Below are 72,089 nucleotides of genomic sequence, written 5' to 3' on the forward strand. Positions count from 1 at the left end.
TGAGAATCAGATGTTTGTTAATTTAGTGTGAAGTGTAGATGGTAAAGTGATTATTACTAAGTAGTGATATAATTGTTTACTTAAGGTGAAAGGTCACACCTCAGTTTGTAATTTTACCAGGAATAGAACTGTCAAGAAAAAGCTATTTTTCTTATGAAGGACAAAAGACAGATAGTAGTATAAATCATTGCATAATGTAAATTCTGAACTGATATTCCAAATTATATTATTTGGATCTTCTGAATTCACCAAACAACTGATAATGTTTGAAAAATCGAAATACAATATAAATGGATTGGTAATTAAATCTAAGCAACATCTCCCAACGTCTTTTGCAAACCTTAAAGTCCTTATTTCCAGTTCATATGGTACAGTCTGCAGTTAGTTCAATGATAATTTTCTTATTGTTTTCCTGTGAGGTCAAATTGCATGGGATACAAATGATGTAGGGGTTGTGTTTTCTTGCTGTAATTTGGTTTATTACTTTATTCTTGGAATGGAAATTGGATATAGGAGGCTCTTACCTGAAGGTTTTCTAGGGCAGGCAAAATTTATGGTAGTGTTACCTTTGTAGTGGCTGTTCTGTAATTTTTGAAAACAGGGAACATCTGGAAGAAATGTGAGTCCTTGGGGGACTTCACTGTCAACTGCAGTGCCCTGAACACAGCAAATGGATGGATATGTGTGCCCTGTGATCTGAGTGATTATTAAGATGTAGGTTTATTTCTAAAATGTAATGGATGGAACTTGTTCTATTAGGGGCTATTGTTGCTCTTCTATAATGCCTATTAGATGGATGGCAGTTGATCAAGACTCCTGATACCTCAGTTACTTTTGGAGGAAGAAAAAAAGAAAATTACTAACCATCAGATCTGAGTAGTTTAATAACCGAAAGAAGAAAATAGCACCCCAAGGGTCAAGAAAAAAAGTGTGTTTGCTCTATCCATTCTCTAGTCAACAATAAGTAGATATTTTATTATACATTTGGCAAAAAAAAAAAAAAACCAAGACTATTACTGATCAGATTCTGGGGATAATAAACATCTTATTCATCCTAACTGGCTAACATAATATCCTGTTACCCATACTGAAGTTATTAAGATAAGAAAATACTTAATTTTCCTCCAACAAACCCAGGCCCCAATAACTGCTCTTTCTTCTTAACTTCTGTAATATCTACTATACTGCAAGAGTCGTTTGGCATATATACAGGACACCATCTGTGTGTGTGTGTGTGTGTAAGTGTGTGTGTATATATATATACACACACATATATACACAGTCATATATATACAGTCATATATATATATATATATACACACACACATATATATGTATATATATGGTCCTCTCACCTGTTAAAAGATAGCACAAGACACCTATGTAAACCTACTACTTTTGAAGTTTCCAAAAATGAAGATACAGAACAAGTCTTCCCTACTCTTGGAATCCTGAGAACCTCAAGGGGAATTTCTTGTGTCCTCTGCCCAACCCCAACCCCATTGGGAGGCTAAAAGCCATGCACATGACTATGTCTAATTCTACTCTTCCTCTTCAAATGCTCCTTTCCGGTACCAGTTCAAAGAGTCTTTTACCTAGTCTGGAAACAGGATAAGAAACTTGCTCAGTCTGCTGGCATTTTCTTCTCAAATCATCTGTCTTACTCTTTGAAGCTAGAAGTTGCAAATTTGGCATGTGGGGTTTGCAACACAAAAGCAACAGGTGTCCAAGGTATAACTGCCAAATGGGCAGTTAACTCACTTGGGTTACTAAACTCGGAGGATGAAAAGAGCCCATTAATTAAACTTCACATTTCATCACACAACAGATATTTGTGTATTCACTGTCAACTGCAGTGCCCTGAACACAGTGAATGTCCAAGAAAAGTCTGTGATTCATGATTAATGGAAATATTTTAGGCATATTTTATATTAAACTTGATAATGGAGTGTTGTGATTATCAATCTTTCCCACTAAAATACTGCTACCTGCAGAGGGGCATGAATGGTTTTCACAGCAAGGGAAACAGTCCTTTAAAGCCTTCTGTTTTATTTTTTAAATATCTACTTTGACCTTTGTGATAACCAGAAGTATGAGTGGCCCACAGTAGCTTTTCTATCAACTATTCTAGCAGAGATTTGACTATATTTCCAAATTGAACCTCCATGTATCTAACTCTACACGCAAAAGCAAACAGCCCTCCTAGGGTCTGAAAGGGGAATTCTGTCCCTCTATTAGCACCAAATCAAGACAAGCAATCTCTTGGTACCTTTGGTATACCAATTTCCAATTCTCTAACCCCACCCTCATCACTATCCCCAACAATCTAACAAAAACATTGAACCACATGTATAATCGTTCAGTTCTTCATACATGGGCAGAAAAAAAATTCACCAGCCCCAGAAATATACAAATCAACTTTTCCTTCACAAATATAAAAAATGAATGAAAACAACAGTGCCTTTATAGCTATCCAATAAAATATCTATCAAAGACAAATCTATTTTTATAAAACCTGGGTCAATGTTCTAAACTGAAATACAGCTCACCAATATAAAAATTCCTTTCTGCATCCATAGAAACAGACATTCAGTACTCATCTAAGGCCAACAGATAACATATGGTAAATGCATGAGAGAAACCACTAATTTCTTGCCAGCCACCTGGTAGACCCTCATAAATACTTTTTTGTTGTTGTTAAAAGATTGTTTTATTCTGAGGTAATCTCCATAGAGTGATATATGCCACAGAGGGCAATTTTTTAAATGTTAAATTAAAGAAGACTCACGAATCAGGAAATTTTGGTACTCTATATAGAGAAAAGTATGTATATACACAAGTTTGTGTAGAGATAACTTTTTAAGATTACAGACCCTTTGCTGTTATTTACATACATTATTTGATTTAACCATAGGCAACATGGGCTGAGGCTCAGAACTTAGCATGAAGCACCCACAGGGATTATGCTTCATCATCTAGGTGATTGCTGTGTTCTTGCAGAACCCCTCCTATGGGCTATAGCTATGTAGAGTGAACAAAATTAAATGTATATCAATCTTTGTTATTTTTGCTTTTAATTAGCTCCAAAAATATGCACAGTGTTTTAAGGATTTTTATAGGTAAAACACCACCAATTTTCTCACTAAATGACTCAGAATGAGAACTTCTACAAATACCATACCTTCATTTTCTAGATAAAAAACTTTGACATATCATTACTGCTTTTTAGATGTACGAAGATGTTATTATATTTAATAAAATACACTTTCACTATAAAGCTTTACTACACTCATAACAGTTGTTTTCCACAATAAATTTTCTTAGATACTAAAAGTAAAACTAGTATTGTGTATATGTGTGAAAGGAGGTCAGGGGATCGGGGCTGGGGTGATGGCATGACATTTTGTCAGTTAACAATGGTCCTCATACTCAAAGAGATTTCAAATCATTGCTGTGTGATTCATGGACACTCAGCATTTTTGGTGGCACATCTTCTATAGTATACAATAACATCAGATATAATATCAGCAATCTGCATCATGAGTAACAACTAGTGCACGAATAAGACAGCCAGCAGAATATGAAAAGGATTCAACCTGAGCAAATAACAAAATAAACATTTACACTTAAACAATGCTTACTTCTCTTTTTAAGCATTACATGAATTGTAAGACACTGAAATAGACTAGTGAAGGAAACTCTGACACAATCTCTTCCACTGGAGATTTAATAAGAGATTTAATAAGAGAACAAATGAGAGGCTAGGTTGGGTGGGGCGCTGGGCAGTCATGCCTGGTGAATTTGAATGTGTTAGATGGTATTTTAAGGTTGCTTACAGCTGACGGTTAATAAAAAATACAAGCCAATCATTCCTTATTCTTAATGGACTATTGGTTTCATATTAACTTTACTAAATTGTGAATTTCAAGTAAAGATTTTAATGAGAAATCTTTGATTTCTGAAAAAATGATGTGCTGTGTTCACTCAAGTACTTCCAAAGTGGAGAAAATATTGGCACAGAAATATAAGGGCTTCTTTCCACTGGATATGCGAAGCAAGAAGAGCCATCAAAGACCTTCTGAAGATAAGATTCAATTTCTGTGGAGTAAAATTTATTTCACTAACACAATAGCTGCACAGGGAAGAGTCTTTAGTAGTTAAAAATCAATAACAAAACAAAACAAAATAGATTCTTCTTTTTCATACCACATGTATAAAGGTCTACAAATGCTGAGGCTTGGAGAAGGTACTAGAATTAGAAAATTCGCCAGCTTTTCCTGTTCGATTCTGTGTATTTCACTTGATCAATCCCTTCTTGTTTACAAAGCCCCTCAACAAGAGCCCATTCTGTAATAGACACTATAGTTAATGTTACCCTCTACATTTTCACTATCTCTTATCCTCTTTATGGTGAGGCATGAGTCCAGCCCTCCTTGGTTAAAGACAGAAGCCATGTTAAAAAAGAGATCAGTACCCACTGGTCAACTTTCTCTCCTAACACAACTAGGTACAATCTTTTTCTATAAACTGGGCAGGAATAACACATGGCTGTAATCAAAAGACGTACATGGAACTCTTAAAAGACTTAAATGGACTTTTTTTTTTTTTTTTTTTTGGAGATGGAGTCTCACTCTGTTGCTCAGGCTGGAGTGCAGCGGTGTGATACCTCAGCTCACTGCAACCTCCACCTCCTGAATTCAAGCAATTCTCCTGCCTCAGCTTCCCAAGTAGCTGGGATTACAGGTGCATGCCACCATGCCCAGCTAATTTTTGTATTTTTAGTAGAGACGGGTTTCACCATGTTTGCCAGGCTGGTCTTGAAGTCCTGACCTCAGGTGATCCACCCGCCTCGGCCTCCCAAGGTGCTGGGATTACAGGCATGAACCACCGTGCCCGGCCCCTTAAATGGACTTTAAATGTGAAACACAGATCATTATGTTTCTCTAGCAGTGTCTAGAGAAGAGGTTACTCAAACTAGCCAGACAGTTGACATCTTCGTCAGTGCAAAATCGAAGTAATGGTTAACAACACTCTACAGCTGTTCCTAGGTATCTGTCGGGGTTGGCTGCAGGACTCCCTGCAGATATCAAAATCTGCAAATGCTCAAGTCCCTTACACAAAATGGCACAGTATTTGCATATAACCTGTGCACATCCTCCTGTGTACTTTAAATCATTTCTAGACTACTTATAACACCTAACACAATGTAAATGCTATGTAAATGTTGTTATGCTGTATTGGTTTTTAAAACTTGTATTATTTGTATTGTTGTATTGTTATTTTTATTGTTTTGAAAAAATATTTTCTATCCATGACTGGTTGAATCAATGGATGCTGTACTGAATAGCTGTGCTACTTTCAAAGCCAATGCATTTAAGCATTACTCAGAACTGCTTTTACAGGAAAGGTGGCTTGTTCAAACTTCTGCTGGCCATATTACACTGGCTTAAACAGCATTTTCAGGCACAGTTCATGACTATGATCAGTTTTAAGGACACAAAATATAAAATGCATAGCCAAATAATGAGAATGAGAAAATGAGACTATGAGAAAAAATTAAGTACACAATCAGCAATCTTCCCTTAGTTTTCCTTATCTTTACATGAAGGTCAAGGAAACATTAGTTTTTGGATCTCTTTGCCATGTATTTTTTTTGTAGGAAAGACTCTGTCATCTATAATCCCTGCTATCATTATTCTGATTTCATCACTTAGAGGGGCATATTGAATGAGTGACTGTTCATCCATCTGCTTGAACTGAATCCAAGCCCTGTCCTACATACACTTGGAAGCTTTTTGAATGATACCCACCATGTATTACTATATGTTCTTAGTGCAAAGCCAGTCATTATCAAAGTAACCCTTGCACAATACTGCCTCTTTCCCACATTTTCCATCTAATACACGTTTTAACAGGACAGGGTTCACATCTTGAGAGAACAGGAATAATCCCTCTTTTCAACTATCCAGTTTTCTTCTTAAGTAAAACAGGGAAAAACTCACGGATGAGTTGCCTCTCTAACTCTCATTTTTACATTTCTCTGATGTGAAGTTGATATTTAATATCTCATACACCTGGGAAGTAAACATTGTTTGCCATTGAACTAAAGAGTGTTCCATGATTTTGTTATGCCTATGACAAGGCTCTGATACTAAAGCTAATGCACATTAAGCAATGGTTTAACTTTCTGGTTACTTGCATCATAACCCAGGTTTATTATTTTTGGCCCTAGTTAAAAAGAAGGGGGAAAAATCCTTAGAACACATAATCTGGGAAGTTTCATGTCATTTGAAGACTGGAGGCCAGGATACAAGAGTGATTTGATTGTGAAAAATAAAGTTTAAACAAATGAATTCATCCACATGTGACCAAAAAAAAAGCACAAGGGAAATGCAGAGTACCCATGCACCTTTTATGAACTGCCCATGCCTGTGAGGGTGAGCAGGAGCGAGAAGGAGCGGTAGAAATACTAAAAGTATGTGTTCCTACTAATGTAAATAGTGTTTATGACCCTATTCATAATCCTTTAAAGATAGTTGTTAGCACTAGGCACCAAGTCAGGTTCTAGCCAGGGCCTGGCAGTAGAATAACTCTAACAGTTAATAAAATACATAGTGAGAACAGGATGTGAATTTATGCCTCCTGAGAATTACTGTATTCACAAATGACCATTTCAGCACAGCCGTTTTTGGCCACCTCTTGGGAAAGAAAGCACTTTGAGACTAGTTGGAAACAGGAAGAAGGGCAATATGCCACCTTCCAGGTAACTGGCAAACTGTCTCGGGAAAGCAGAAAAACTTTGAAAAAACAGATTTCCTAGGGCCAGAAGGTAATGTGAAAATGGAAGGCAAAAAAGAAGAGGAAAAAAAAAGACCAACTGGGAGTTTTAGGTTGTAACATAAAGTGTATAAACTAAGCAGACCCAAAAGAACAATATGGATGAGAAAATCTTATTCATGAATGAGCAAAATCATAAACTCTTTCCTGTATCATTTAAAGGCCCTGGAGGTGAAAGAAAGGGAAGAACCATGAGTCTTTACATTTCCTTGCAGTGTATATACTTCTGGGTGGATTCTTTCAGGTATAATCCCTAAGAACTCATACAGTCCAGAGCTGTTTAGTAAAAAGGTAAAAACAGCAAATGTTTCTGATAAAAATTAAGGCTACAAAAAAACAGAACTGCTCCTGCCCTCTATCTTGGAAGGTAAAATGCAGATCTCCTGACAAACATCTCCTAACTCCCAAAGTGATCTATTGCCCAATCAACTGATAAGCACAGATTGAATGCCAGCTGGAACTCAACGTTATTCTGGGCACCCTGATAACTAGAGAAGCAATTACATGCAGTCTATGTGGTCTCTGTCCTCAGAGTTTACAATAGATGGAGACACACAACTACTGCACACAAAATAATTTGGTAGCAAAGCAAGGAAGTGAATAATTAAGTCCCAAAATAAGCAGTGCAGAATAAGGACTGAAATTTCAGAGGAAGTTGATTAAGGCCTGGGACCAGGGAAAATAGGTGGAACTTATTAAACATTTATTAGATGTCAGGCCCTATTGTAGGCACATTTGTATTAATTCCCTTAATCATCACACCACCACCATAGGGATACAGTTGTTCCTATTCTGCATTTGAGGAAACTGAGACACACAGAGGTTAAGGACTGAACTACAGTATCACTCTTATAAGTCATAAGTCAGTCTGTTTTGGAGTCTATTCTGTTCTATTGGTGCACTTGTCAATGCTTGCACCAGTATCACACTGTCACAGTTATTATGACAGTGTTCGAGTTTATATACCTAAAAATCATCAAAGCTGGGCTTCAAAAAAAGTCTAGCTCTAGAACTTCCTCTCTGAACCACTTTTTTATCTGAAATGTGAGGAAAGGGAGAATCTGAAAAGGTAAAGGAACAAAGAGAAGGTCCATGAGCAGAGCATATTTCTCCCAAAGAAATTTAAGATGAATCGGGTCTACCTCCTTTCACTTCTAAAGCCATCAGATAACTTTTGACCAATTTCTTCCTACTCTGGCCCCACCAACAATAAAATATTATCTGACAACTTTACCACTAATCTTAGTTTTCAGATTTTTTTTTAAATTGCCAGTAAGCACAAAAGTAGGTGAACAAAAAGAAAAAACTCCCTCCTGTATCTTCTTTCCTTTCTTTTTACTTAGGTCCTAAGGGAAAAACCAAGACATTCTAAGGTCCCTCTGGGTTTATAAAAGGAAGACATCCACTTAAAAAAGTCCTTAAGGTTTTCAAACAGGACTGAGCTTTTGGGATTGAGGTGTGATTGTTGGACAGGGCAGGAATGTGGCTGACAGCCCTAGGACTGGTGGGGTATGTTTGGGGCTTCTCACTTTGCCCTTTGCGGTCACAATCCCTGTTGCTGGCAACAGGTCAGCAGAAGAGTAAAGACATCAGTAGATGAAGGAAGATCCTGGGAGGCAGATTAGAATGAGAAAGAAAAAAGGGAAAAAAGAAGAAAGCTCCATGCCCTTCCCTCTTGCAACCATCCCATCCTCACATTTCCAATTGTAACCTAGACTGCAATTGCCATGAACAAAAGAACAAATATCTAAATAGGGAAGGAAGAGCCTAGCAAGCAGCATGTTCACTACAATGGCAGTAAAGAGATGGAGAAGAAGACAAAAGATGCCCGTAGGGAGATGATGGACAGGACAAAGCCACAAAGGATAATATATACTTAACAACAATTACAAATATGCAGAAGTTAAGTGCTACAAAAGGCAGACTAAAAGGATATCACATCCGAAGAGACAGAGTTAGTAGAGTTACCTGAAAATAAATATATGTTAAGTTCTTCAAAATAACAAATAAAATGGTAGGGTTAAACGTGGTGGATTGAACATTTGATTCTAGATTTCCTCCATCTCTAAAAAAAAAAACCCTGTAAAAACAGTAAAATTATTTAATTTTCAAAAACTCATAAACCCACAAGGATCAAAAAACAAGAGAAAAGATAACAAATGATCCACACCAAAATTTTTGGAAGCTGGAAAGTAAATAAAGAGTAGAAACTGAAACATCCTTTAAGACAGAAAGCTAACTACCTACAAGTGGCAGGCTGGAGGTGGAGGGGCAGTTGTAACAAAGAAGCAGATTCACAGTGGGAAACACCAGAAAGAATAGGAAACTGGAGGCACCAAGTGGCTTCGAATATGGTAAGGGACTGGAAAAGGACCCATAGAAAGAGCACTTCCTCTCCTACCAGGCAAAGCCAGGAGACTGTCTCTCCCCAACCCCAGCAGAAGACTGGACATATTGATTTTTATGAAGATACTGAAACTAAAGTTCTATGGACTCAGAAACATCAGGCACAGTTGAAGGCAGCAATACTATACTAAAAACAGCAGATTAAGTAAAAGTCTCCCGTGCCAGGGCTTTTGCTCATAATGCTAAAACTGAGTTATATCTCTGGGGCAGGAGAGTAACAGATTTTTCTTTGGGGCAATATACTACTGCAAGAGAAAGGTCCTACTAAGGTACTGTTAATACTAACAGTCAAAGAAAAAGTACTTAAAAAAATGGGATTAAGTTCAAGCAATCTACCTGATTAATTCCCCCTGGACCTTCTTATAGTGAAAAAGCACTGAGCTATAAATTAGGAATCTCAGACTAAAATCTCACTCTTATGAGCAAGTCCCTGTTAATCCTCTGGAGCTTTAGTTTTCTCACCTGTAAAGTGCAGATAAGAATATACCTCCTATGTCACAGGCTTACAAGGATCAGATCCTCACTCACAATGCCATAGACACTGGGTTAGCTGCTATGCACAATCTCCTTGGAATTTCATAACAACTTTATGAGATAGTACTGTTAGCAGTCCTGTTTTATAAATGAAGAACTAGAGGCCTAATGCCTTCCCAACAACTTTTATATGAAAGCTACTAATATTAATTTACCTGAATCTCTCTCTCTAGTAACTCATTCCTGCTTATGAGAATCCCTATACATAGCGAGCAATTCAAATATTTTAAATTTTCCCCCATTATAAAAATTAGGGTAATCCAGTTATGAATACTAGCCCAGTAATCTAAAGTTTGTTAAGAAAAGTTAAGATTTGCCTACAGAAATCCATCTGCAAAAAACCATGAATTCATCCTTTAAAAAACTCGAAAAAATGCCCCCATCATCACTTTAACACCAATTAGTCAAGGGAGTGCTGCTGAATGTGTGAGTTAGTGGGGAGGCCATGAGCAATAAAAAGCAGAAAAACTTTGAAAAAACAGTCCCCTTTGGGGACTGTTCTAAAGAAAAAACCATGAACATTTATGGGAACGTTTTGCTTAGTTTGGTAATAAATGTCTGTAACACTGAAGTGTTTGCCAGCATAACTCTCCTCATAGAATGGCTGCGTGAACAGTTTTTTTTAAATTTTTATTTGTTTATTTTTATTGCTTTGTATTATTATACTTTAAGTGCTGGGATACATGTGCAGAACGTGCAGGTTTGTTACACAGGTATACGTGTGCCATGGTGGTTTGCTGCACCCATCAACCCATCATCTACATTAGGTATTTCTCCTAATGCTATCCCTCCCCTCACCCCCCAGCCCCTGACAGGCCCCAGTGTGCATTGTTCCTCTCCCTGTGTCCATGTGTTCTCATTGTTCAGCTCCCACTTATGAGTGAGAACATTTGGTGTTTGGTTTTCTGTTCCTGTATTAGTTTGCTGAGAATGATGGTTTCCAGCTTCATCCATGTCCCTGCAAAGGACATGAACTCATCCTTTTTTATGCCTGCATAGTATTCCATAGTGTGTATGTGCCACATTTTCTTTATCCAGTCTATCATTGATGGGCATTTGGGTTGGTTCCAAGTCTTTGCTATTGTGATTAGTGCTGCAATAGACATACATGTGCGTCTGTCTTTTTAGTAGAATGATTTATAATCCTTTGGGTATATACCCAGCAATGGGATTGCTGGGTCAAATGGTATTTCTGGTTCTAGCTCCTTGAGGAATTGCCAAGCTGTCTTCCACAATGTTTGAACTAACCCGTCAAAAAAATAAATGAATCCAGGAACTAGTTTTTTTAAAGATTAACAATATAGATAGACCGCTAGCCAGACTAACAAAGAAAAAAAGAGAGAAGAATCAAATAGACACAATAAAAAATGATAAAGAGGATATTACCACTGATCCCACAGAAATACAAACTACCATTAGAGAATACTATAAACACTTCTATGCAAATAAACTAGGAAATCTAGAACAAATGGATAAATTCCTGGACACATACACACTCCCAAGACTAAACCAGGAAGAAGTTGAATCCCTGAATAGACCAATAACAAGTTCTGAAATTGAGGCAGTAATTAATAGCCTACCAACCAAAAAAAGCCCAGGACCAGATGGATTCGCAGCCTAATTCTACCAGAGTTACAAAAAGGGGCTGGTACCATTCCTTATAAAAGTATTCCATACAATAGAAAAAAGAGGGACCCCTCCCTAACTCATTTTATGAGGCCGGTGTCATCCTGATACCAAAACCTAGCAGAGACACAACAAAAAAAGAAAATTTCAGGCCAATATCCCTGATGAACACGATGCAAAAATCCTCAATAAAATACTGGCAAACCGAATCCAGCAGCACATCAAAAAGCTTATCCACCACGATCAAGTCGGCTTCATCCCTGGGATGCAAGGCTGGTTCAACATACACAAATCAATAAACATAATCCATCACATGAACAGAACAGTGAGAAAAACTACGTGATTATCTCAATAGATGCAGAAAAGGCCTTCGATAGAATTAAACACCTCTTCATGCTAAAAACTGTCAATAAACTAGGTATTAATGGAACATATCTCAAAATAATAAGAGCTATTTATGACAAACCCACAGCCAATATCATACTGAATGGGCAAAATCTAGAAGCATTCCCTTTGAAAACCAGCACAAGACAAGGATGCCATCTCTCACCACTCCTATTCAACATAGTATTGGAAGTTCTGGCCCGGGCAATCAGGCAAGAGAAAGAAATAAAGGTATTCAAATAGGAAGAGAGGAAGTCAAATTGTTTCTGTTTGCAGATGACATGATTGTATATTTAGAAAACCCCATCATCCCAGCCCAAAATCTCCTTAAGCTGATAAGAAACTTCAGCAAAGTCTCAGGATATAAAATCAATGTGCAAAAATCACAAGCATTCCCATACACCAATAATAAACAAACAGAGAGCCAAATCATGAGTGAACTCCCATTCACAATTGCTACAAAGAGAGCAAAATACCTAGGAATCCAACTTACAAGGGATGCAAAGGACCTCTTTAAGGAGAACTACAAACCACTGCTCAAGGAAATAAAAGAGGACACAAACAAATGGAAAAACATTCCATGCTCATAGATAGGAAGAATCAATATCGTGAAAATGGACATACTGCCCAAAGTAATTTATAGGTTTAATCCTATCCCCATCAAGCTACCATTGACTTTCTTCACAGAATTAGAACAGTTTTTAAACTAACTTACAAACTGGCACTAGGGAAAAGCTATAACTGTGAATTGAATGCTCAATAATATGCTTCCAGGCAAAGGGCTACATGACTAGTTCCAGATTTTAGTGCTATGATTCATAAATTCCAAATGCCTCATGCTTCTCCATATCACAACATAGTTAGGTTTCACTGGTGCCTATGGAGAGGTAGAGAATTAATTCCTTACAAACCTTAGGAATAAAGCCAACAGGTTGGACACTCAACAAGAAATGAAGACAAGTTGGCATCGGAGCAGAACAGGTGAGAAAGAGCTAGATGCAATCATCCTATCCACAGGCAAAAATGTCCTTTTTAGTGATTTTTCCCTAAAGTATTGCAAAACAGGTCCTACATACAATGTGATTATTCACATTCTCATCTAATATGAGATTTTAAAAGTCTGCTGCTTCCAACAGATTTTGAGATACCAATTATTTTTGTCAACTCCAAGGAAAAAAATGAGGCAAAAAAAATAAAAAATGTCAATGCTTGCAAATGTTATTGTTTCTAAAGCTTATTTTCCCTAGAAGACATTTAGATGAGATTTCTTTGAATTTTCTCTGGTTTAATGGAAAGGTCAAGTTAATGATACTATCTAAGTCTCACACTCTAGATAATTGTCAAAGAAAAACTAAAAAGCCTTTGACTGTGAGGAAAAACTTAAGGAAGATCATATACACATGAGTTGGCCTATAGCCCCAAAATCTAAAGTGTGCATGGAGCCAGAGAAGACTGGTTCAAAGACAAGTGAGGCAGTTGAATGCTGTAGTACGATGTGTTTTACTATTTAAATAATCAGTGACTGCAGCTGCAGAGGTTATTGAAAAACCCTGACTCTAGAGCATTTGAGTGTAAAGAAAGTAAATGAATACAAGAGTCATTAAAATTCATGATATTCTTGACTTAACCCTGAAACCTAAGTAACTCAAGGACAATAGTGAAAAGAAGCTGGGACTAAGATCTAAAAGCCTTTACTAAGCACCGTGTTAGCTTTAGCAAAACAAAGGCCAAGGAAAGGATTAATAACAGTGGTAGCCTCATGTTCTGGGTGCCTACTCTGTGCCAAGCACCATAAAAGCTCTTTATGTGCCTTAGCTCATTTGATTAACCCTCTCAGCAGTACTAGTAGTAGTGGTAGTAATAGTAGTGTAGTACTAGCAGTAGTTAGGCTCAGAGATTAAGTAACTTCACTGCCAGGGTGAGAAAGCTTGCAAGGGATGAGCTAGCATATGAACACAAGTCAGTCTGACTCCAACATATGTGATTCAATAATTCCTAAAAGAGAGTTTCAAAATTTCATTATTTTATTTATCAAAAAGTTTTAAAGACCTTTGACAGTTTCAAAAATCCCAAATAAGATTAAAACAGCCTCCTAATTGCACAAAACAAAAATGTAGCTAACTAAATAAGAATAAAAGTCTATCAGAGACAACAATGGAATCACATCGTGTAACAAAGCTTGTTCAATTAGAACCTCTCACAGAGACAGACCTTTCACCCTTTAGTCCATGCTACTGTTGGACAGTTCTAATTACTACTAAGTTCTCTATACTGAGTTGAAGTCCTCCTTCCTTTAACTTCCACGCATGGGTCCCCTCCTACCATCTGTATACATAGGTATAGAGTGAATTTCCATCTCCATATACTAGAGGCAGCCAAGATATCACATCTCTATCTTTTTTTTTTTTTGAAATGGAGTCTTGTCCTGTCGCCCAGCTGGAGTGTAGTGGCGCAATCTCGGCTCACTGCAACTTCCGCCTCCCGAGCTCAAGTGATTCTCCTGCCTTAGCCTCTTGAGTAGCTGGGTTATAAGCATGTACCACCACACCTGGCTAATTTTTGTAGCTTTAGTAGAGACGGGGTTTCACCATGTTGGTCAGGCTGGTCTCAGACTCCTGACCTCGTGATCCACCTGCCTTGGCCTCCCAAAGTGCTGGGATTACAGGCATGAGCCACTGTGCCCAGTCTATCCTCTCTTAAGTAAAATAGCTGTTTCTTCAACCATTTCTCACATTAGAGTTTCCTGACTCTTCGACCTCCTGTTTATTTGCATCTAGACTCATTTTTACCTTATGAATCTCTCTCTTCACATATAATATCTAATCTGAGTAGATCCTTCTAGAATCTAGATCCTTCTAGAATCTAGAATGTTAGGGAGTATAGCGGAACTGTTAGAGACCATTATCTCGTTTGCTTTGGATGTTATAATTGTAACCTGAAATCAATTAACTTCCTTTTTTGTCATCATATAACACTGTTGACCTACTCATATTGAGCCCTCAGTCTTTTTTGTACATGTGCTCATCCCAGGCATGTGAATTAGAAGTCTCAAATGTAAGATTTTGTATTTACCTCAGTGGAGTTTTATGTTATGAAACTTGAATAAATCGTAAACTGTCAAGATTGACTTGTCCAGTGGCTCCTAAGGAAAGAGTGAGTGAAGTAACTGTGAAGGAGCCCACTCTCGTCACGGACCTCTGGGATCTTAACAGCAGGAGCTCCCATGACCCCATTCCCATTCACAATAACCACAAGTAGAATAAAATAACTAGGAAAACAGCTAACCAGGGAAGTGAAAGATCTTTATAATGAGAATTACAAAACACTGCTGAAAGAAATGAGATGACACAAACAAATGGAAAAACATTCCATGCTCAGGGATAGGAAGAATCAATATTGTTAAAATGGCCGTACTGCCCAAAACAGTTTGCAGGTTCAATGTTATTCCTACAAACTTATCCAACATCATTTTTGAAAGAATTACAAAAAACTATGCTAAAATTCATGGAATCAAAAAAAAGAGCCTGAATAGCAAAAGTATCCTAAGTAAAAAGAACAAAGCCAAAAGCATCACACTGCCCAACTATAAAGCTATAGTAACCAAAAAAGCACAGTACTGGTACAAAAACAGATATATACAGCAATGGAACAGGATCAAGAACCCAGAAATAAACCTACACACCTGCAACCATCTGGTCTTCAACAAAGTTGACCTAACAAGCAACGGGGAAAGTACTCTCTGTTCAATAAATGGTGCTGGGATAACTAGCTAGCCATATGAGGAAGATTGAAACTGGACCCCTTACTTTCACAATATATGAAAATTAACTCAAAGTGGATTAAAGACTTACAGGTAAAACCTAAAATTGAAAACATACTAGAAGAAAACCTAGGAAATACTATTCTGGATATTAGCCTTGGCACAGAATTTCTGCCCCAAGAGCAATTGCAACAAAAATAAAAATTAACAAGCAGGACCTAATTAAACTAAAGAGTTTCTGCACAACAAAATAAACTATCAATGGAATGAAAAGACAGCCTACAGAATGGGAGAAAATATTTGCAAACTAAGCATCTGACAAAGGTCTAATACCCAGAATCTTTAAGAACTGACACATTTCAACAAGAATAAACAACTTCATTTAAAAATGGGCAAAGTACATGAACAGATACTTCTCAAAACGAGAAATGCACGTGGCCAACAAATATATGAAAAAATGCTTAACATCACTAATCATTAGAGAAATGCAAATTAAAACCTTAATAAGATACCATCTCACACCAGTCAGAATAGCTATTATTAAAAAGTCCAAAAAAAAAAAAAAAACAGTTGTTGGCAAGGTTATGGAGAAAAGGGAATGCTTACATACCGTTGGTGGAAATGTAAATTAGTTCAGTCATTGTGGAAAGCAGTTTGGATATTTCTCAAAGAACTTAAAATGGAATTACCATTCAACCCAGTAATCTCATTACTGAGTATATACTCAAAGGAAAATAAGTCATTCTACCAAAAAGACACACACACTCATATATGTTCATTGCAGTGCTATTCACAATAGCAAAGACATGAAATCCATTTAGATGCCCATCAATGGCAGACTGGATCATAAAAATATGGCATATATATACCATGGAATACTACCTAGCCATCAAACACAACAGCATCATGTCATTTGAGGCAACATGGATGCAGCTAGAGGCCATCATCCTAAGCGAATTAACACAGAAACAGAAATCCAAATGCCACATACTCTTACTTATAAGTGAGAGCTAAACAGTGAGTGCACATGGATATAAAGATGGGAACAACAGACACTGAAAAATACTGGGGGGGTGGTGGCGGAGGCGGGTAAGAGTTAAAAAACTATCCAATTCTATGCTCACTACCTGGGTGACAGAAGCATTCATACACCAAATCCCAGCAAAATGAAATTCACCCATGTGACAAACCTGCATGTGTACCCCCTGAACCTAAAACAAAAACTAAAATAAATTATAAAATATCACTGAGATAGGTTTTTATAATTTTTCTTCTTATTTATAATGATTTATTAAAGTGAAAATGTATTTAATAAAAACAAACATACATTAAAAATATAAAAAGATTGATTTGTGTTATTTTCTTTTTTATTTTATTTTATTTTTTTAAATTATACTTTAAGTTCTAGGGTACATGTGCACAACGTACAGGTTTGTTATATATGTATACATGTGCCATGCTGGTGTGCTGCACCCATTAACTCGTCATTTACATTAGATATTTCTCCTACTGTTATCCCTCCCCCTTCCCCCCATCCCACGACAGGTCCCAATGTGTGATGTTCCCCACCCTGTGTCCAAGTGTTCTCATTGTTCAATTCCCACCTATGATTGAGAATGTGCAGTGTCTGGTTTCCTGTCCTTGCAATAGTTTGCTCAGAATGATGCTTCCAGCTTCATCCATGTCCCTACAAAGGACATGAACTCATCCTTTTTATGGCTGCATAGTATTCCATGGTGTGTGTGTGCCACATTTTCTTAATCCAGTCTATCATTGATGGACATTTGGGTTGGTTCCAAGTCTTTGCTATTGTGAATAGTGCTGCAATAAACATACGTGTGCACATGTCTTTATAGTAGCATGATTTATAATTCTTTGGGAATATACCCAGTAATGGCATTGCTGGGTCAAATGGTATTTCTAGTTCTAGATCCTTGAGGAATCACCACACTGTCTTCCACAATGGTTGAAATAATTTACACTCCCACCAACAGTGTAAAAGCATTCCTATTTCTCCACATCCTCTCCAGCATCTGTCATTTCTTGACTTTTTAATGATCGCCATTCTAACTGGCATGAGATGGTATCTCATTGTGGTTTTGATTTGCATTTCTCTGATGACAGTGATGATGAGCATTTTTTCATGTGTCTGCTGGCTGCATGAATGTCTTCTTTTGAGAAGTGTCTGTTCATATTCTTTGCCCACTTTTTGATGGGGTGGGTTGTTTGTTTTCTTGTAAATTTGTTTAAGCTCTTTGCAGATTCTGGATATTAGTCCTTTGTCAGATGAGTAGATTGCAAAAATATTCTCCCATTCTGCAGGTTGCCTATTCACTCTGATGGTAGTTTCTTTTGCTGTGCAGAAGCTCTTTAGTTTAATTAGATCCCATTTGTGAATTTTGGCTTTTGCTGCCATTGCTTTTGGTGTTTTAGTCATGAAGTCCTTGCCCATGCCTACGTCCTGGATGGAATTGCCTAGGTTTTCTTCTAGGGTTTTTATGGTTTTAGGTCTAACATTTAAGTCTTTAACCCATCTTGAATTAATTTTTGTATAAGGTGTAAGGAAGAGATTCAGTTTTAGCTTTCTACATATGGCTAGCCAGTTTTCCCAGCGCTATTATATAGGGAATCCTTTCCCCATTTCTTGCTTTTGTCAGGTTTTTCAAAGATCAGATGGTTGTAGATGTGTGGTATTAATTCTGAGGGCTCTGTTCTGTTCCATTGGTTTATATCTCTGTTTTGGTTCTAGTACCATGCTGTTTTGGTTACTGTAGCCTTGTAATATAGTTTGAAGTCAGGTAGCATGATGCCTCCAGCTTTGTTCTTTTTGCTTAGGATTTTCTTGGCAATGCAGGCTCTTTTTTGGTTCCATATGTACTTTAAAGTAGTTTTTTCCAATTCTGTGAAGAAAGTCATTGGTAGCTTGATGGGGATGGCATTGAATCTATAAATTACCTTGGGCAGTATGGCCATTTTCACGATATTGATTCTTCCCTATCCATGAGCATGGAATGTTCTTCCATTTGTTTGTGTCTCTTTTATTTCATTGAGCAGTGGTTTGTAGCTCTCCTTGAAGAGGTCCTTCACATCCCTTGTAAGTTGGATTCCTAGGTATTTTATTCTTTTTAAAGCAATTGTGAATGGGAGTTCACTCATGATTTGGTTCTCTGTTTGTCTGTTATTGGTGTATAGGAATGCTTGTGATTTTTGCACATTGATTTTGTATCCTGAGACTTTGCTGAAGTTGCTTATCAGCTTAAGGAGACTGGGATGGGATGATGGGGTTTTCTAAATATACAATCATGTCATCTGCAAACAGGGACAATTTGATTTCCTCTTTTCCTAATTGAATACCCTTTATTTCTTTCTACTGCCTGATTGCCCTGGATAGAACTTCCAACCCTATGTTGAATAGAAGTGGTGAGAGATGGCATCCCTGTCTTGTGCCAGTTTTCAAAGGGAATGCTTCCAGTTTTTGCCCATTAAGTATGATATTGGCTGTGGGTTTGTCATAAATAGCTCTTATTATTTTGAGATACATCCCATCAATACCTAGTTTCTTGAGAGTTTTTAGCATGAAGGGCTGTTGAATTTTGTCCAAGGCCTTTTCTGCATCTATTGAGATAATCATGTGGTTTTTTTTTTTTTTTGGTTCTGTTTATATAATGGATTACATTTACTGATTTGCGTAGTGAACCAGCCTTGCACCCCAGGGATGAAGCCAACTTGATCGTGGTGGATAAGCTTTTTGATGTGCTGCTGGATTCGGTTTGCCAGTATTTTATTGAGGATTTTTGCATCAATGTTCATCAGGGATATTGGTCTAAAATTATGTTTTTTTGTCGTGTTTCTGCCAGGCTTTGGTATCAGGATGATGCTGGCCTCATAAAATGAGTTAGGGAGGATTCCTTCTTTTTCTATTGATTGGAATAGTTTCAGAAGGAATAGTACCAGCTCCTCTTTGCACCTCTGGTAGAATTCAGCTGTGAATCTGGTCCTGGACATTTTTGGTTGGTAGGCTATTAATTATTGCCTCAATTTCAGAGCCTGTTATTGGTCTATTCAGGGATCCATCTTCTTCCTGGTTTAGTCTTGGGAGGGTGTATGTGTCCAGGAATTTATCCATTTCTTCCAGATTTTCTATTTATTTGCGTAGAGTTGTTTATTGTATTCTCTGATGGTAGTTTGTATTTCTGTGAGATCAGTGGTGATATCCCCTTTACCGTTTTTATTGCACCTATTTGATTCTTCTCTCTTTTCTTCATTAGTCTTGCTAGCAGTCTATCAATTTCGTTCATCTTTTCAAAAAACCAGCTCCTGGATTCATTGATTTTTTGAAAGGTTTTTTGTGTCTCTATTTCCTTCAGTTCTGCTCTGATCTTAGTTATTTCTTGCCTTCTGCTAGGTTTTGAATGTGTTTGCTCTTGCTTCTCTAGTTCTTTTAATTGTGATGTTAGGGTGTCAATTTTAGATCTTTCCTGCTTTCTCTTGTGGGCATTTAGTGTTATAAATTTCCCTGCACACACTGCTTTAAATGTGTCCCAGAGATTCTGGTATGTTGTGTCTTTGTTTTCATTGGTTTCAAAGAACATCTTTATTTCTGCCTTCATTTTATTATGTACCCAGTAGTCATTCGGGAGCAGGTTGTTCAGTTTCCATGCAGTTGTGCAGTTTTGAGTGAGTTTCTTAACCCTGAGTTCTAATTTGATTGCACTGTGGTCTGAGAGAGAGTTTGTTATAGTTTCTGTTCTTTTACATTTGCTGAGGAGTGCTTTACTTTCAACTATGTGGTCAATTTTGGAATAAGTGCAATCTGGTGCTGAGAAGAATGTATCTTCTGTTGATTTGGGGTGGAGAGTTCTGTAGATGTCTATTAGCTCTGCTTGGTGCAGAGCTGAGTTCAAGTCCTGGGTATGCTTTTTAACTTTCTGTCTCGTTGATCTGTCTAATGTTGACAGTGGGGTGTTAAAGTCTCCCATTATTATTGTGTGGGAGTCTGAGTCTCTTTGTAGGTCTCTAAGGACTTGCTTTATGAATCTGGGTGCTCCTGTATTGGGTGCATATATATTTAGGATAGTTAGCTCTTCTTTTTGAATTGATCCCTTTACCATTATGTAATGGCCTTCTTTGTCTCTTTTGATCTTTGTTGGTTTAAAGTCTGTTTTATCAGAGACTAGGATTGCAACCTTTGCATTTTTTTTTCCATTTGCTTGGTAGATCTTCCTCCATCCCTTTATTTTGAGCCTATGTGTGTCTCTGCACGTGAGATTGGTCTCCTGAATACAGCACACTGATGGGTCTTGAATCTTTATCCAATTTGCCAGTCTGTGTCTTTTAATTGGAGCATTTAGCCCATTTACATTTAAAGTTAATATTGTTATGTGTGAATTTGATCTTGTCATTATGATGTTAGCTGGTTCCATTGCAATCAAGGAGCTGTGTTTCTTTGGAGGAGAAGAGACACTCTGATTTTTGGAATTTTCAGCTTTTCTGCTCTGGTTTCTCCCCATCTTTATGGTTTTATCTACCTTTGGTCTTTGATGATGGTGACCCAGAGATGGGGTTTTGGTGTCAATGTCCTTTATGTTTGTTAGTTTTCCTTCCAACAGTCAGGACCCTCAGCTGCAGGTCTGTTGGAGTTTGCTGGAGGTGCACTCCAGACCCTGTTTGCCTGGGTATCACCAGTGGAGGCTGCAGAACAGCAAATATTACAGAACAGCAAATGTTGCTGCCTGATCCTCTGGAAGCTTCATCTCAGAGGGGAACCTAGCTGTATGAAGTGTCAGTCAGCCCCTACTAGGAGGTGTCTCCCAGTTAGGCTACTTGGGGGTCAGGGACCCACTTGAGGAGGCAGTCTGTCCCTTCTCATACCTCAGACTCCATGCTGGGGAACCACTGCTCTCTTCAAAGCTGTCACACAGGGATATTTAAGTCTGCAGAAGTTTCTGCTGCCTTTTGTTCAGCTATGCCCTGCCCCCAGAGGTGGAGTCTACAGAGGCAGGCAGGCCTTCTTGAGCTGCGGTGGGCTACACCCAGTTTGAATTTGCTGGCCACTTTGTTTACCCACTCAAGCCTCAGCAATGGCAGACACCCCTCTCCTAGCCTTGCTGCCACCTTGTAGTTCGACCTTGTACTGCTGTGCTAGCAGTGAGCAAGGCTCCATGGGCATTGGACCCTCTGAGCCAGGCATGGGATATAATCTCCTGGTGTGCCGTTTGCTAAGACCATTGGAAAAGCACAGTATGAGGGTGGGCGTGTCCCGATTTTCCAGGTACTGTCTGTCATGGCTTTCCTTGGCTAGGAAAGGGAAATTCTAGACCCCTTGCACTTCCCAGGTGAGGTGATGCCCTGCCCTGCTTCGGATCACATTCCGTGGGCTGCATCCACTGTCCAACAAGCCCCAGTGAGATGAACCCTGTACCTCAGATGGAAATGCAGAAATCACCCGTCTTCTGCATTGCTCATGCTGGGAGCTGTAGACTGGAGCTCTTCCTATTCGGCCATCTTGGTACCTGCCCCCATGATTTGCGTTACATTCAAGTTAGGGACTGATGCAGATACAAGACCCTAGAGAGGCTTTTTTGTTTTGTTTTCCCTTCCACCACTTTGACTGGTAATGTTCCAGATGGTGGCTGCTTTGTCAACCTAGGTCTCAGAGTAGGGACAATAGTGTAGTGCAACAAAATCCTCTGCTGGGTACAGTGGACATGAGTGGTGAATACTCCTTTGTTGTTTCAAGCCATTCAGATTTTGGTATGGCTTGTTACTATAGCCTGACCTAGCCTAGTGAACAGAAGCACTTAAGTTTGTACATAGCTGCTGACTCACCTGGTACCAGATGCTAGTTTCAGCAGTTCATCCCTCTTATATAATTTGAAAGCTGAAAGACAGAGCTCCTCCCTCACTCAATATTCTTAAGAAATAATTCAGAACTGTTGCCATCGCCTTATCTGTGAAATTTGCCATTATTGCCACTATGCATACACACACACACACACCATTCTCAGGTTATTTTTTCCCTTCAAAAACAGAATTCTGCCTAGGGGGTGGTTTTAAAGTCCAAAGTTTCTTCACTCCTACTCTGGTACAGTAACTCCCAAGATAGATGCATGTAATTCTTGTCCAAAGGACTACATTACAGCATCATGCAGACATCCAGATACTCAGTTGAATCACATGTGTCATGTTCTTTTGTTCACAAAATGCCATCACCACACAAAAGAATACTGTGTTGTTTTCTCTGGTGGGTGGTTAGGGTGGGAATACATTATTGGAAAAGGCACGGAAATGTTCAAATAAAAATTACAGACGGAATTTCTGATATGTGGCAGAAGGAATTTGACCTTTAACCAAATGGCTAGGTCCAAGAAGATACTGGAATAGTAATTTAATTTTATAAACTCTATCAGGAACCACAAAACAAACTACTTCAGCTCATACCAATCAACTGTTTATTCAAGTAGTGATTGTAAGACACAGTATGTCACTTAATCGCCACTCACTCTTTTTTCATAATTTCATGTGTTTTCTCTCGTTTACCTAAGAAGGCTATAAATAACTAAAGGCAAAAATATCTTATATTTCAGTTAAACCAACTACATCTCCTGGCAACACTGAGACTACAGAGTGCTCAATCAATAATATCTTTTTAACACATTTTAATGATATTTTGACACCACCAATTAATTTAAAACATAATTTGCTAAAAATGTAACAAAACCTAAATTAAGGATAAAGTTTACATTTAGACAGCAAAAACGAATTTTAATAAGAAAGCCCTAAAGGTGATTTTATTGTTTTCTTTGTAATTTTTTCATAGTAGCTGTAAATATCCTTTCTTTGCATTTTTTATTAGCTATAATTCAGTTTAAAATCCCTTTATGAAGTCATCCATGATTGTCATATATTTAAATGCATGCTTATTTTTTCATTATTAGGAAAAATGAAAGTTGTGATATATTCAAAATGTTTACATATGTCCAGAGAATATTCAAGAATACATCCACTGAACCTTTCAATGTCATCAGAATTATAGTATGTGGCATCTCTTATGGGTATAATAGTAGAATGAATATAACAGAAATGTTATTTTCTCTTTGTAGGCCAAGTAACATCAGTGCTCCTATTTTCATTTTCTCAAATACCTAGCTGGAACTCATTTTAAGAAATGTCAAAATATAAAAGCCAAAACTTATAAAACAAGTAATTAAAAGGTTATAATTTACTTGGGGGAAAAAAAGAGTATTTCTTTGCATGGTGAGCCCCTCTAAAGAATTTTAAATAATTTGGTATATTAAAAATCAGATTACTAAAGTAACAGAGGAGTCACTATCTAGGAATCAAACTGGCTGTGTTCTTTCCTAGTTTACACCAATTATTATTATCATTATTATTATTGTTGCTGTTGTTGTTATTTATTTCTTTTTAAAAGAAAGGATCTCAGTCTGGTCAACATGGTGAAACCCTGTCTCTAATAAAAATAACAAAAATTAACTGGGCGTGGTGGCGGGTGCCTGTAATTCCAGCTACTTGGGACGCTGAGGCAGTAAAATTGCTTGAACCCAGGAGGTGGAGATTGCAGTGAGCTGAGATCATGCCATTGCACTCCAGCCTGGGCAATAAGAGCAAAACTCCGTCTCAAAAAAAATAAAAAAATGAAAATAAAAGAAAGGATCTCACCCCGACCCCCAGGCCAGGGTGCAGTGGCACAATCATGGCTCACTACAACCTTGACCTGCCAGGTTCAAGTGATCCTCCCACCTCAGCCTCCTGAGTAACTGGGACCACATGCGTGCACCACCACACCTGCCTAATTTTTTGAAAACATTTTTGTAGGGACAGGGTTTCCTTATGTTGCCCAGGGTAATCTCAAACTCCTGAGCTCAGGCAATCCTCTTGCCTCAGCTTCCCATAGTGCTAGGATTACAGGCATGAGCCATCATGCCCAGCCAAAACTGCCCTTTTAATCTCTGGTGATGGCTCTATCCACAAAATTAAAGATTTTTTTAATAATAATATAACAAATCTTAGACCTAGGATTGAACACCCTTTCTACTTTGAGTCCGAATAAAACATAATTTTCACAGCCACCAAGGCTAAACGTCTCTGTAAATCAGCCTTCTTCTTAACTTAGATCTATAGGCTCCTGTCTCTCTCAGGGTTTTGATCTCTGACTGTTTCAATGATTCCGTCTCCACTGATCTCATGTTCTCCCCTCCTTCCAACCCCAAGAGAGGTAAAATGCTTTCCTCATCCCCTCCGTTGTCCAGTCTCATGGGGAAGGCAAAGTCATCGGGGCTGAGAATAGCCAATGAATAGGTGAAAGGCAAAGACTGAGACCTGGAGAACATGAAAGCCTCACCAGACAGTATCAGTGATAACTGGTGGCATTGGGGAGAGGGAGTGCAGACATAAAAGGACTCTTCCTGCTGAGAAAAATACTTAATATTAGGTATTTAAAAGTAAGAACTGTCTCGCTATAATAAACGTCAGTTGGCCCCAACCTTACATTTTAGGAGTAAACTTCCCAAACTATTTTTATTTTAAAAAGACAAATGGAAATAAGCCTTGAAATAAAGATGCATAAGTTAACTAAAATATCAAATTTCTTTGCTTTATGCTGAACTGATGAGAAATCAGCATGTTAATTTTAGTTATCTCATGATTGAGAGTTATAGACATCTCATTTAATACATAAGAAGGTGACTTCTTTATGATAAATGCAGTCTGAACAGTTTTTCTGTCTAAATTTTGAGTTTTTAGAGAACTTTTAAAAAGTTAGGAAAGAGAAACTGTAATTAATTAAAAGAGATTTACAAGATATAGCAACCAAATAAAATGTGTAGGCTTTGTTTGAATCCAGATTCAAACAAACTGTTAAAAAATATTTTTGAGGGGCCAGGACCAGTGGCTCATGCCTGCAGTCCCAGCTGCTTGGGAGGCCAAGACAAGAGGATTGCTTGAGCCTAGAAGTTTGAGGTTACAGTGAGCTGTGATCATGCCACCACATTCCAGCCTGGGCAACAGAGTGAGGCCTCATCTCTAAAAATATATATACATACTTTTGAGGCAATAAGAGAAATTTCAATATTAATTGGGTGTTAAATGATAAAAAGGAATTATCGCTAATCTTGTTAGAAATGATGATGGCATTGCAGTTATAAGAAAAAAAATCCTTATCAATTGGACATACATACCGAACTATTAACATAAAATTGCGGGATGTCTGGGGATTTGCTTTGAAAATACTCTGGGCAAAATAAAAGGGGAGCAGAGAATTTAAAAGAAACAAGATTGACTAAAAGTTGATAACTGTTGAAGTTGGGCAATAGATACATGGAGACAATTACACTATTTTTTTACGATTTTTATGTATGTTTAAGATTTCCATAATAAAAAAATTAGCTTTAAAAATATGTTTTCAACAACAGCATTCACAGGGAAAATAATACAAGGAAAAATGTTAGAAACTGCTCTTCATCATTTGGCACAGGGAATGTGTAAATCGAGAGATTAAAGGAGAAAGAGATCAATGACTCGGAATGGTAAAAGAAGATTTCAACAAGGAGGTGCAAATGGAATTAGAACTTAAGGAATAATAATGGGAAACAATTTAAAATAAGATAAATAGATTTTGATTAGGAGAGAGATTTTCTTTAATGAAAGACAAGAATAATGACCCAAACCCCAGATCATGGTATAAGAGATCTAAATTAAGTTTATGGGAAAAATAATAATAAAGAAGTCAATAATAATAACACAACTGGCAGCAACTGAGTGCTTACCACTTGCCAGGCACTATGCAAAACACTTTACATTAGTCCATTTTCATGCTGCTGATATAGACATACCCAAGACTGGGCAATTTACAAAAGAAAGAGGTTTAATCATCTACAGTTCCACATGGCTGGGGAGGCCTCACAATCATGGCAGGAGGCAAGGAGGAGCAAGTCACATCTTACATGGATGACAGCAGGCAAAGAGAGAGATTGGGCAGGGAAATGCCCCCTTGTAATGCCATCAGATCTCATGAGACGTATTCACTATCACGAGAACAGCACAGGAAATACTTGCCCCATGATTCAATTACCTCCCACTCGGTCCCTCCCACAACATGTGGGAATTCAAGATGAGATTTGGTTGGGGACACAGCCAAACAATATCATTCCACCCCTGGCCCCTCCCAAAGCTCATGTCCTTACATTTCAAAACCAATCATGCCTTCCCAACAGTCCTCCAAAGTCTTAACTCATTTCAGCAGGCCAGGTGAAATGGGATTCAGGCCTGTAATCCCAACACTTTGGGAGGCCAAGGCAGGTGGATCACCTGAAGCAGGAGTTCAAGACCAGCCTGACCAACATGGTGAAACCCCATCTCTACTAAAAATACAAAAATTAGCCAGGCATGGTTGCACATGCCTATAATCCCAGCTACTCAGCAGGCTGAGGCAGGAGAATTGCTTGGACCCAGGAGGCAGAGGATGCAGTGAGCTGAGATTGTGCCACTGCACTCCAGCCCAGGTGACAGAGTGAGACTCTGTCTCAAAAAAAAAAAAAACTTAACGCATTTCAGCATTAACTCAAAAGTCCACAGTCAATCCAACATCTCATCTGAGACAAGGCAAGTCCCTTCCACCTATGAGCCTGTAAAATCAAAAGCAAGTTAGTTACTTCCTAGATACAATGGGCTACAGGCATTGGGTAAATACAGTCATTCTGAATGAAAGAAATTGGCCAAAACAAAGGGGATACAGGCCCCATGCAAGTCCAAAATCCAGTGGGGCAGTCAAACCTTAATGCTCCAAAATAATCTCCTTTGATTCCATGTCTCACATCCAGGTCACACTGAAGCAAGGGGTGGGTTCCCATGTTCTTGGGCAGCTTCACCCCTGTGGCTTTGCAGGGTACAGCCTCCCTCCCAGCTGTTTTCACAGGCTGGTGTTGAGTGTCTGCAGCTTTTCCAGGTTCATGGTGCAAGCTGTCAGTGGATCTACCATTCCAGGGTCTGGAGGATGGTGGCCCTTTTCTCACAGCTCCACTAGGCAGTGCCTCAGTAGGGACTCTGTGTGGGTGCTCTCTGACCCCACACTTCCCTTCTGCACTGCCCTAGTAGAGATTCTCCATGAGAGCCCCACCCCTGCAGCAAACTTCTGCCTGGACATCCAGGAGTTTCCATACATCCTCTGAAATCTAGACAGAAGTTCCCAAACCTCAATTCTTGACTTCTGTGCACCTGTAGGCTCAACACCACATGAAAGTTGCCACGGCTTGGGGCTTGCACACTCTGAAGCCGCAGCTCAAGCTCTACTTTGGCTTCTTTCAGCCATGGCTGGAGCAGCTGGGACACAGGGCACCAAGTCTCTGTGCTACACACAGCACAGGAACCCTGGGCCTGGTGCACTAAACCATTTTCTCCTAGGCCTTTGGGCCTGTGATAGGAGGGGTTGCTGTGAAGAATTCTGACATGCCCTGGAGACATTTTCTCCATTGTCTTGGGGATTAACGTTCAGTTCCTCATTACTTATGCAAATTTCTGCAGCTGCTTGAATTTCTCCTCAGAAAATGGGTTTTTCTTTTCTATCACATTGTCAGGCTGCAAACTTGCCAAACTTTTATGCTCTGCTTCCTTTATAAAACTGAATGCCTTTAACAGCAGCCAAGTCACCTCTTGAATGCTTTGCTGCTTAGAAATTTCTTCTGCCAGATATCCTAAATCATCTCTCTCAAGTTCAAAGTTCCACAAATCTCTAGGGCAAGGGCAAAAATGCCACCAGTCTCTTTGCTAAAACATAACAAGAGTCACCTTTTCTCCAGTTCCCAATAAGTTCTTCATCTCCATCTGAGACCACCTCAGCCTGGACCTTATTGCTGATATTGCTATCAGGCTTTTGGTCAAAGCCATCCAACAAGTCTCTAGGAGGTTCCAAACTTTCCCACATTTTCCTGTCTTCTTCTGAGCCCTCCAAACTGTCCCAGCATCTGCCTGTTACCCAGTTCCAAAGTCACTTCCACATTTTCAGGTATCTTTCCAGCAGCGCCCCACTCTACTGGTACCAATTTACTGTATTAGTCCATTTTCACACTGTTGATAAAGACATACCCACAAATTTACAAAAGAAAGAAGTTTAATGATTTACAGTTCCACATGGCTGAGAAGGCCTCACAATCATGGCAGAAGGCAAGGAGAAGCAACTCACATCTTACATGGACGACGGCAGGCAAAGAGAGAGATTGGGTGAGGAAACTCCCTTTATAATACTGTCAGGTCTGGTGAGACTTATTCGCTATCATAAGAACAGCATGGGAAAGACTTGCCCCATGATTACCTCCCACTGGGTTCCTCCCACAAGACGTGGGAATTCAAGATTAGATTTTGGTCAGAACACAGCCAAGCCATATCACACTTCATACACGTTTCTCATTTAAGCCTCACAGCAATCCTGTGAAGAATGGGCTATTACTAGCTCCCAATCCACCTCTTTCATATTTGAAGAAACTGAGCTCAGAGAGATAAAAATAACTTACTGAAAGTCACATGTTAAGAAAAGTCAAAGCTGAGACTCAAATCCAGGTCTGTTTGACTCCAAACCCCTAGTCCTTAGACATCTCATTATTCTATTCCTTGTGACATGGCACATTTTTCTACATACGAGGAAAGCATAAGGGATATTTGGGGCTATAGTTCCTGGCATTTGTGATTCCCTGTTGTTGCCTGAAGTGTTTGAGGAACAATATAATAAAGAACTACGGAGAATCCTACGGAGAATCCCTCAGGGAAAGGTTTACAAATAATACAAGCACATGACACAAGAAAGAAAGTGAAGTACCCAGCCTCACATTTCAGCAAAGAAGCAGGAAAGAGAAAAGAGAATTCCACATTTGTCTCACACCCAGAGGTAATGAAATACCATAAAAAGGACTAGCTAAAGAAAAACTGAGAAGTATATATGCCGTGGTCACATTCCCCTGCTCTTGGAATCCATTTCTACCCTAAAGACAATCCACCTAAGTGTTCCAATTGTAGAGTCCAAGATTATTCTACGCTCTCCTCCATGAAACATTTTTCTCAGGCAACAAACTCATATCTATTTACTTATTCTATGAGTGTGGAATAGAATGGTTGTCTAGCCTCTCCCAGGTATTTACATTTTATGCCTTAACACATTCCTACTCCCCACTTCTCCCCCAGTAGCAGTCAAAACAATCCCCAACCCTCCTTGATCACGAATAAAGGGCGTGTGAACTGGAGAGCCAAGGAGTTCTTGCCTGAGCCTTGAAACGTGCATAATCTGACTAGTAAATTCCTCATGTAATGATGTTAAGGACTTGGGACATTATCTCTCATAGTCCTGAATAAAAATCACCATGTGGAAGTTGGAGGAACTGGGCTTTTATTTTCCCACTTTTTGCTGCTAATCTGCTGTACTACCTTTGGCAAGTCGCTTAGCCTCTCTGGGCTTCAGATTCCTTATTTGTAATGGGCCAGGGCCATAATTAGGGATTGGTTTTATAGCTTATTTCTAGCTGCAGAATCCTTTCATCAAATGATTATCTTTCAGGAGAACCTACAGTGTATAACAGACAAAAAGTGAAACTACTAAGGGAGGAGGGGTGAGGCGACCCCTTCCCGGGTGAGGGGACCCCTTCCCATGCTCCTTTACCACATTAAGGTGCTTCACAGCTTAAACATCCCATGATTATTAGTAAACTCCCTGCAGTCTGAGAAGGAGGCAGGGTCCCAAGTGGGCCGCTGCACCAGAGGACTCTCTGGCCCCCAGATGGCTGCCTTCTTTTATCAATGAGCCTCTTCCTAAAGCAAATAAGCAAAGAGAAATCCCACAGAAACCAAGTCCGATGTGAGGACTCAGGGAGCCAATGGAATACTCAACTCCATCCAGGCAAACTAAAACACACTCCAAGGAAGAGATAAGGTTTACGAAAAGGAAACTAACACAATCACTTAAAAGAATTTCAACACTAAACCACTTGAGCCAGGCCACCGGGAGGCTGCAAAACATCAAGGTCAGCCCTGAAAGAAAAGATTTCACAGGGACCCATGACTTGATTTTCCTCTTTTGTTTCTCATTGCCCTGGGGTCAACCTCTTTGAGGTCACTAAGTGCAGGAAGTGTCAGTGTCACAGTACACAGGCATTTCTCCTGGCTCTGAGTCTTGCAGGACCTCAGCACACTGGAAAGAGGGTTATAGGAGGAATGACTACAAATGACTGAATCTGGAATTCTGAATATACCAGACAAAAGCAGCTAACTCAAGAGGGTCACCAGATGAAAAACAAAACAACTTATTTTTGAATTTCAGAAAAACAACAAGTTTCAGCTATATTTGAATTTCAGATAAATGACAAATGTTTTTAGTATATGTCCCAAATATGATGTACTTTTAAAAAATCATTTATTTGTCTGAAATTCAAATTTAATTGAGCATCCCATATTTTAATTTACTAAACTTGTCAACTTTATCCTCATTTTTCTTTTAAGAGACAGAGTCTCGCCCTGTCACCGAGGCTGGAGTGCAGTGGTGCAATCATAGCTCACTGAACCTCAAACTCCTGGCCTCAAACCTCCCAGATTGCTGGGATTAGAGGCGTAAGCCACAGTTCCTGGCCCAAATTATTTCTTTTAAACTCTTCCTTGGAAATGGTTTTTACAAGATGAGGAACATTCCTTCCACTAGCCTCTATGGAGTTAAAGCTTCAGCCTTGATTTAATGACTTACTGCACACACACACACACACACACACACACACACACACACACACACACAGGCACACACACACACTCCAAAAACAAAAACCAAAACCCTAACTTGCACAACTCCTATTCTGTGAAGACATTCTCTCACTCCAGAATGGGTCTTCCCAAGCTTCAAGATCCACCAAAGAGAATGGACTTCCAAAAAATTATTTTACTAAGGTACATAAGAAGAAAGCACCTTTTCAAAAATCCATTTTGGCATCAAGAATGTATGCTTTTTCCATGGTGGTTTGGGAATCATTACTTTAGAGATTTCATGACAAAGAGATGAGGCTAATTTATTATTAGTGTTGGTAAAGTTTAGTGAAAACTGAATTCTAAGAGAAAGATTGGAAAAGAAAACCAAAATAAGGACTAGTACTAAAATAAAGAATTGACCACATTTTTTGAGGAAGTTCAAAGAAAATATTTGCAGAATACTTAAAGTGCCTCCATGGATGGAGCCTTGTGGGAACAGCATTTGAAAACTCTTGCTGGCTATTCTTTAGGCCTTTGCTAGCAGTGCATTTCTGCAATTCTAGTAACTCTTTAGTAGAATGTCTCCATATTTAACCCAGGCTATGGAGAGGAAGGACATGGTTCTCTGGATGCCCACTCAATCTCAGAAAGCACAGGCCAGTAAGCCTCAACCAGGCTGAGTTCACTAGAGCCCCTTCTGACCTCGAAGAGTTCCTCCCTACAATGTAAATAACCCCATGTTTTCTCTTCTTGCGTAAAAAAAAGTATACAAAGACAAATGTTCAAGCACCAATTTCCTCATTGAGATCATGCCCCTATTACAACGGAAGTGTTTTGCTGAGAGCTATTCATAGTAATTTCCGTTGGTAGTGATATACCCTCTGTTTCTGGTAAGTGCAAGGAAATCCACCAGCCTCTTCCTAGCAACCCCCTACTACTCACATAAGAAAGTGACCTACAGAAATAGGGATGGCCACCCATAAGCTAAGAAGGTGGGTCAAGAGTCCAAGAAATAGGAAGAAGCTGGGGTGATTTTGCTTTATTCTCCTGTAACCTCATCACCACATTTTTGTGTATGAGAAGCAAAGTAGAAAGGCACCCCACGGTCTCCTTTTGCCTTCACAATCTAAATCCTCCCTCTTCAGGCAGAGGGGATTTTAGATTAAAAGAGGCTAAAGGGTCACAACAACCAAATAAAACGAGTAGACCATTTTTGGCTCTAATTTAGCAGAACACCAAAAAAGAAATGTTAAGACAGTCAGAGAAATATGAAGTTGATATTAAATAAGTAATATTCAAGAATTATTATTAGTTTTGTTAGGTGTGACCGTTATAAAATTGTCCTTTTTTAGATGCATGCTAGAGTATTTAAGGGTGAGAAATGCCATTTGTCTACTTAAAAGAGTATGTTAGAAATTTTTCATACTTTTTATTTTATAAAAAAGAAGAGAGGTAGAAAATGAGTATGGCAAAATGTTGAAAGTCACTGAAGCTTATCTCTAAAATGGAAATACAATTCACTCTTGAACAACGTGGGTTTGAACTGCACAGGTCCACTTACACACGGAGTTTCTTCTGCCTCTGCCATTCCCGATACAGCAAGACCAACCCCTACTCTTCTTCCTCCTCAGCCTACTCAACATGAAGACAACAAGGGTGAAGACCTTTATGATGATCCACTTCCACTTAATAAATAGTAGATATATTTCCTCTTCCTTGTGATTTTCTTAATAACATTTTCTTTTCTCTGGCTTATTATATTGTAATATTACAGTATATAATACATATAATATACAAAATTTGTGTTAATCAACTGTTTATGTTAAATCGGTAAGGCTTCCAGTCAATAGTAGGCTATTAGTAGTTAAGTTTTTGGGACGTCAAAATTTATATACAGATTTCAACCACAAAGGTCAGTGGCCCCAACCCCTGTGTTGTTCAGGGGTCAACTGTAATAAGATTTACCTTGTTGGACTGTTATTAAGATTAATGAGTTAATAAATGTATTTAGAGTAGTGCCTGACATATAGTAATCATTCAATAAATGTTAGTCATTATCATCGTTAAATAATTTCTGAAAGCATGAAGGTACTCTACAACATCACCTAGTCCAATTCCTTTATTTAGTAGAAGAAACACTTAAGGTAAAAAATGTTTTGGTTTGTTTTAAATGTCACAATGTTAGGTAAGTCAGAGAAGATTCGAATTCAGCTTCCCAGAACCCAGGCCAAAGGCCCTTTCCCTACAGTTTACTCACTTTAAGATATATTCAATATTGAATTGAGTCAGTGTCTACCATGCTTTCTGCTCAGTACTAAGTAAAATACTAGGTCTTTTAAATAATGTAACATCTAGTTGAGATACAATAATAATACTGGATTTTGTACAGTGGCTTTCACTTTTCAAAGTGCTTCTAACAAGTTCAACGACAGGAAAAACATCTGTGGTGATGGAATAGTTGTTGCCTCAGGGTGGGAAGGATTGATTGAAAGGGGATATGAAATGGACATGTGGGAAGTTTCTGGGATGATAGAAATATACTATATCTTAATTGGAGTGTTGGTTACATAGATGTACAGGCATACCTTGGAGATACTGCAAGTTCAGTTCCAGATCAGTGGAATAAAATGAATGTTGTAGTAAAGTGAATCACATAAATTTTTTTGTTTCCTAGTATATATAAAAGTTATGGGTCGGATGCAGTGGCTCACATCTGTAATCTCAGCACTTTGGGAGGCCAAGGCGAGCAGACCACCTGAGGTCGGGAGCTCGAGACCAGCCTGACCAACATGGAGAAACCCCATCTCAACTAAAAATACAAAAATTAGCTGGGCATGGTGCACATACCTGTAATCCCAGCTACTCAGGAGGCTGAGGCAGGAGAATTGCTTGAACCCAGAAGGCGGAGGTTGCGGTGAGCCGAGATCATGCCATTGCACTCCAGCCTGGGCAACAAGGTGAAACTCCGTCTCAAAAAAAAAAAGTTATGTTTACACTACACTGTAGTCCATTAAGTGTGCAATGGCATTATATCTAAAAAACAATCTGCATGCCTTAATCTTAAAATGCTGAATTGGTCGGGCACGGTGGCTCACACCTGTAATCCCAGTACTTCGGGAGGCCGAGGCGGGCAGATCATCTGAGGTCAGGAGTTCAAGCACAGCCTGGCCAACATGGTGAAACTCCATCTCTAATAAAAATATAAAAATTAGCCGGGCTTGGTGGTGCATACCTGTAGTCCCAGCTATTTGGGAGGCTGAGGCAGGAGAATCGCTTGAACCTGGGAGGCAGAGGTTGCACTGAGCCAAGATCGTGCCATTGCACTCCAGCCTGGGCGACAAGAGCAGAACTCCATCTCAAAAAAAAAATGCTGTATTGCTTAAAAAATGCTAATGATCATCTGAGTCGTACTCTTTTTGCTGTTAGAAGGTCTTGCCTTGATGTTGGTGACTGCTAACTGATCAGGTTGCTGATCAGCTTGGTGGCTTTGTCAATTTTTTAAAATAGGATGACAATGAAGTGTGCCATATGAGTTGACTCTTGAGAGAATCTCTTTAGCATGTGATGCTGTTTGATAGCATTTTACTCACAGTAGAATTTCTTTCAAAATTGGCGACGGTCCTCTCAAACCCTGCCACTCCTTCACTAAGTTTATGTAACACCCTAAATCCTATGTTGTCATTTCAACAATGTTCATAGCATCCTCACCAGGAGTAGTTTCCATCTCAGAAACCACTTCCTTTGCTTATCCATAACAAGCAACTTCCTCCCCTGAAGTTGTAAATCCCTCAAAGTCATCTACAAGGGTTGGAATCAACTTCTTCCAAATGCCTATTAACGTTGTTATTTAGGCCTTCTCCCATGAGTCACTAATGTTCTTGATGGCAGCTAGAATGATGACTCCCTTCCAGAAGGTTTCTAATTTATCTTGTCCAGATCCATCAGATAAATCACTATCTATGACAGCTATAGCCTTATGAAATGTGTTTCTTAAATAATAAGTCTTGAGAATCAAAACTACTCTTTGATCCATGGTTGCAGAATGAATGTTGAGTTACCAAATATGAAGACAACATTAATCTCCTTGTGTATCTTCATCAGAGCTCTTGGGTGACCAGGTGCATTGTCAATGAGAAGTAATATTTTGAAAGAAATGTTTTCTTCTGAGCAGTAACTTTCAACGGTGGGCTTAAAATATTCAGTAACCATGCTGTAAACAGATGCGCTGTCATCTAGGCTTTGTTGTTCTATTCATAGAGCACAGGCAAAACAGATTTAGCTTTAGGATTTTCAGAATGGTAAATGAGCATTGGCTTCAATTTCAAGTCACCAGCTGTATTAGCCCCTAACAAGAGAGTTAGCCTGTCCTTTGAAACTTTGCAGCCAGGCGGTGACTTCTCTCTAGCTATGAAAGTCCTAGATGGCACTTTCTTCCAATATGAGGCTGTTTCACCTACATTGAAAATGTAGTTTAGCCACCTTCATCAACAATCTTAGCTAGATCTTCCAGATAACTTGCGGAAGCACGTACATTAGCACTTGCTGCTTCACCTTGCACTTCTATTTTATTAAAAAATGGCATCTTAAACCTCTGAATCAACTTCTGCTACCTTCCAACTTTTCTTCTGAAGCTTCTTTACTTCTCTCAAATTTCATAGACTTGAAGAGACTTAGGGATTTGCTCTGGATTAGGCTTTGGCTTAAGGGAATGTGTGGCTGGTTTCATCTTCTATCCAGACCACTCAACCTTTCTCCATATCAGCAAGAAGTTTATTTTGCTATCTTATCATTCATGTGTTCATCGGAGTAGTACTTTAAACTTCCTTCAAGAACTTGTCCTTTGCATTCACAACTTGGCTAACTGTTTGGTGCAAGAAGCCTGGCTTTTAACCTGTTTCAGCTTTCAATATGCCTTCCTCACAAAGCTTAGTCATTTCTAGTTTTTTATTTAAAGTTAGAGACATGCAATTCTTTCTTTCATGTGAACACTTAGAGGCCATTGTAGGGTTATTAATTGGCCTAATTTCAACATTGCTGTCTCTCAAGGAATAGGGAGGCCTGAGGAGAGGGAGAGAGAAAGGAAACAGTCAGTGGGGTAGTCAGAACCCACACATAATTTATTAAGTTTGCTATTTTATAGAGGCATGGTTTGTGGCACCCCAAAACAATTACAATAGTAACATCAATGATCACTGATTACGGATCACCATGACAGATATAATAATCATTAAAAAGTTTAAAATATTGCAAGAATTACCAAAATGTGATACAGAGACATGAAGTGAGCACATGCTATTGGAAAAGTGGCACCACAGACTTCCTTGATGCAGGGTTGTCACAAACCCTCAATTTGTAAAAAACACAGTATCTTCAATGCACAATAAAATGAGGTATTCCTATATACATTCTCTAAAACTCATCAAATTGTACACTTAAGATCTATGCATTCAATTGTTTGTAAATATTACCTCAAATTTTAAAAAAAGCTACTTCTACATACATGTATTTCTCTGGTTTCTCAACACTGTTAACTACAGCACATAGATATTTCTTAAGAGTTGAGAAAATTGGAAGTTCTAAAAGGGCATGTTCACAGATACACGGCAAAGCTAATGCTTTCAAGAGAAGTAGGTCTCTTGATTTCTGGTCCAATGTGACTTCAAATACAAGAGTAAACTGAGACAACATAAAGCACAAATATTACTGAAAAAAGAGAGGAGGCAACAGAAGAATTGCTAGCCTTGTTTGAAGAAAATATGGAGGAGATAGAGAGCATCACAGGACAGAAGGCTATGTGGGTGAAGTGGGAATTATCCAAGTCCATTGCTGATATGCTCTGACTTACTTAACGCAGGTGGCATCTGCTCCTCTCTGCCAAAATGTCTCAAGCTATTGAGAGCAAGAATCATATTGTTCTGACTCTTTAATCAGGTCCCATAGCAACTGCATGCAGTAAACTCCAGGCATAAATACTGTCACTTCAGCTTTTCCTCTGGGTCATCAAATTCTGCTTCTTTATCACTTCTCTCAACCCCCTCCCAATGAGGGAAGGACACTGTTACGTCTCCCTTGGATAAAATCTGAGTCACTTGACTTTACTTTTCCTAATGGCAGATGCCTTGAAACCAGGAGGCTTTCTGTGGGATAGGGTGAGTGTTTAGTGATTAAAATAAAAGTCCATTGTGCTTTATTCTTCCCTCCAGATCTTATCAACATGGAAGATAATGCCCTTTACACAATGGCAAGGAAAAGTACAATGTGGTCTTTAATCTGTCCTTCATGTAAACACATGAGCCATTCGGCACCAAGTAAGCAAAGAGCAGTTTTATTAAGTGGGCAAGGGGGTGGAGGGTGAGGGGGGATCCCGTCACTTTCACACAATGCATCAAAGCTGGGCTGTGTAATGTCACTATAGTCTTAAGGTAGAACTACCCACTAAGGAGTTCTAAATTGCTCCTGTTTTTATTGACTTGGATAGCCTGTGGTTTAACTGCACGTAGCTGAGTGACTCAGTAGAGTTCATTGACGTACACTACCCTCATTATCTACAATGCACTAGCTTTTAGGACTGGAAGGTTCCTTAAAGATCCAGGGTGTGGGGAGTGGCAGATGGAGTGGGGAAGGGTCAAAGGTGAGGAGTGGTCCAGTTTCACTACAGATCTGTCAGAGCTTGTGACCTGCATCTTTCCTGTGGATCTTAATATACCATTGAGTCTTTGATTATTTCCTGTTCTGTTAGTCTCTAATTGCTCCATCCGTGGTGGCTTTGCTTGCCTAACTACATCAAAAGCTCCCAGGAGGAGACCTTATTATAGTGCTAGGCCATAGCAGACAATAACTACATGCCTTTCTCACAATACTCATGTCTGGCACCTACTATGTGCCAGACAATGGATTCTTACAATTACTCTATGAGAGAGGCACTATAATCCTCACCTTACAAATAAGAAAGCCAAGGCTAACAAACCAGGACATGGCAGAGCTAAGATTCTATCTCACGTCTAACTTAAAATCCCATGGATTTTTCATTAATCCATTTCATTAATCATGCCGTTTCCATTATAAGAAAACTTTTTGTAGCTACCATTACCTATATAACTCTCAAACTTTAGTAACTGCTTCCTATTATATTAAATTAAAACTTTCCAAGCTACCTTTTTGCATTATTTATCTTAGCCATTCTTTAAAAATTAGGAATTGTCGGCCGTGTGCGGTGGCTCATGCTTGTAATCCCAGCACTTTGGGAGGCCGAGGCTGGTGGATCACGAAGTCAGGAGTTTGAGACCAGCCTGGCCAACACAGTGAAATCCCGTCTGTACTAAAAATACAAAAATTAGCTGGGCGTGGTGGCAGGCACCTATAATCCCAGCTACTCTGGAGGCTAAGGAAGGAGAATTGTTTGAACCCAGGAGGTGGAGGTTGCAGTGAGCCGAGATGGCGCCACTGCACTGCAGCCTGGGTGACAGAACTAGACTCCATCTCAAAAAAAAAAAAAAAAAGAGGGAATTGTCCCAGTAACCAATGGCTGGGATTTTTTACTTGTCCTGCTGGATCCATTTTCTCCATTCTCCACCCAGCTCTGTCCCCTGAAAGTCCAGGCCTTTATGAACATCATTCAGTTATCTTCCCTCTGGATTTCAGTTGGGTTTAGCCAATGGGAGGCACTGGATGGAGGTCAAGGAAGGGAACAGAGTGCTGATGATGACAATGTTTTTTCTTGATTTTATAATTCTGACATGACTGGACACTGCAGAGCTTCATTGGCTTGGCTGGGATCCTCTACAATGGCCACAGCACCTAGCCTGTGGCTGTCTTCTAGAACCATGGCTATTCTCTTTAAGGCCAAACTTCTCCCTTCAGTTGCCCATTCAGTTTTAGGGGTACCAACTTCTAACTCACCGTTGCTAACCCCAGGGTGCTTCACCATCCCTTGTTACTTTCCCTTATAACCAAGTTACAACTATGTAAATAGTCCCTAGGTTGAACTTTCCTTGTTCAAAATGGAAATTGTTCCATTCGATGATCTCACTTATTTCCTGCAGGGACTCAGATCGCTACAACCTGAGCTCTGAAATGTGTTTTAAATCACTGATGAAATGTAAAATGTCTTTTCTGTATACATTTACACATGAATTCCACAAATATGTATTGAGCAACTATTGTGTGCCACACACTGGGTAGCAGATGTGGCCACTGCTCTCCTAGAGCACATAACGTAGTAGGGTAGATAGATATAAATGGATAATCACACACACTAATGAAAAACTACAATTGTGCCATGTGCTTTGAAGGAAATGCACATGGCCCATTGAGAGCTTATGATAGGAGTCAATCTAGTCAGGGAGATCAGAAAAGGCTGGTATGAGAAAGAAAAACTTGAACAGATATCAAAAGGACAAATAGTTGTTTATTGGGCATAGAAGGAAAGAAAGATCATTCCAGGCAGAAACTAATGGTTGATAAAAGCCAGTACACAGGAACAGAGAAAGCAGGAGGGCACTTGAGGAAAAATGAAGCTGAAGAGGCTTTGTAGACCATATTAGAAATCTGCCTTTTTTTTTTTTTTAGATGGACTTCCGCTCTTTTGCCCAGGCTGGAGTGAAGAGGCACAATCTTGGCTCACTGCAACCTCTGCCTCCCAGGTTCAAGAGATTCTCCTGCCTCAGCCTCCCAAGTAGCTGAGATTACAGGTGCCCGCCACCATGACTGACTAATTTTGTATTTTTAGTAGAAACGGGGTTTTGCCGTGTTGGCCAGGTTGGTCTCGAACTCTTGACCTCAAGTAATACACCCTCCTTGGCCTCCCAGAGTTTTATGATTACAGGCGTGAGCCAACACGCCTGGCCTAAAAATCTGTCTTTATCTTCTAGTTGCAATGTGAAGATTGAATTGGAAGGCCAGAGTGAATAAACATAGACCAGATGGGAATTTATTACTGGAGTAGACAAAGTGAAAAGTGATCAGATGATTGTGGAGAAGATGGAAAGAAACTGACAGTTTTGTCCCTCCCTGGGCGATGTGCCTCTCCCTTATTCTTTATGTGTATTATACAATTGTCTTAGGACAATGAATGCCCAACAAATGGGAAAATGTTGTCTTCTCATAGTGGGATGGGAGTCAAGAAACACTACTTGGCCAAGTGTGGTGATTCATGTCTGTAATCCCAGCACTTTGGGGGGCCAAGGCCAGCGGATCACTTGAGGTCACAAGTTCAAGACCAGCCTGGCCAACATGTTGAAACCCCATCTCTACTAAAAATACAAAAATTAGCCATGGCACATACCTGTAATCTGAGCTACTCAGGAGGCTGACGCAGGAGAATCGCTTGAGCCCAGGAGGTGGAGGTTGCTGTGCCACTGCACTCCAGCCTGGGCAACAGAGCAAGACTGTGTCTCAAAAAAAAAAAAAAAAAAAAATGAAAGAAAGAAACATTACTCTAGATCTAAGAAAGAGGAAGAAACTCAATGACACAGTCATATACACAGGCTCACGACATGAAAAACTGTCTCCGTATTGGCTTTCTGCCTTTCCCTCTAACAATTCTCACTGCTTAGAAATTCTGTAAGAGGGAGATATCGAACTCGAGTCAGAGAGACCTGAGTTCTCATCTTGGTTATGTTACATAATATGTTGACTATGTAAATAATTAATTTCTCTGATCTTAAGATTCTTACTCTGCAAAATGGTATAATAAATATTTCATAGGGTTGTCATAAGGATTAAATTAGGCAACACATGTGTATACATATACCTTTAGTTAATTTCAGTAACAGAAAACTGATTTAAAAGGACTTAAACAACAAGGAAAATTGTTATCTAATATACTGGAAAGTCCTAAGATATGGCAGAATTCAAGGTTGATTGACTCAGTAGCTTAATTAATTCATTCTCAACTTTCTTCTCTGTCACCCTTAATGGGCGGGGTCTTTCTTGAGCTGGTTCCCCTTACAATTATAAGTTAGAACTACCACATTTAAAGAGAGAAATATCTAAACATAAAAAGGAAATATAATTTGCAGTATTGCATACTTAGGTGTGAGAAGCTTTAATCAAACAGTAACAGATTTATATCTTATTAAGTAGAATGAATTAGAATGTAAGATACACAAGAATACGATTTTGTGTCTGTTTTGTTTACTGCTGTGCCCCTAACATTCAAATAGTGGTTACGACTCAATGACTATTTGTTGTTTGAATGGGCCACATGTCTAAACCTATTCCAGCCATTAGAAAACAAGGTGGGATTATCATGTATTGACACTTTTACTATAAATGGCAAAATGATAACATAGGTTTTGTGGGCCACATACAGTCTCTGTAACACACCAGTCTTCTTGGAACCTTGTAAAAACATTTTTAAAACTTGTTATCTCATGGATCTTACAATCACAGGCCTAGGATTGAATATCCCACGGGCCATAGTTTACTACCCCTTGGCTTAGACTGACCATTTGAAATGAAACAGAGTTAACACCATAACCAGCATAATATGTACAGCACTCAGCTGAGTCTTCGATATATCAAAAGCACTCAATCAATACTAGCTGCCACTGTTGTTGATAATGCTATTGTTTTTTCTTGTTCCTGTCATTCTAGGATAGCTGAACTCTAGAATAACCTGCAATAAACCTACCATAGGAAGTTGACTGTCTCTACCCTGGACTAAACAGCATCTGGGTTACAAACTATGTGAATCACCACATAAAAAGATGTACTGTAAGAGAATGAGTAGACATAGAAAATAATCAGCTCAGGGTCAAAAGCTAAGATTCACAAAATTAGCAGAGAATATGATGGGTTATAATGGGGAAAAATGAATTATATTCTCAAATATTAGAAAAATCAAAGTTAAAAATGTAAAATAAGTTCCTTTACAACAGGCCATCTCAGAGTCTTGAATAGGCTAATGTACAGTAAGTCTTTCCTAGGTAAAATTCTATGTAGGTTTTCTACGCAACAGAATTATTTTTCCAGAGGGCATTTCTATGGCATTTTAGAAAACAGTGCTTTAAGGTTTATGGCTGACCCTCTCATCTTTGTAGCTTTTATTCCCCATCATTGAAGTGAAGTGGGTCCTTAATGTCCCCTGCTAAGCCATAGCCCTGGAGTGAAGTGGGTCCTTAATATCCCCTGCTAAGCCTATCAACCCTTTTGTTGCTAAAGTGTGAGGAGGTGGGAGGGGACCTCAAACGAGGGGATCAGTTGGAATGGGTATTCACTAAATAGTATGGAAGGATTTCAGTATTTTAATAAGCAATATGACCGTACCAGTATATACCACATGGCTATCAGCCCTGTCTACATTTGCCAAACAGAAAAAGAAAGATGAAGTGGCTTTTAAAGGACTACAAACCAGTATTTGGAAAAGCTGGAATTCAAATCTGGTCTTCAAGGATCCAAATCCTCTACTGCTTTCTCTCTGCCTCCCACTTTCTTTACTTGTGCATTCCTTTTCACATCCTATGGACCACCCTAGTTAAAGACTCAGACAAAGGAAAGAATACCAGATTTGGAGACAGGGACTTATATTAAAGTCCTACTTCTGTTATTTATTAATTGTGAGACTTTAGGCAACTGACCTAATCCTACAGGACTTAGTTTCTTCAATGGGGAAATCATGGTGATCACGCCTACATAGCAGGCCAGTTGAAAAACTTCTTAAAGCCCGGGTGCGGTGGCTCACACCTGTAATCCCAGCACTTTGGGAGGTCGAGGCAGGCAGATCACGAGGTCAGGAGATCGAGACCATCCTGGCTAACACGGTGAAACCCCGTCTCTACTAGAAATACAAAAAAAAATTAGCTGGGCGTGGTGGCGGGTGCCTGTAGTCCCAGCTACTCGGGAGGCTGAGGCAGGAGAATGGCGTGAACCTGGGAGGTGGAACTTGCCATGAGCAGAGATCGAGCCACTGCACTCCAGCCTGGGCAAGAGTGAGACTCCGTCTCAAAAAAAAAACAAAAAAACTGTGTAAAGTATTAAGCACTATTTAGATGTTAGCCTTTCACATTATTTGCAGACTGGCATTTTCATTTAAAAAATGTGAATGTTGGAATGGCCATTCTTTTTCCAGATAAGGAAACTCACACTTCACAGAAATTAAACTATCTACCCCAGGTCACACAGCTAGTGATGACACAGCCAGGACTGATTTCAAACCTCTTGACTTCTGATTCAGAGCTATTTTCTGGGCAGCCTCCTCTAAACTCCTAACATGAGCTTCCTATAAAGAGAGAAATGTGAATGACCCTAAACTACAGTCACAGCGCTGTTGACAGGCCACTGTCATCAGCTCCATTCAAGTTTGCAAGAAAAAGTCCTGCTTTTGGCCTAGCACATATCTTCTATAGTTCAGGATGTACCTAGCCAATTGCTAGGTCAGTCCAGCTGCTCTGGTACTAGAAGTCACTCTAGTGCCTCTGGGAATGGAAGAGCAGAAAGTGGTTTGATCCTGCTTCTGCATAGATATAGAGGCAGAAGATAGCAGGAACAGGGACAAGTACCATACCCCATCAGGGTCTGATTTTCAAGCCCTCATTTGCCTTAGGCCAAAGGGGTCAGGCTTTCTGGTATGACAACTGGGAGGGAAGGGTTATTCTCAGCCTATAAAGATTTAGGGTTGAGACAATCCTGACTGAAAAGCAACAGAAAGTCAAAAGGTATGGATATTCCCCAGACCCAGAACTCTAGGCAAGTTGAGTAAAGCCATGTGGTTTTGTGAAATAAACCTGGCTTTGGAGTCAAATACTTTTGGATTCAGAAACCAAGTCTTTGACTTACTTGCACTGGTAGTCATTTGCATCACCTCCAAAATGTCTGGCCTTATCCTCCAGACACATGGCAGAGCTATACTTCCTGGCCCACCTGTGGATAGGTGGTGTCATACGACTAATCCTAGTCAAAGTATGATGAAAAGAAGGGATGGATGTCACTTCTAAGTAAAGCATTTGTTGCTGGTATGACACTCTCCAGAGATGCCTTTCCCTCTGGTGTAGGGATATTTGTGATGGTTGCTGCTCTGCAGCCTGGATCCCTAAGTATAATAAGCAGGGCCTTCCTGCTGACTCCCAGTGAATATGTATTACAAGCAAAAAATAAACCATTATATTTTAAGTTACTGAGTGTATTAGGGTTCTCTTAGAGGGACAGAACTAATAGCATAGCTATATTTAGAAAAGGTGGTTTATTAAGTATTAACTCACATGATTACAAGGTCCCACAATAGGCCTTCTACAAGATGAGGGGCAAGGAGACTCAGTCTGAGTCCCAAAACTAAAGAGCTTGGAGTCCGATATTCTACGGCAGGAAGCATCCAGTATGGGAGAAAGATGTAGGCTGGGAGGCTAGGTCAGTCTCGTCTTTTTACATTTTTCTGCCTGCTTTATATTCTAGCCGTGCTGGCAGGTGATTAGATGGTGCCCACCCAGATTAAGGGTGGGTCTGCCTTTCCCAGCCCACTGACTCAAATGTTAATCTCTTTTGACAACACCCTCACAGACACACCCAAGATCAATACTTTGCATCCTTCAATCCAATCAAGTTGACACTCAATATTAACCATCACACTGAGATTTACAGATTATTTATTATTACAGCATAATCTAACATATCCAAACTGATACATTAGCTACACCATTTTTAGTAAGTTATTTAGCCTCTCTGAGTATAAATTCCTGATATTTAAAATAGGAATAAACACTTTTTCAGGGTTGTGGGGATTACCAATGGTTTATGTAAAGAAGTAGCACATATTTGATCCTCAAGCAATGTTAACTATTACTATTATCAAAACAAGGAGAAAGGCAGGTGGAAACAAGATTTCCTTAAAATATACACAGTTTGGAGACGTCACTCAGCCAGTCACCTAGATAGAGAGCTCTGGCAGCCAGGTAAGCCAGCTAGCAGAAGGCTCTTAAATGCCTCCAGTCAATCATTCATCCCTTCACTTTACCAACATACAGCGAGTATGTGAACAGTGTCAGTATGTGACAGACATACTTGCACTGTTTACATACTCACTGTATGTTGGTAAAGTGAACTGAACATATAATGCAAAACAAAGTCCTGACTCTCCTGAACTTCACCTGTACCATCTAACACATTTGCATACCCATATTTTTCATTTTTCTTAATTGTACCTTCACAGAGAACTAAAGGCTCGGAGTTTGATCCTTTGCATTTTAAGGTTTTTTTATTTCTTGGAAAAATGTTTGCCTATATTAACATGTAATTTCCACTGTACACCTAAAAATAAGAAAAATTATTACTGTGTAAATTCACAGGTGGGAAAACCAGGGTGGAGAAGTTTTTGTTGTTGTTATTTTTATTAGCATCAAGTGGCACTGCTAGATCTAGGATCTATACTCTCAGATTCTTGATTAAGCATTTTTTTTCTGAATCCCAGGTTGACAATAAAGATATGAATCACCACTTTAGGAGGCTGTGGCAGGCGAATCACTTGAGGCCACGAGTTTGAGACCAGCCTGGCCAACATGGTGAAACCCCGTCTCCACTAAAAATACAAAAATTAGCCAGGTGTACTGGTGCATGCCTGTAATCCCGGTTATTGGGGTGACTGAGGCACTAGAATAGCTTGAATCTGGGAGGCAGAGTTTGCAGTGAGCCAAGATCACGCCACTGCACTCCAGCCTGGGCAACAGAGTGAGACTCCGTCTCAGAAAAAAAGATCTCAATCACCATTTTGCCTAAGAGATGTCTGGATAACTGCTATGTGAAAACGCTCCAGGTGAAAGATATAGGAATGTAGTCACTCTCTGATTATAATACAACATGAACAGTATACTAGACAGAAGTGCCCCTGTATCAAATTCTGCCTACTAGTGGATCAAATTTCAGGAAGTTCCTACTTCACAACTCTATGTGTTGAAAGACACCTAAGTACACGTCTAATGGAGACACTTTTACCAGACTGGCATAGAATATAATAAGAAAAGACCAAAACAAACAGTCCCTGGCTTCCCGGTGACTTTTATTGGAATAAATTTCCTAAAAAGCTGGGCCATATCTAAGTTTTCACCAATAGCTCAGTATTTCACTCTAAACCCATACCTTGAAATCCAACAAATCAGGAACCAGTTCAAATGTCATCTCCTTCTGAAAACTTCCTCGATTGCCCTATTAAAAGTGATCACCAATCATCTTTTGTATCTCAATCTGGCACATGCTATATCCTGAAGTCATATTCAGATGGCAGAGAAGCAGATGGACCGTGCTGAGACTCCACATAAGGACATCATAAAAAAAAAATATAGATTGAGGTAAATTGTGAAGGTCCCTAAATGCCAGATTAAAAAAATCAGATTTTCCTCTACAGGCAAGAGTACCTGCTGGGAAAACTGGAGTATTTACAAAATAGAAATATGGTGATATGATCACTTGTGCTTCTGAAGGAAAGGAAGAAGGTGGAGTCGAAATCAGGGTTTAAATAATGTGAATGACTGAGAATCTAAACAGTCATTTTTGTCTTGGAGATGTTTTTAGATTTACATTTCACTAGCCAGATTTGCTTCAAATCCAATAAACAAGCTGGTAGTATACAATCGCAACTGAACACCTGAATGGTGAAGACGGAAAATCGTCTCTGCAGCACCATCATCTGTGAAATCCTGGAGGAATTCTCCTAAATGGCTACTTTCATGGACGATAGCTCCTACTTTCCAGCAACCCAGGAGACTCTGAAATACAAAGTACTCTTTCTAAAAAGTTCAGTAGTTGATTTAACCAAATACTGATTGCCTTTGGAAAGTAAATTTTTGCTTACACAGGTATCATTACAGTCACCAAGAGATCCTGGGTGTCTTCAGTAAGCAAACCCATTATTCATTTACAACCAACACTGCATTCCTCTTCCTAAGTGGCATGGGAAATCCTGAGGTGCTCTCACTTCTATGTGTGAGACACACAGACTGCTTTGCATGAGTCGAACCATGAGTGGTCAGGATGGACTTATAGCATCCCCCAAGTGAAATCTTCATGTTTCCTCTCCATCCGCACTGACTCCAACTCACCAACTGTGCTTGGAACAGCTTCGCGTTCCACCTCACTGGAAATCTGTTGTCCCAAGCCAACTTGCTGTCACGAATTCAATCATATCCTTGTGCAGCTGAACATCTTTGACGAACCGTCGCCATTTTGTTTTACCCTTGCTTGCCCCAAGAGCCACTTCCCTTCCAGCTGGGTCAGCCAAAGACCTCTCTGTCCCTCATTCTTCTAGCGCCCCTCTATGGTACTTCTGTTGTACTGCAAATAACGTATGCTAATCCTCCTTTCATTGTTCCCCATTTCTTCCCAACTACTCTTTGCTACCCGCAGTAAGTAAAGCACCAACTTTACCCAAATTGCACTTTTCATTTTCTCTGTAACAATGATGTTCCCACTTTTGGTTTGCTTACTTACCAAAAGATCGAAAGCTAAGTACCCATTCACATATTTTGTAAATGTTCTCTCAAATTTTTCATCATAAATTTAAATAATTGCAAAAGGTGATGTTTCCGGTGTATTGTAAATAACATTTAAAAACAAAACTGCTGCATGTTTTTATAAATTCGTCCAATGAAAGTTAAATACCCTAGCAACTTGATATGCAACTATTTAAAAACACATAAATGAACATTTAACATACATGCTACATCGTTGCTTTTTTAGGCATCAAAAAGAATGCCCCTCACATAATTTACCAAAATAAAATATATCTTTATGCTATTTTAATCACTCTGTAATACTCTCTGCAACTAACATATGTACGTTATTTGAAATATGAATTTATTTTTAATTGCTTGTATCCATAATCCTCTCATCCATATAATTTCTTCTGGATTGAAGTAGCCATTGAAATTATTGGTAGTATACAATTGTTCCAAACAACATATATATTACAAAGTTCAATAAATAACTAAATTGAACATAAAAAGTAAAATTTTATTGGACATACGTCTTTTAATGAGAATTTTTTCAATCAGTTCACTAAATAATAATAATTATTTTAATGAGATACAGCTCAGTATCTATTTTACTCATGTTTTTTATTTTTTATAAATGTAAGTACTGAAAAAACCTAGTCATATAAATATGTATAGAAGGAATTTTATTATAGCCATATAATTTAATGATTTGAACTCTTTTTAAGTTACATAGCAAAAATTCCACAAGAAGCCATCTTCAAGAGTCATTTTTAATAATTTGCCAACTGGCTACTTTTATTGGAAACAAGGAATTGGAAGCCACTTGAGTTGCAAAAGGTCTATAATCTGACAAAATCATCCACTTTCTGAAATCTGGAAAATACAACAAAAAGGCTTTAACCAAAGTTGTCAAGTGATTGATATGTCTTTTTCACTTTCAGGAAACTTGTTTAACCCAATATATACAGAAAGGTTTGAAAAACTCGAAATAATATTGACTTGAAATGTGGAAGGGATGGCAGGCACCATGTCCAGCCGTGAAGGTAGCAAGAAGCCCCTGAAACAGCCCAGAAAGCAGACCAAGGAGGTAGAAAAGGAAAATAAAGGTTTTTTCAAGCAGAAACCAAAAGAGGAGCAAAATAAACTCAAGAAGCTAAAAGCAAAGGCTATGAGGAAGGGCCCCAGGCCACAGGTGGAATTAAGAAATCTGGGAAACCATAAACTGTTCCTGATGCCTGAGGCAATGGCGCCCCTTGATTCCATTCATGTTTAAAGATCTGCCATAACATGTCTTGCCACCTGGCTAGAATGAAATGTTGTCTTGGAGCCTGTTGTACATTTAAGAATAAACTATTGTAAAAAAATTACACTGTCATACATTTTTCAGTAAAATTATTTTATCTTCATTTGTGTTTTAAATGCATTTGCAGATTTTACCATTCAACAAGTGGAGAATCCTTGTCAAATTAAGTCAGACAGCCAAGTCAAGTATTGTTGAAGAAAAAGTCTGAAATTAAATAAGTATTAAATTAAATTTAAGATTATTACTTGTGAATCCTAAATACAAAATAGGAAAGAGAAGAAAGGAAGGACATATAGGGCTTTTTTTCTTTTAAGAGACAGAGTCTTTCTCTGTTGCCCAGGGTGGAGTGCAGTGGTGCTATCACTAGTGGTTCTAGTAATCTTCTTATTTCAGCCTCCCAAGTAGCTGGGACTACAGGTGTGCACCACCATACCCAGCTGACTTTTCTTTTGTACAGATGTGGTTTGACCTTGAAATTTTAGCCTCAAGCAGTCCCTCCACCTTGGTATCCCAAAGTGCTAGGATTACAAGCATGAGCCACCACACCTGGCCTCAGAAATAGAACTTTGTTATGAGTGTGTTACCTGGATGCAATAAAGTGCTATAGTCGTGTGTGTGTGTGTGTGTGTGTGTGTGTGTATGTCCAGGTCTTATTCTGTTGCCCAGGCTGACGGCAGTGACGCAATCACATGTAACTGCAGCCTTGACCTCCTAGGCTCAAGCGATCCTCTTACCTCAGCCTGTCAAGTAGCTAGGACTACAGGCATGCACCACTACACCTGGCTAATTTTTGATTTATAGAGACAAGGTCATGCTATGTTGCCTACGCCAGTCTCAAACTCCTGGATACAAGCAGTCCTCCCACTTTGGCCTTCCAAAGTGCTGGGATTACAGGTGTTAGCCATTGCACCTAGTCCAGTGCTATAAACATTAATATTCATTCATTCATTCAGCAAGTATGTGTTGAATGAATGTACCAGAGCCTAGTTCCTAGGGATATAGCAGTAATCAAAAATAGATAAAAGTCTTTGATATAATAGCATTACCATGAAAAGAGATGGAGATTATAGGTGAAGTAGGTGTTAGGGAAAAGATAAGTTCTCTTTTAGATATTTTGTTTGAGGTGATTATTGGACATTCAAGTGGAGCAATCAAATATGCAATTCGAGTCTGGAGTTCAAAGAAAAAGTCAAGGTGGCATCATAGATTTGGGAATTTTCTTCATACAGATGAAACTGGATGACATTATGGAATGAGTGTAGATAGAAAGGACTAGAGACCCAATGTTAATATAAATAGAAGAGGATAAAAAGGAGACTAAAAAACTGTAGCCAATTAGGTAAAGAAAAACATGAAAAAAGTGTTATTCTGGAAGCCAAGGGATGAAATGACTTCCAGGAAAGTAGTGGTGATCAACAATGTCACACGGTATTTAAGTTCAAGTAAGACAATGACTTTAGGATTTGGACTGGGCAAAATGAAGGTCATTGGTGACCTTGACAAGAAAGGTTTTAGAAGATGATGCAGTAGATGGAGTTTAGGACACAACACCCCAAAATATGGTACCTTGACACTTGAAGAAACAGCAGAAACAAGAAGGTCATTGTCTTCTTGACAGTTAAAGAAACAGCAGACAAAGGTCATTGTCTTCTTACATTTTCTGCTGCTACAGCAGAATACCACAGACTGGATAATTTATAAAAAGTAGAAGTTTACTTGGCTCATGGTTCTGGAGGCTGGGAAGTCCAAGATTGAGAAGCTGCATCTTGTAAGGGCCTTCTCACTCCATCATAATATGGTGGAAGACATCACATGATGAGAGAGAGCAAGAAATGTCCCAACTCGACTCTATACAAAACTACTCTTGGAATAATGAGCCAATTTCTGTGAAAATGACATAAATTCATTCATGAGGGCAGAGCCTCATGACTTAGTTACCTCTTAAAGGTGTCACCTCTCAACACTGTTGCACTTGGGATTAAATTTCCAATACATGTTTTTTGGAGGACACATTCAAATCATAGCAGTCAGGCTCACTTTTCCCTCCCTCTTCTCCCTTGAAGCGAGTAAAAAAAGAATTCTCTGACTTTCTAATGTAAGTCTAGGTCATAAAAACTTTATCCTGAGGTGTCCACCCTGTACCTTGAGGAAAGAAATGACTTTATCCTTGAAGATACAGAGATGCCAAGAAGAATCTGAATAAACAGGTCTTGGTAAGTTCCCATCAGTTTTTTACCATTAGATCATGTCTTTTTGCCCTCCAATCATATTTCTGCATGACTTTTCATAAAAATACACAGGTTTCCTGCTTTCTTTCAGTCTTCATTTCAAAGGCTCTCAGCTAATGTAAAATGTATGTTAAACAAATTTGTATGGTTTTCTTTTGACAATCTTTCCTTTGTTATAGGGGCCTCAGCCATGAATCTTGGGATGGGTGAGAGGTAATATTACTTTTCTCCCCCAAGCAAGAAAAGATTCAGTTGAGTGAGCTTAAGACAGAATGCAAGGAAAGGAACTAGAGACAGTGAGTTGAGACACTCTCCTGAGGAGTTTTGCTGTAAAGGGGAGCAGAGAAATGGGACAATACACACCCAGTAGGAGAAGTGAGATTGAGAGGTTTGTTTTGTTTTTATGATAACAGAAATAGCAGTTTGTTTATATATTAATTAGGAATGGCCTAATAGATGGCAGAAAATTAATAATCTGGGAAAGAGGGGAGAATGCTTGGAACATTATCTGCGCATAAGCTAGGTAATGGAGTCTATCATGCAAGTGGAAGCATTGGTCTTTTGCCTGTACCTGAAGAGTTTAACAGAAAGAAGGTAGAGTATGCAGATATAAATTTTCAGTAGATACATTGACAATAATGATGGTGAGAGTCTGTGAAAATTCTCTTGTGATTGCTTCAGTATTTTCATTGAGACTAGGAATCCAAAGGGAGATGTTGGCAGCTTGAGGACTAGGAAAATTTATAAAACAGTCATCTACAAGAATGGGTGTATTAATCCATTCTCACATCGCTACAAAGAAATATCTGATACTGGAAGCATGATGCTGGCATCTGCTTGGCTTTTAGGGAGACCTCAGGAAACTTACAAACATAGCAGAAGGCAAAGGGGAAGCCGGCATGTCTTACATGGCTGGAGAAGGAGCAAGGCAGGGGAAGGTGCCACACACTTTTAAATGGCCAGAACTCCCAAGAACTCACTCACTATACAGTGCCAAGGAGGGATGGTGATAAACCATTCATGAAGGATCACCTCCATGATCCAGTCACCTCCCACTAGGCTCCACTTCCAGCACTGGGGATTACAATTTGACATAAGATTTGTTGGGAACACAGAACCAAACCATATCATTCCACTCCTAGCCCTCCAAATCTCATGTCTTTCTCACATTGCAAAATACATTCATGCCTTCTTAACAGTACCCCAAAGTCTTAACTTCTTCCAGCATTAACTCAAAATTCCACAGTCTTATCTGAAACAAGCCAAGTTCCTTCCACCTATGAGCCTGTAAAATCAAACACAAGTTGGTACCTCCAAGATACAATGAGTGTAGAGGCACTGGGTAAATACTCCCACGCCAAAAGTGAGAAATCAGCCAAAAGATTTCATGCAAGTCTGAACACAAACCAGCAGGGCAGTCATTAAACCTTAAACCTCCAAAATAGTATCCTTTGACTTCATGTTTCCCATCCAGGGCACACTGGTGCAAAGGATGGGCTTCCAAAGTGTTGGGCAGCTCTGACCCATGGCTTTGTAGGGTTCAGCCCCTGCAGCTGCTCTCATGGGCTGGAGTTGAGTGCTTGTGGCTTTTCCAGGCACACAGTGCAGGCTGTTGGTGGCTCTACTGTTCCAAGATTTGGAGTATGGTGGCCCCCTTCTCACAGCTCCACTAGGTAGTGTTCCAGTGGGGACTTTGTGTGTGGGCTTCAACCCCATGTTTTCCCTCTTAATTGCCATAGTAGAGGTTCTCTATGAGGGCTCCATCCTTGAAGCAGGCTTCTTCCTGGACATCCAGGCTTTTCCATACGTCCTCTGCCATCTAGTTGAACGCTTCCAAGACTTCATTCTTTTCTTCACACATATGAGCATAGGCTGGTTGAAGCAGCAAGGCCAGATCTTGACTGCTTTGCAGTTTAGAAGTTTCTTTCACCAGATACCTTAAATCATCACTCTCAAGTTCAAAGTTCCACAGATCCTTAGGGCAAGGGCACAATCCAATCAAGTTCTTTATTAAAGCATAGCAAAAGTGACCTTAACTCCAGTTCCCAATACATTCCTCATTTCCATCTGAGACCTCTCAGCCTGGACTTCATTGTCCCTATCACGATTAGCACGTTGGTCACAACAATTTAACAAGTCTCCAGGAAGTTCAAAATTTCCCCTCATCTTCCTGTCTTCTTCTGAGCCCTCACTCTTCCAATCTCTGCCTATTACCCAGTTCCAAAGTTGCTTCCACATTTTCAGGTATCTTTATAGCAATGTTCCACTCCTTGGTACCAATTTCCTATATTAGTCCATTCTCACATTGCTATAAAGAAATACCTGAGACTAGGTAATTTTTAAAGAGGTTTAATTGGCTCACAGTTCCACAGGCTGTATAGGAAGCATGATGCTGGCATCTGCTTGGCTTCTAGGGAGGCCTAAGGAAACTTACAAACATGGCAGAAGGCAAAGGGCAACAGGGTTATCTTACATGGCTAGAGAAGGAGCGAGGGAGCGGGGAGGTGCCACACACTTTAAGTAACCAGATCTCATGAGAACTCACTCACTATAGAGTACCAAGGGGGGATGGTGCTAAACCATTCATGAGGAACCACCTCCATGGTCCAATCACCTCCCACCAGGCCCCACCTTCAACACTGGGGCTTACAATTTGACATGAGACATGGTGGGGACATAGAATAAAACCATATTAATGGGACATTAAACTCAGACTAGGAAAATGTAAACTATTTGTCAGGAAGCCTTAAGGGAACACTTAGGATTTGTGAACTTTAAAGTGGTGCTAATCAGCAGTGCTGGCACAGAATTCTTCTGCTGTGTTAAGCCACATTGACATAGGCATAGAGTAGAGGAGAAGTTGGATTTAACAATTGTCATGGTTTTGACAAGCTGATACATTAAAGTGATAGAGGGGAGAGGGGTTGATAGTATATTAAAAGGAATAATGATGAGTCATTGAATTTAAATAGACAGTAAAGGATAGGAGAGTCAATGGTTTAGGGTCAATATTTTCTTACGGATTCTCTATTTGCTTTGCTCTCATATGATAGTAAGTCAAGAATGATGCAAAGATTATTTTATTCCCACTCACTCTGTACTATGTTTGAACCCACAGCATCCAAAAGTGGGTCAAAATCTTTAGTTCCAAAGTCATACTTTGTTGGTCTGTTGGATAAAAGACACAGAAAGAATAAGATACAAACTGTAGAGATATAAATCAGATCCATGAATGACAGGGTCTGGGAGAGAAAGAGGTCAGGCTGCAAAGGAGAAAGAGAGAACTTTTTGATATATTGGATGTGTTAGCCTGTTCTTGCATTGCTAGAAAGAAATACCTGAGACTAGAAAATTCATAAAGAAAAGAGGTTTATTTCAGCTCATGGTTCTGCAGGCTGTACAGGAAGCATAGTGCCAGCATCTGCTTCTGGTGAAGGCCTCAGGAAGCCTCTACTCATGATGGAAGGCAAAGAGGGAGTAGGCACATCACATAGTGAGAGAAAGAACAAGACAAAAGGAGGAGGCAAATGCCATACTCTTTTAAAAAAAAAGTATTTCCCCAGAACTCACTCATTACTGTGAGAAGGGCATGAAGACATTCATGAGGGATCTGTCCCCATGAACAAACACCTCCCATTAGGCCCCCCACTTCAACAATGTGGATTACATTTCAACATGAGATTTAGAGGGGACAAATATCCAAACCATATGAGTGGAAATGTTCTATAACTTGATAAGGGTTATTATTGTTTGACAACATGTATTTGTTAATATTCATTGAACTGTACATAAAATGTAGTAATATTTGCTGTATATATGTTAGAACTCAATAACCCTGAAATGAAACTAACCCTGCATGAAAATAAACATATAAGCATCACATATGTGGATATGTGTACATATATGTGTGTATATATATATATATATATATATATATACACTCCATAATAAAATAAGAAAGAAGACATAGGACAGGCCTGGCAGCTCATGCCTGTAATCCCAGCACTTTGGGTGGCCAAGGTGGGTGGATCATTAGGTCAGGAGTTTGATACCGGTGTGGCCAATATGGTGAAACCCTGTCTCTACTAAAAATACAAAAATTAGCCGGGCATGGTGGTGCACACCTGTAGTCCAAGCTACTCAGGAGGCTGAGGAAGAAGAATCGCTTGAACCCAGGAGGCAGAGGTTGCAGTGAGCCAAGATGGCACCACTGCACTCCAGCCTGGGCAACAAGAGTGAGACTCTGTCTCAAAAAAAAGAAAGAAAAGAAAAGGAAAGAAAGAAAGACATAAAAACATGTGAAGACCTCCCATGATTCTTTGTTTAAAGAAGGCTGTACAGACTCCAATATTTCAAATTGTTTCTTTGATCACCAAACAAACGTAAGTTTTACAGCCTGAGGCAATGAAATATAGTAAGATCAGGAATGAATGGGAAATATGCCTTTCTTTCTTTTTTTCTTGATCATTATTTTTAGTTGACAAATAACAATGGTATCTATTTATGGTATACAGTGTGATATTTTGATGCTGTTAATTAGCATGTCCATCACCTCAAACATTTATCATTTCTTTGTGTTAAGAACATTCAAAATCTTCTCTTCTAACTATTTGAAAAATATACAATAAATTGGCCAAGCGCAGTGGTTCCCACCTGTAATCCCAGCCTTCAGGAGGCTCAGTTGGGTGGATCACCTGAGGTCAGGAGTTTGAGACCAGCCTGACCAACATGGTGAAACCCTGTCTCTACGAAAAATACAAAAAATTAACTGGATATGGTGGCAGGCACCTGTAATCCCAGCTACTCGGGAAGCTGAGGCAGGAGAGAGAATCACTTAAACCTGGAAGGCAGAAGTTGCAGTGAGCCGAGGTCACATCATTGCACTCCAGCCTCAGCAACAAGAGTGAAACTCTGTCTCAAAAAATAAATAAATAAAATAAAAAAATAAAGAAGGAGTTCCAAGATGGCCAAATAGGAACAGCTCTGGTCTGCAGCTCCCAGCGTGGTCAATGCAGAAGACGGGTGATTTCTGCATTTCCAACTGAGGTACCTGGTTCATCTCACTGGGACTGGTTGAACAGTGGGTGCAGCCCACAGAGGGCGATATAAAGCAGGGCGGGGCATTGCCTCACCTGGGAAGCACAAGAGGTCAAGGGATTTCCCTTTCCTAGTCAAGAGAAGCCGTGACAGACTACCTGCAAAACAGGACACTCCTGTGCAAATACTGCGCTTTTCTCAAGGTCTTAGCAACCAGAAGACAAGGTGATTCTCTCCCATGCCTGGCTCGGTGGCTCCCGTGCCCACAGAGCCTTATTCACTGCTAGCACAGCAGTCTGAGATCAAACTGCGAGATGGCAGCCTGGCTGGGGAAGGGGCATCTGCCATTGCTGAGGCATGAGTAGGTAAACAAAGCGGCTGGGAAGCTCAAACTGGGCAGAGCCCACCCCATATCAACAAGGCCTACTGCCTCTAGACTCCACCTCTGTAGGCAGGGCTTAGCTGAACAAAAGGCAGTAGACAACTTTTGCAGACTTAAACGTCCTTGTCTGACAGCTCTGAAGAGAACAGTGGTTCTCCCAGCACAGTGTTTGACCTCTGAGAGCAGAAAGACTGCCTCTTCAAGTGGGTCCCTGACCCCCGGGTAGCCTAAATGGGAGACACCTCCCTGTAGGGGCTGACAGACACCTCATATAGGGAGCTGACCCTCTGGGACAAAGCTTCCAGAGGAAGGATCAGGCAGCAATATTTGCGGTTCTGCAATATTTGCTGTTCTGCAGCCTCCGCTGGTGATACCCAGGCAAACAGCATCTGGAGTGGAACTCCAGCAAACTCCAAAGACCTTCAGCTGAGAGATCTGACTGTTAGAAGGAAAACTAACAAACAGAAAGGAATAGCATTGACATCAACAAAAAGGTCATCTACACCATAACCCCATCTGTAGGTCACCAACATCAAAGACCAAAGGTAGATAAAACCACAAAGATGGGGAGAAACCAGAGCAGAAAAGCTGAAAATTCTAAATATGAGAGCACCTCTTCTCCTCCAAAGGATCACAGCTCCTTGCCAACAACAAAACAAAGCTGGATGGACAATGACTTTGACGAGTTGACCGAAGTAGGCCTCAGAAGATCAGTAATAACAAACTTCTCCAATGAAAGGAAGATGTTCAAACCCATCACAAGGAAGATAAAAACCTTGAAAAAAGATTAGACTAATGGCTAACTAGAATAAACAGTGTAGAGAAGACATTAAATGACCTGATGGAGCTGAAAACCATGGCACGAGAACTTCGTGATGCATGCACAAGCTTCAGTAGCTGATTCAATCAAGTAGAAGAAAGGGTATAAGTGATTGAAGATCAAATTAATGAAATAAAGCAAGAAGACAAGAATAGAGAAAAAAGAGTAAAAAGAAATGAACAAAGCCTCCAAGAAATATAGGAGTATGTGAAAAGACCAAATCTACATTTGATTGGTGTACCTGAAAGTGATGGGGAGAATGGAACCAAGTTGGAAAACACTCTTCAGGATATTATCCAGGAGAACTTCCCCAACCTAGCAAGGCAGGCCAACATTCAAATTCAGGAAATACAGAGGACACCACAAAGATACTCCTTGAGAAGAGCAACCCCAAGACACATAATTGTCAGATTCAACAAGGTTGAAATGAAGGAAAAAGTGTTAAGGGCAGCCAGAGAGAAAGGTTGAGTTACCCACAAAGGGAAGCCCATCAGACTAACAGCAGATCTCTCAGCAGAAACCCTACAAGACAGAAGAGAGTGGGGGCCAATATTCAACATTCTTAAAGAAAAGAATTTTCAACCCAGAATTTCATATCCAGTCAAACTAAGCTTCGTAAGTGAAGGAGAAATGAAATTCTTTACAGACAAGCAAATACTGAGAGACTTTTGTCACCACGAAGCCTGCCTTACAAGAGCTCCTGAAGGAAGTACTAAACATGGAAAGAAACAACCAGTACCAGCCACTGCAAAAACAGGCCAAATTGTAAAGATCTTCTATGCTATGAAGAAACTGCATCAATTAACGGACAAAATAACCAACGAACATCATAATGACAGGATCAAATTCACACATAACAATATTAACCTTAAATGTAAATGGGCTAAATGTCCCAAATAAAAGACACAGACTGGCAAATTGGATAAAGAGTCAAGACCCATCAGTGTGCTGTACTCAGCAGACCCATCTCACATGTAAAGATGCATATGGGCTCAAAATAAAGGCATGCAGGAAGATCTACCAAGCAAATGGAGAGCAAAAAAAGGCAGGGGTTGCAATCCTAGTCTCTGATAAAACAGTCTTTAAACCAACAAAGATCAAAAGAGACAAAGAAAGCCATTACATAATGGTAAAGGGATCAATTCAACAAGAAGAGCTAACTATCCTATATATATATGCACCCAATATAGGAGGACCCAGATTCACAAAGCAAGTCCTTAGAGACCTTCAAAGAGACTTAGACTTCCACAGAATAATAACGGGAGACTTTAACACCCCGCTGTCAATATTAGACAGATCAATGAGACAGAAGGTTAACAAATATATCCAGGTACTGAACTGAGCTCTGCAAGAAGCAGAGCTAATAGACATCTACAGAACTCTCCACCCCAACTCAACAGAATATACATTCTTCTCAGCACCACATCGCACTTACTCCAAAATTGACCACATACATGGAAGTAAAGCTCTCCTCAGCAAATGTAAAAGAGCAGAAATCACAACAAACTGTCTCTCAGACAACAGTGCAATCAAATTAGAACTCAGGATTAAGAAACTCACTCAAAACCGCACGACTACATGGAAACTGAACAACTTGCTCCTGAATGACTACTGGATAAACAACGAAATGAAGGCAGAAATAAACACGTTCTTTGAAACCAATGAGAACAAAGACACAACGTATCAGAATCTCTGGGACACATTTAAAGCAGTGTGTAGAGGGAAATTTATAGAACTAAATGCCAAGAGGAGAAAGCAGGAAAGATCTAAAATCGACACCCTAACATCACAATGAAAAGAATTAGAGAAGCAAGAGCAAACAAATTCAAAAGCTAGCAGAAGGCAAGAAATAACAAAGATCAGAGCAGAACTGAAAGAAATAGAGACAAAATTTCTGGATTTTTCAATGAATTTCAAAATATCAATGAATCCAGGAGCAGATATTTTGAAAAGATCAACAAAATTGATAGACTGCTAGCAAGACTAATAAAGAAGAAAAGAGAGAGTATTAAATTGATGCAATAAAAAATGATAAAGGGGATATCACCACCGATCTCACAGAAATACAAACTACCATCAGAGAATACTGTAAACACCTCTATGCAAATAGACTAGAAAATCTAGAAAAAATGGATAAATTCCTGGACACATACACCCTCCCAAGACTAAACCAGGAAGAAGTTGAATCTCTGAATAGACCAATAACAGGCTCTGCAATTGAAGCAACAATTAATAGCCTACCAACCAAAGAAAGTCCAGGACCAGACGGATTCATGGCCGAATTCTACCAGAGGTACAAAGAGGAGCTGGTACCATTCCTTCTGAAACTATTCCAATCAGTAGAAAAAGAGGGAATCCTCTGTAACTCATTTTATGAGGCCAACATCATCCTGATACCAAAGCCTGGCAGAGACACACACACACACACAAAAGAGAGAATTTTAGACCAATATCCCTGATGAATATTGATGCAAAAATCCTCAATAAAATACTGGCAAACTGAATCCAGCAGCACACCAAAAAGCTTATCCACCATGATCAAGTTGGCTTCATCCCTGGGATGCAAGGCTGGTTCAACATAGGTAAATCAATAAATGTAATCCATCACACAAACAGAACCAACAACAAAAACCACATGATTATCTCAATAGATGCAGAAAAGGTCTTCAACAAAATTCAACAGTCCTTCATGCTTGAAACTCTCAATAAACTAGGTATTGATGGAATGTATCTCAAAATAGTAAGAGCTATTTATGACAAACCCACAGCCAACATCATACTGAATGGGCCAAAACTGGAAGCACTCCCTTTGAAAACTGGCACAAGACAAGGATGCCCTCTCTCACCACTCCTATTCAACCTAGTGTTGGAAGTTCTTGCCAGGGCAATCAGGAAAGAGAAAGAAATAAGGGGTATCCAATTAGGAAATGAGGAAGCCAAATTGTCCCTGTTTGCAGATGACATGATTGTATATTTAGAAAACCCATTTTCTCAGCCCCAAATCGTCTTAAGCTGATAAGCAACTTCAGCAAAGTCTCAGGATACAAAATCAATGTGCAAAAATCACAAGCATTCCTATACACCATTAATAGGCAAACAGAGAGCCAAATCATGGGTGAACTCCCATTCACACTTGCTTCGAAGAGAATAAAATACCTAGGAATCCGACTCAGGGATGTGAAAGCCTTCTTCAAGGAAAACTACGAACCACTGCTCAGTGAAATAAAAGGGATACAAACAAATGGAAGAACATTCCATGCTCCTGGATAGGAAGAATCAATATAATGAAAATGGCCATACTGCCCAAGGTAATTTATAGATTCAATGCCATCCCTATCAAGCTACCAATGACTTTCTTCACAGAATTGGAAAAAACTACTTTAAAGTTCACATGGAACCAAAAAAGAGCCCGCATTGCCAAGACAGTCTTAAGCAAAAAGAACAAAGTTGGAGGCATCATTCTACCTGAATTCAAACTATACTACAAGGTTACAGTAACCAAAACGGCGTGGTACTGGTACCAAAACAGATATACAGACCAATGGAACAGAAGAGAGGCCTCAGAAAAAACACCACACATCTACAACCATCTGATCTTTGACAAATCTGACAAAAACAAGAAATGGGGAAGAATTCCCTATTTGAAAAATGGTGCTGGGAAAACTGGCTAGCCATATGTAGAAAGCTGAAACTGGATCCCTTCCTTACACTTTATACAAAAATTAATTCAAGATGGATTAAAGACTTAAACCTAAAACCATAAAAATCCTAGAAGAAAACCTAGGCAATACTATTTAGGACATAGTCAAGGGCAAGGACTTCATGTCTAAAACACAAAAAGCAATGGCAACAAAAGCCAAAATTGACAAATGGGATCAAACTAAACTAAAGAGCTTCTGCACAGAAAAACAAACTACCATCAGAGTGAACAGGCAACCTCCAGAAAGGGAGAAAATTTTTGCAATCTACCCATCTGACAAAGGGCTAATATCCAGAATCTACAAAAAACTCAAACAAATTTACAAGAAACAAACAAACAATGCCATCAAAAAGTGAGCAAAGGATATGAACAGACAGTTCTCTAAAGAAGACATCTATGCAGGGAACAGACACATGAAAAAATGCTCATCATCACTGGTCAACAGAGAAATGCAAATCAAAACCACAATGAGATACCGTCTCAGGCTAGTTAGAATGGCAATCATTAAAATGTCGGGAAACAATAGATGCTAGAGAGGATGTGGAGAAATAGGGACACTTTTGCACTGTTGGGGGAGTGTAAATTAGTTCAACCATTGTGGAAGACAGTGTGGCAATTCCTCAAGGATCTAGAACTAGAATTACCATTTGACCCAGCAATTCCATTACTGGGTATAAACCCAAAGGATTATAAGTCATGCTACTGTAAAGACACATGCATACGTATGTTTATTGTGGCACTATTCATAATAGCAAAGACTTGGAACCAACCCAAATGTCCATCAGTGATAGACTGGATTAAGAAAATGTGGCACATATACACCGTGGAATACTATGCAGCCATAAAACAGGATGAGTTCATGTCCTCTGCAGGGACATGGATGAAGCTGGAAACCATCATTCTCAGCAAACTATCACAAGGACAGAAAACCAAACACCGCATGTTCTCACCCATAGGTGGGAATTGAACAATGAGATCACTTGGACACAGAGAGGTGAACATCACACACCAGAGCCTGTTGGGGGCTGTGGGCTGGTGGAGGGATAGCATTAGGAGAAATACCTAATGTAAATGATGAGTTGATGGGTGCAGCAAACCAACAAGGCACATGCATACCTATGTATCAAACCTGCACATTGTGCACATGTACCCTAGAACTTAGAGTATAATTTAAAAAGAAAGAAAAAGAATATATACAGTAAATTGTTGTTAACTATAGTCACCCTATAGTCCTTAGAACACTAGAAATTATTTCTCCTATCCAGCTGTAATTTGTAACCATTAACTAACCTCTCCCTATCCCTCCCACTTTCCCAGCCTCTAATAACCACTATTCTACTCTCCGCTTCTATGAGATCAACTTTTCTGGCTTCCATATATTAATAAGAACATGTGTTATTGGCCTTTCCATTCTCAGCTTATTTCACTTAACAAAATATCAAATGGCAAAAAGCTGATTGTAAAACGGAAGTTGAGAAAAGACAGCTAGAATGACTTTCACCTTGGACAGATCAATTTTAGAAAAAGTAATGAAGATAGACCTTTATAATCTAAAAAAAATTCCCCTAAGTCTCTCTTACCCACTTAACCCCATTGAAGAGTTTTTGTGCACACTAGTGGTAAAAGTTAATCAGTTTATTGATAGCTAATCTAAAGAAGGTAGACACTGGAGTTTCAAATGGGTCAACCATTTCCTAGTTATAAAGTACAAACAAGTAGGCAGAAAAGAGAAATGTAGTAAGTATTTATTGACCCCACTTTGTGTGACGCATTTGGGCTAGGTGCTTTCACATATGCTCCATGATTTCAGTCCTGACATTCACTCCAAAAGAGAGGAAGCATGTATGAGCCTCCACCACATTGCTGACATGCAAAAATTATCTCGAATATTTTTTTTACTGCTACTTATGCAGTAGTGCTAACCCATAGGCACTGCGCCCTGAGTAGCCATGTACTTTTTAAATTCAAGTAGAATTTGGCTTAACCCCACATGAGATGGCTAAAAATCAGCCCTCACTTAATTTTCTTCTTCCTTTCCACAGTAACCCCATATTTCCAAACAAAGTTCTGGGCAGTGGTGGTCTTGAGGAAGGGGGATGTCTAATACACAAAGAAACATAATTCCCTTAGGATCCAGAAAGCACAGAACACAAGGGATGGATAAAGGGAGTGGGGATCTGGTTAGAGAAAGGGAAAATTGCCTTCCAATCTTCTCATTTTCTATAGTATTGAAAACAAAACATGACAACAATTAGCATCTCAGTAGATTTTTCAATGACAGTAGGTTCTCAACCACAACTTTGAAAAAATGGAAATTCAACGAATTTAAGCAATTTTCCTAAGGATACACAGCTAATTAATAAACAGTACAGAAATAAGGCCAGAATTTGGATCTTGTTAAAAAAAATTATTCAGTGACACTCATTAAACCATCTTAAGGAAGACATGATTCAGCACCATCACGATAGGTATAGCGACTATGGCAACAAGGTCATGCAGTAGGGGAGAGTGATTAGACCCAACTCCAAATTCAGCACAGGCAAGGTGGAATTTACAGCCAAGGGGCAGGGTGGGGTCAGTGGATGGAAAATTACTAAGAGGAAACATTAGTGGTAAGAGGGATTCTGGCTCAACTGACCTAACAGAATTCTTGCTGAAGACAGGCCAAGTAGTCAGACATTGCCTGGGAGACAGCGGAAGTTGAGGAACCCAATCGGATATTGAGGGTGATCAGATATCAAGGGTGGGGGTTCTTGCTGAAACTGGATACTGCAATGAAGTATATGAATGGGCCTAGGAGAAGGTTCAGGAGCCTGACTAATGTTTGGCCCAGCAAAGAATCTTTGTCAGTCTTTCTTCCTAACAGTCCTATTCCACCATCCCAAAGGACCAAAAAGCAACTAGTGAAGCAAAGTACCACATGAGTGGTTGAAGTCAGAATTATGTGCAAACTTGACTGCTAGTCAGTTATGTGATTTGTGCTCTACTGCACAGAAATAAGTTGGCCATTGTTTTGTGCATGAAACATTATGGATGTTTTATACAATCACATATTGTTGATTTTCACAGGAAGAAGAGAAAGCTCTTGAACACCATAATGACAGATAGCCAGGAAAGGCTATGATTGATCCAGTTTTAACTGTTCCACTAATTAAACATGGAAACATCAGCACTATTTTTTTTCCTGATTCCTTAGCAGCTGTTACATACGAATTTATAAAGGCAAGGGAGGCTATCTTAGTGAGTATTTGTGGGCACACCCAGAAGTGGAACACTGCAGTCTTGATGGAAGTTGTTGCTCAAAGATATGATACAAATGAGATGCCTGTTTGCCAAATTCCATTTTTTTTTTATTCTTCCTTCCTCCACTGACATCTCTGCTTTTGATTGGCAGGGCAATTACTTGATTCCACCAAGGTCATTGCAGTGGAAATCTTAAAGCCAACTGGCATATTTATTGGGCATCTCTCATGGCAGTCTCTTCTGCTAGCCCAGAGGGAGATTACTGGGAGATTCTGGTCTGTCCTGCTTCTACCCAACAGAGGTCATGGAAAAGGGGCCGTCTAAAATTTGACATACAGGCAATGGAGCCAAGAATTAACTGAGGCATCCATTTCTTTCAATCCCAGATCTAGTAATTTCCTTTCTGACTTTGTCGACATTCATTCACATGGTATAAGTAACAGTGAACCACTGCCAAGTGCACAGAGACAGCCTCCAGGCTCTTGTTCTGAAGTAACTTTTGATCAGCCCCTCCCTTTCCAAACTCTTAATAAAAGAGTTCTTGCTCTTCCACTTTTTGTCTAAGCTCAGGGTGGACCCCTCAGATAATAGTCCAGATTCAATGTTGAGCCAACACTGGGCTTGGCTGTCTTACAATTATCCTCCTCACCATGGTCAGAGGAAAATCTTCTGAAGCCACAGAAGTTCATCTTTTCAGATTTAAGACCTTCAATACATATTCCCCAAGGGAATATATCATCAGTGATTTTCTTTTTAGTAATTCAAGGTGTACTTTTAAACCATTTTCTATTTACTTGGTACTTTAGGGTATATAAAAATAAAGTGCATGCAATGGAGTTGGGAATCTGTATTGTAGAGAAAATAGCTGGGTTTTTTCACAGCAGAGAGAGTTTTCACTCTAAAACCCTGGGACCTGGCCTGCTGTATGGTGCCTGTAAGTGCTTAATAAATGTGAATTGAAGTAAATCGAATACAAGAAGCCAATTAAGTAACAAGATGAACAGAATAAAGAAGTAAAAGACAGGCTGGGGACCAAGTTGAGGAAGCCTTCAGGGAACCAGGAAGCTGGCCTTCAGGCACAGGTGATTGGTTACCCATCACTGACTGAGAAGATAATTAATGCAAAGCAAAAAGTAGAAATAAGCAAAATGTGCTGGTTAGAGGAGCATTTTATAAAGGCAATGTGAAAAAGAAAGCTGGAAAGGGAAGTTTAAGCTCCATATGGAAGATTTTTGAATCCCTGGCTTAGGAGACAGGCCTTTCTCCTGCATGCAATGAAGATTCTCTGTAGAGAGTCAGGAGGTCTCCACTTCCTGCACCTTGTGAAAGGCAGCTCCAGTGGGCTCCATTTGCAATGTCAGCCCTACATTTACTATGACGTATGTTGTAAAATATGTAATAAGAAAGCCTCTGTCACTAAGGCTATGAGGCAGATAGGTATGTATTTGTCTGTGTGTCTTTACTTGGGAGGGAAGCCTCAGAGATATGGCAAGGAAACAAATAATTCATATACTCAAACTGCACTCTCTCTTAAATGCATAAATAATATCTCACATATATAAATACCACTATTTTCAAAATCTATAGAGATATTGTGGGTATTATTAAAATGTAAATTAGTCTAAACACCTGGACTGAACTTAAAATAACCCTTTGCTGTTATGTATTTCTTCAGTCTGACACAGCTAATATCATGTAAGGCTCTGTGAGTGCTTTGTTATTGAAAAAGAGTCTTCATGCTCTGGAATCTTGATAACCACTGCACCAAAGAAAATTCTTTCACTTGGAGTCTGATGAGTTATCATAATTCCAGGATATGAATACACACATTACAAAGAAGAAAACTGCTTTTCTGAAATTGTCAGTGTGGGGAGAATCTCCACGAGAAAGGTGGAGGTGGACAGACATTTCAGCCACAAATTTTCTAGTCTATAATTAATCTTCTCTTGGAAGAAGGTAAGTAAAGAATAATTGAAAAAATATTAGATAATTTTCACTAATTAGTGGGAGACAGAGAAGTGAGAAGGGGTATGAGCTCCACCATTATGGTAGGTTGATTGGATTAATGGCTCAATTTTTCACCTCTCCAAGCCCTTTGCCATGTAACCTTGTCATTCCCTCTTAACCTGGCCATGTGATTTGCTTTGTCCAAGAGAATACGAGCAGACATGATACTATAAGCATGGCTCTGCTTATTGCTCTTTCCCTCTGCCATGCCATAAGATGGACCTGCCTAGACTAGCAAGGATGAGCAAGAAGTGAAGAAAAGAAAAACTCCTAGTGATCCCACTTGAGGTCATCCTCAATCAGTCAGTAACCAGTCAAACCCCAGGAGCAAGTCCAGCCAAGATCAGCAAAGCCACTGCGTCATCCCAGAGCTGGACACAAGAGGGGGCCAGCTGAGATAAACCAAGTCCAGATTAGATTAGCTGAACCCCCACAAACTCATGCACAAAAACAAACATTCACTATTGTAAGTCACTGATGTTTTGTAGCCATTTATTTTGCAGCATTATTGTGGCAATAGATGACTGAAACTACCACTTACCAGTTCTGTGACCCTCAAAAATAAAGTAGAGGTAATAATGGCACCTATTTCAAGTGTTGGCATGAACATTATTTAAGATATTATGCATGAAGTTCTTAACACTGTGTGTGGCACACAGCCTGCCCTCCAAAAGTATGTATGTGGGTAGCAGTATATGGATACCAAGAAAGTAAGAGTGGTAGTGTGTGTGTGTGTGTTTGTGTGTGTGTGTGTGAGAGAGAGAGAGAGAGAATGGAGATGGGGAAAGTGAAGGAATTATAGCTGCCTCACCATCCTGACCTCAGGGGATATTATGGTTTTTTTGGTTCAAAGAGCATAACAGCCAAGATCAAGTTTAAGCATTTAAATAAAACTACTGAAGATTCTCAGATCACAAAAGAAAAATAAAGTAATACAAAGCAAGATCATCTATTTTCTGGAGTATCTTCAGTTATGTCATCTAAAATATCTCCTCCTATGGGGATGTCTCTTAATGTGCCTCCCTGCCTCCATACAGAAGTAGGGATATTTCCCACACCGTACAGTAGGGCCCTCAGATCTATTTCTAATTTTAGACTCACAAAGAGGCAGACTTAAAAGCAGCAGGTGCTCTCCTCCTGTCTAAGAAGCTTCTCCCAAAAATTAGGAGAATCAACGTGCTGTGAGAAGAATGATCCTTTCCAAAAGTGATATACTGAGAGACCCACATCCTTTAGAGGGACCCCATTACCTAGTCATAGTGAAATGGCCTTAACAAAAAAAAAATCATGTCAGAACACACAACCCAATAGTATATACAGCTGAACAAGATGTATAGGTAGGCACGGGGCATTGGAGAGATGAGGCAACAGATAAAAGAGAAAATAATGCTCATAAAGCCTTTGTCCATTATTTCTTCCCCCTTCAACGCCCAGCTTCTTCTCTCACTACTGTTTCCACTGTTCTATTTCTAACTTGTGCTTTAAGGCCATCTTATATGAATTTCAATTCTCTGAAGCTTTCTCCAATCATCATCCCAGTTCAAACTTCTGTAGACATTTATGTGTAGAATAATCATAGATAAGAGAAAGAAAAATATAATCCAACAATCAGAATCCCAGTTATGCCACCCATCAGTAATGGAACCTTGGGCTAGTCATTTACTCTATCTGGGCCTCAGTTTTCTCCTCTGAAAATACAGATAGCATTAGCACCTCCCTTGAACAATGATGAAACAGTCTATTAAAGTACTTGGTACAGCCTGACATATGATAGGTGATACGGGTTGGCTCTGTGCCCCCACTCAAATCTCATCTCGAATTGTATTAATAATTCCCGTGTGTCAGGGGAGGGACCATGTGGGAGGTGATTGGATCATGGGGGCAGTTTCCCTCATGCTGTTCTCATGAGAGTGAGTGAGTTCTCACGAAGGCTGATGATTTTAAAGTGTGGCACTTCCTCATTCTCACATGCGTTCCCTGCTGTCACCTTGTGAAGAAGGTGCCTGCTTCCCTTTTGCCTTCTGCCATGATCGTAAGTTTCCTGAATCCTCCTAGCCATTCTTCCTATTAAGCCTGCAGAACTGTGAGTCAATTAAACTTCTTTCCTTTATATTTACTCAGTCTCAGGTAGTATAGTTTATAGCGGTGTGAGAATGGACTAACATATTAGGTGTTCAAGAAATATTAGTGGTTATCATTATATTATTTTGTTATGTATTATTATTTTATATACATATATATATATAAAACTGTTCACCTAAGGATTCTTAATTCACACCGACAACATCTTTTGTAGTTAGTTATTTACTCATCTTATCTTTTCATTGGGATTGTAAGTTCTTGAAGGTACATTGTTCCAAAATATCTTGTCTGTGGAAGTCAGAGAAATTTAAGGTATTCACAGCTTTAGTGTTATTTGCTCTCTGGTCACAGAATTACTAACCTCCCTAATAATGAAAGAACCCCTCTGAAGGCAAGCCCAGCCATGCTGCTCTGCAGGGCTAGCTGAACCAGGCAAGACTCATGGTCTCTGTTTCCCTCAGCACCTCAGCAATTAAGAAGGATCTAAATGAACGTATCAATTCCCCAGCTTAGGAGATGGGGCCTAGGCAGGCCAGCCAGACAGACAACCTGGAGAGGGAGTATAGTTAAACAGGTGGTGACTAATACAACAAAAACCTCGTTCCTGCAGCCTTAATAAAAACAGCAAATCCCAGACAGCCTGGATGCCTAGGTCCTGGGCAGCATTCAATTTAGGATTTTTTTTTTCCCAGTGAGTCATAATTCCCCTGGTCCTGACACCTGTCACTAGAACAAGGCAAAATCGGTGTAATCACCAGAGCAATTGCTTCAGGAATACATTCTTTTAGTAATTTGGCTGGAGGAAGTTCAAAAATGCAAGTGATGGTTTTCAAATGTGGAGTGACTGGAGTTGCCCTAAGTACTGGGATCTCTAAATTTAAGGAAGAAAAGGGAGGAGAGAGGAGTTACAATTACCAACAACAGGAAACCAAGTAATGAGAGACTCATCCCACTGTGGATAAAATCAGCTCTGATACTAACCATTGTTGGTCTGCATGAAAATATGAAAAAAAATTATCAGATTCCCCAATCAAACAATTAATCATGGAGTTGGTCTGATAAAAAAACAAGAATTGGTGACCTATAAAACAATTGTCTAGGATGACACTCACCTTGTAAGATAAAAGACAGATGAAAAGATGACTAAGCAGGGGAATGAATCTTTGAGTGGTAGGATAGAGCTTACAGCTCACGGCTGCTGATTTTATTTTCTTGCTGTTAATGTCATTACATTCCTTAAAGGTCCTATAGCCATCTGGATGAAATTAAAATCACAAACCAATATCATCGTCTTATTCCTGGACCACCAACTTTGTAGTTCCTGCTGCTAACGGTCCAATTTCCTTGCAGAGACCATCTAGTTAATTTCTTTGCTTTCTTTCTTTCTTTTTTTTTTGAGACAGAGTCTTGCTCTGTTGCCCAGGCTGGAGTGTGCAGTGGCGCGATCTCGGCTCACTGCAAGCTCCGCCTCCCGGTTTCACGCCATTCTCCTGCCTCAGCCTCCCGCCGAGTAGCTGGGACTACAGGCGCCCGCCACCACGCCCGGCTAATTTTTGTGTGTGTGTGTGTATTTTTTTTCAGTAGAGACGCGGTTTCACCGTGTTGGCTAGGACGGTCTCAATCTCCTGACCTCGTGATCCGCCCACCTCGGCCTCCCAAAGTGCTGGGATTACAGGCGTGAGCCACCGCGCCCGGCCTCTTTACTTTCTAAGAATTCCAAAATTATGTATTTTATACTAATTGGTTGACCACTATTCTAAAAAAAAAAGGAGTAACTGCCTCTCCTCCCAAATACCAATGTCTTCCCAGAAGTGTGGTTAGGACTTAAGAGAAGGAATAGGATAATAATTCATGTAAAACATTTATTATACTGTAATCAAAACCTAATAAATGATAGCCATTGTTATTATACACGTATATGTTTTCGATATAATTACTTCATTAGGTTTATTACAGCTGATGTTCACACAAAAACAAGTATGCAAAATTTATCATATCACATTATCTTTACAAAGTAAAACTAAACATGACCCCAGGCTACCTCTGAACTAGAATGTTGCCTAATATATTGTAGGTGCTCCAAAAGAAGGTGCTAAATAAATAATTGAATGAATGATAGCTGGACAACAAGCACAAAGAAAGCTATAAATCCCAATCCTAGCAGAATTTAAAGCAGATGCTGTAGAGACAGATTAGAGAAAACAAGAGAATCTTACAGACTTGATAGTTTCTTTGAGACATTTGACAAAGTTAAGAATGGGATAAGGTGAACACTAAAGAAAATAGAAAGGCAACTAGAGTTTCCTACACTCAGGGTGGGCAAATTATGACCTGCTGACTCAATCCAGCCGACTGCCTATTTTTGTAAATAAAGTTTTATTGGAGCACAGCCATGTTCATTCATTCATATATTGTCTCTGGCTGCTTTCACACCACAGTAGCAATGTTGAAAAGGAATTGCAACAGAGACCATATTGTCTACAAAACCTAAAGTATTCACTATCTGACTATTATAGAAACATTCTGCCAACCCCTGTCCTGTGTAAACAGAAGGCTGTACAAGAAATAAGCCATTATCATAACAGATTGCATGGATCTCTTGTGTAGCATGGTAAACAATATTTACATTGCTATAATATAGACACTGTTTTCTAATTTTAAATATTTAGAACCAGTTTATAGCTAAAACACAAAGTTCTTAATAATGATAAGGAAACAGGATACAAATACCAATACTATCAACCTTAAGAAAATAAAAGTATAGATCTGAAAAGTTGGAAGCTGAAAGTGGGAGAGGAAAACTGTTAAGAAAGGACATGATTTTCCTCATTGTACAAAATGTGGAGTCAAGTGTAATTATCAATCAACATTTACAAGTGTAATCAATGAAATAATAAAAATAGTCATATATTTGTATTAGGAATGGGTAAGGAGATCAAAGGCAATATTTATGAGCTAAATCCTAATATGGTAGGATGACAGTAGATAATGCCTAAAATATATAATTCATAATTTAGCAGTAAACATGAAGATAACCATAGAAGAATAAGAAAGAAACAAACAAACAGATTCAGTGCTATGGTTTGAATGTATGTGTCCTTCCAAATTTCATATGTTGGAACCTAAGACTCAAAGTGTTAAAAGGTGGACCATAAAAACCGTAGAAGAAAATCGAGGCAATATCATTCAGGACATAGGCATAAGCAAAGACTTCATGACAAAAATGCCAAAAGCAATTGCAACAAAAGCCAAAATTGACAAATGGGATCTAATTAAACTAAAGAGCTTCTGCACAGCAAAAGAAACTATCATCAGAGTGAAAAGGCAACCTATAGAATGGAAGAAAATGTTTGCAATCTACCCATCTGACAAAGATCTAATATCCAGAATTCACAAGGAACTTAAACAAATTTACAAGAAAAAAAACCCCATTAAAAAGGGGGCAAAGGATAAGAAGAGATACTTCTCAAAAGAAGACATTTATGTGGCCAAGAAACATATGAAAAAAAGCTCATTGTCACTGATCATCAGAGAGACGCAAATCAAAACCACAATGAGACATCCCACACCAGTCAGAATGGCAATGATTAAAA

This window comes from Pongo pygmaeus, chromosome 4 (assembly GCF_028885625.2).
Source record: "Pongo pygmaeus isolate AG05252 chromosome 4, NHGRI_mPonPyg2-v2.0_pri, whole genome shotgun sequence".
Taxonomy (NCBI): domain Eukaryota; kingdom Metazoa; phylum Chordata; class Mammalia; order Primates; family Hominidae; genus Pongo; species Pongo pygmaeus.